Raw genomic sequence first — 70126 nt, 5'->3', positions numbered from 1 at the left:
CTTGCCAGGGGGATTTGTGGGGTGGGGTGAAGGTGGAGGGAAGAGAGATGTCCCAAGACTGTGCTGGCCCTGACCATCTCCCCTTTCGCCCTCTTCTGGTAGCGCTGGGGACCTGCCGTGGGGACGAGTTCCAGTGTGGGGATGGGACTTGTGTCCCTGCAATCAAGCGCTGCAACCAGGAACAGGACTGTCCAGATGGGAGTGATGAAGCTGGCTGCCTGCAGGGTGCGTGTGGTCAGAAGCAAAGGGCGGTGTCCCTGTGCGGAAAGCCCAAGCTCTCCCCTGGAACAGGAGAGAGCAGAGTTGAGAGAGGTCTCCCCTTGGTCCCTATATGTACCTTCTTCCAGAGCATTGCACACCCCTAAACCATCCAGGTCCCCTCCAAAGGGTCCTCATGACATTGGAAACCAGCTTTTTAAGGAATTTGCAAAAGCTCAAAAAGGCCTGGGGGACACGACAGCGCAAGGGGAGTCCAGACCGCACCATCTATCCAGGTCTAAGCCTTCAGACAGCTTCCCCCATACCTCTCAGACTGTACAGAGGCTGAGTCCTGCTTCCCAGACGGGCCCCTAATTCTCAGTCCTTCTGGGTAGCACTCGGCCCCAGCAGGAACAGGGACCCTGAGCTTCTGGTCATTTAGGAAAATTCATGAAGGACTGGTGGTGAGGTGGCTCCCCTCCCCAGGGCTCTGGGCAAAGGTCCCCTTCAGATGGTCAGTCCAGCCTACAGGGCCTCTGTAGACCTGCTGCTTTTCCCTCCCAGGCCTTCAGTACCATCAGATCAGACCCAGACCCCCTCACACTGCCCAGCTTGATGATGCTTGGGCAGCCTAATCATCTCTGGGGGTCCTGTCCTGTGACCAGAATGCCCATCAACCCTGTGTCCAGCTGTCAAACCTAGGTACCCTCCAGAGACCAGTGAGGGCTGGGACTGGAGCTGCCCACCTCCCATGAGCCCCACTCAACCCAGCCTAGCCCAGCCCTCCCTGCCCACGTTCTTAAGGCCCTATGCACTCTCTTGTCCAACCGACAGAGTCAACATGTGAGGGTCCCCGCAGATTTCAGTGTAAGAGTGGCGAGTGCGTGGACAGCGGGAAAGTGTGTGATGCTCAGAGGGACTGCCGGGACTGGTCGGATGAGCCTCTGAAAGAGTGTGGTACAGTACCTGTCCACTCCTGGCTGCTGGACTAAACCCTTCCTGTCATATCCCCGCCTGACACCCACACTACTGAGGCCCTCAGCTGCCCCTTTGTACGCCTCTGCTCTGACCCTCTCTGCACTCACGTGTTGTCCTACAGTCTCGGATGGGGTTCTCTGCCTTTGTGTCTCTCCAAATCTAAGGTCCTTTCCTTTCCATTCCAGATGCTCAAAAATTATAGTTTCTCTCACAAACCCAGCCTCTCCTCATTCCTACCATATTCAGGCCTCTGAGTGAGTGCTTACTCTGGAACTTTCTCTTCCTCAGTTTCTGCCCTGCTGACCTAGCCAGGGCCCTGGCCTCTGAAGCCTTCAAACTCCCTGCAGGAGTCCCTGTGGGGGGAGGTAAAGAACATCAGGCAGGTGGCCAGTGAGGCACAGCCTGAGGCCTAGTGGCTGAGGGCAGGCCTGGTGAGGGTAAGGCAGGCCAGCAGCAGGAGGCGGCATTGTCCTGAGCCCTGAGAAGGTAGGACTTTCTGAGCAATCAGATTTACAGGTCAGATATGAGTAATGAGGGGCGGGAGACAGCTGTCCTGACAACTAGCTCTGTGGGGCCTTCGGGGTGGGCATCCCAGAGAGCATGCTGGGAGCCCAGTATAGGTTCAAGAAGGCTCATTTCTGAAGTCAGAGGTTTGAACAGAGAATTCCTGGGAAATCAGAGCCCAAGCCCCACCTTCCTGGCAGACCCATTTTTCACATGGTAACTCCCTCACAGCCACTCAGAGTCGCTTCATTCTCTGGTGCACCCCAGGGACATATTTCCACCCCTGCTGAATATTTAAAATTGATTTGAAAGAAAGGGTAGCAGAATAAGGCCACTCAGTCTCCACCTGAACCTACAGGAGACAGGCTCTGCCCTTCCCCTCCTTGCCCGTAATAATCTTGCCCAAAGAAGGCCCCAGAATTAGGAGTGATGTAGGAATAGCTGAGCCTAGCCTCTGCCTACCCAGAGCCCCACCCCGCCCCCAGATCGGGATACTAACCTACTAAACGCTCTTCTCTCTTGTCTTTTGCATGACACACCAAAGAGAAGTATGTTGGCATGTGTTTGTGTCTCTGTGCTGGTGACAGACCAGTGTCTGTATTCGTGGCTCCTCCTCTGAGTAAGGCAAGGGCATTGTATCACACATCTCCGTGTGTGTTCCATGTCTGTGTGAGCGTGTCCGGGAAGTCCGTGGCCTATCTGTGCCTCTGCACGTAAGCTGGGTGTGAGCATGCAGGTGTGTGCATGTGCTGGGGTAAGTGACATGGCCCATTCCTCCCGTGCTGGGCCTCAAACGGATGCAACTCAGGCCTCTCTGCACCGCCTGCCCATAACCCCCTGCAGAGTCACCTCCTGGCCAGACAGAACTAGGAAGGCCCGCAGAATCCCCTTCAGCCTCAGGCTCGGTGCTGGCCTTCCAGGACAGTGTTGATAGAGACAGATAGGTGAGGACCGCTACCCATTCTCCCACCCCTACCCACCTCAGCCCTGGAGGACTCTGCCTTCCACTTTCAGAGATGCCTGAGTCACCTGAGCACCCCCTTTTCCCTTTCAGAGCCACCTAACATGTATCCCTCCCTCAAGTGCTCAGTGAAACAGCATGAGTTGCAGTTGCCTACAGAAGGAGAGGGAGGAAGTGAGTGGGTGTGCGAGTGAGGCAGAGTGAGCAGGTGAATGAATGATGGTGCTGAGGGAATGAAGTAGTGTGGGACAGGGCAGAGAGTGCTTCAGGGGACCAATGGTATACGCACACACAACCCGAAGCTATTATATGTGGCTCAGCCCATCCTAAAGGACTGGGGTCTCCAGGGCAGGACTGGCTGAGTCACCCCCAGGCCCCACCAGTCATGGAGTTGCTATGGTTTTGTTCTTTCAGTTCTGTCAACGTCCCAGGGAAAGAGGAGGAGGCCCAGGGGTAAAAGGGAACATTCCCTGAGCATGGCTCCGGTTGGAGGTGGGGCGCCCCCCGCTGTGCATGGCCTGGGGTGGGCTCTGAGGCCAACTGTGTGCATGGCCACACTAAGGCTGGCTTAGCTCAGCTCTGCTTGGCTTGGCTGAAGCGCAGTGCATGAGCCCGGTGGGCAGAGGGGTGGCCTGGCACCTCCCCTTGGCTTGCAGAATTGACCTTCTGTAATTGTAAAGCTGAGAAGATGCTGTGAGAGCTTGGTGAGCCTTGGTCCTGGCCTCCCTGGCCCTCCCTAGGATCCTGCCAGAGGTGGTAAGGCAGTGGAGGACTGGGGAACCAGACAACCTCCAGACATTCCTGCATCCCTTGTAGCAGCTGGTAATCATGGGTCCAGGCCTGTGCTTAAGTGTAGTAGCAGAGATAGGTACTAAGAGGAGAGGCGGTGACGGCTGTTTAGTTCATGGGGGCAGAGGCTTGTCTTAGCCACAGCTCCACAGGAGAAGGCCTGGGAGCCGTAGGTGACCAGACGGTAGGGGCAGCCTCTGCTGTTCAGACTCAGACGCCCGGAGACCAGGTCAGGACCCTGCCTGGAGAAGGATAACTGCACAGAGGAAGGCACCTGAATGGCAGGTGGCCAGAAATCTGCACTTTAAAGAGATTCTGAGGGAGACACTCTATCCTGTCAGCCCCGCCCAGCAAGCTGGGGGCAGAAGCAAAAGCCGAGGGAGGCAGATCCTGTGGGGAAGAGCTTGACTGCAGGCAGTGCGCGGGAGGGAGTGGGCTTCTTGAGCATTTCAGAAGGGATTCTTGGCGGGTCCGAGGGTTGGCCATGTATTCATTCAACTCTGAGGTCATGAGGAAGGAGGAGTTGGAAGAAATGTGTTTGTGAAAGGAAAGACTTTAGGCAACCCGCTGCCTCCAGCCTGGTGATAGACAGAGCCCTGGCCTGGGAGGCAAAGGACCTGAGTTCTGATCCCACTGTCCCTGTCTGTACATCTGGCCTTGAGCAAAGAACTGCCCCTCTCTGAACCTCCCCTTGCCAGTCACCTGGTTTATCAGGCTGAGGTTCAGTGAGGTGCAGGGCATCCTGGCTCTGTGGGAGTCCTGCTTTCCCCAGTCTCCGCTTCCCCCCAGTCTCTGCTTCAGCTCTCGGCCCCACCACTGTCCTGCCCACACCCTGGTCTGGGCTCCTGGACCCTCAGCCCACATCCCTCCCCAGGGCTGAACGAATGCCTGCATAACAACGGTGGCTGCTCCCACATCTGCACGGACCTCAAGATCGGCTTTGAGTGCACATGCCCAGCAGGTTACCGGCTCCTGGACCAGAAGACCTGTGGCGGTAAGACCCTTCCTGGATCCCCCTCCCCAAGCACAGGCAGAGCCTCTGACCCATTCAGACCTCTGTTCCTCCCCACAGACATTGATGAGTGTGAGGACCCAGATGCCTGCAGCCAGATCTGTGTCAACTACAAGGGCTACTTTAAATGCGAGTGCCACCCTGGCTATGAGATGGATACACTAACCAAGAACTGCAAGGCTGTTGGTATGGACACCCCAAAGTGGTGTGCACCAGCTCTGGGGGGTACAGAAAGGGATGTACTCCCATGTGTGAGGAGTGGATGTGCATGGTGCACAGGTGCCTGCATACCAGCGTCGGGCTGTGGGTGCCCTGTACATGAGCACCCACACAGAGCCCAGAGGCTGCACTCACACAACAGTGTGTACATGCCAACAACTGTAACTACACAGAGTGATGCGTGTGGACCTGCACTGCAGTCAGCTCAGCCCTCTGAATTCATTTCATTCACTTCTTTAAAATGAATGCCGAACGCTGTGGGCGCTGGGGACACAGCAGCAGCCAAAACACACACAAACCCGTCTGCCCTACAGGATGGCAGCGTCTAGGTCACTGATGATCTCCCTAAAGATCTAAAAGTGCCTCTGTGGATATGTGGACATGTGTGCTGTCGCCTGTGCACACCTATAGATGGTGTCATACATGACGCAAACTGCACCCTGTTACTGCTGGCTCAGAGTGAAGTGCAAACTGTTCACCTGGTTCATTGGACTCTCGGTGACTGGTCCCTACCAGCCTTTGCAGCTTCTTCTCTTGCCATAGCCCCCCACACACTCTCTATGAACTAAAGACCCAAGGGCCTCCTTGGATCTCCTCCGTGGAGTCCCCCAGCCTGATGTCTGTCCTCCATACTTCTGCCTCAGTCATCTTTCTAAAACTCTCCTGTTCCGTGTGTCACTCCTTGAACACTGCACTAGTGCCTTGCGCAGAGAAGTGACAGCTGCTGCACAGAAATGCACCCAGGTAGAGGCCACCTGAGCAAGGCCCTGGGCAGCAGAGCGCTGTGTACCTGGGAAAGGACAGGTGGTTTGGTGGCTGGAGTCAGGGTGTGTCAGGGGTGAGAGATGAGGCTCGATAGGAAGCCCGGGGTGTTACTGTCGAAGAAGGAAGTGGTGACTCACAAACACCGTGGAGGGAGTTTTTATGTCCTAAAAAGAATATGGTGCTTTGCAGTTTACACTTTTTGAACCCAGTATTTCATCTGTTCCTCTAGCTTTTAAGATAGGAATTGTCACTCCTATTTTACAGGGAAGTGAGGTATCACCCAACAAACCAGTGGCAGGGCCTTGGTCTCCAGATTCCCCACCTCTTGCACTGACCCTTTCCCTCTCAATCTCCCTACATTGCAGCTGGCAGAAGCCCGTCCCTAATCTTCACCAACCGGCACGAGGTGCGGAAGATCGACCTGGTGAAGCGGGACTACTCACGCCTCATCCCCATGCTCAAGAACGTCGTGGCGCTGGATGTCGAAGTTGCCACCAATCGCATTTATTGGTGTGACCTCTCCTATCGCAAGATCTACAGGTGAGCAGGGGCAGGTGTTCTGCAGCCAGACCTAGGTGGGACCAGAGAGCAGAGGAGAGGAGGGGTGGCCTCCACCCCTTCTGCCTCTAAGATTCTCCAGGCTGGAGCTGGGGCCTGGGGGGGAGGCATTACCATAGGAGTTGCCTGGACTTCACTCCCTGGACTGGCCTGAGTAGAGGGCTCTCTTGGGAGAGCAGCATTGAGCTCCATACACCCAAGCTTTGACTGACCTCTAGCGGCCTAGTAGGGCAGTGCAAGCCACAGCAAGTGTTCTGCCGGAGCAGAAAGGAAGAAATCCCTTGCCTTGGTGAAGACTTTCACAGCGGCTCACATATCCTCGTTAGCTCCTAGGGACTTGCAGACCTGATCCTGCCTAGAAAATCCCACTCATAACAGAGTGACATCTCCTGGGATGCTCCTAAAGGAAAAGCATAGAGGAGGTATCTGACACTGTCTAATAGTCAGGAAAGTCTTCCTAAACAACAGTGCCCCAAGTCAGCCCTTCACTGTGTCTGTGACACAAGGTCAGAAGCTTTTGTGCTTGAGACAGTTTCCTCACATGCAAGGAGGTTCTTTCTCAGGCCCTTCTCAGATGCCACAGCCTGCCTTCCTGCATGTCCTGCCCCCACCTCTAGCCACCCCCTTTGATAGGCATGGCTTTTCTTTGTCCTGAGACCCACTCAGTGGGACACCCAGTGACTAGGCACTGGTAGGCACTCAGCTCAGTGACTGCTTAAGGAATGATGGGTTGAGTGGATGGGTGAGTGGGCAAGTGGATGAGTGGAAGCAAATACACTTCACTGACAACTCAGTGCCTATTAGACCCTCTCAAAGCATGGACACACACGTACAGAGAAAGAGAAAGAGCCAGGGGGGCTGTTTGATTTTGGGAGTGTTAGTCTCTGACCTGGGAGGATTTGTGGCTGGTGATGCCTTTTTCCCAGATGGAAGCAGCGCAGGAGGGTGGGGTCAGACTATGGAGGGCAACGGGCACTATGGGACTAGTCACCCGGAGAGGCTGTATGAGAGAGAAAACCTTGGGAAAACAACACTGGGAGATAAGGTCCTGTTGAGAGTGCCCCTGAGTGCGCACTGTGTTTTCAGCCCTTCTCTGCGTCCTCACTGCCACAAACTCTACTTCTCTGACCGGGAAGCTGTAATAGCCTCCTAGCCAGTCTGCCTGCCTTCATCCCCTCCCCTTCCCATCCATCTCCTGTTCCTCACTGGTCATGTCACTCCAACGTGCCTGTCTGACCGTGTCCTCTGACTGTTCAGCTAGTCCCTCCAGGATAAAATCCTAACTTCTTAGCATGGCATGCTGAGTGCACCAGGGATGTGGCCCGCCGGCACTTACTTCCAGTCTTACATCCTACACACATTGGGCTCTATCCACGGAACACTCTCCAGAACACACTCACTTCTAGGCAGTTGCACATACTTTTCCTCAGCTCTGTTCCTTGTGTTCCTGGTGAACTAGTCCTTCAGGACCTACCTACCTACAAAGCCTCCTCCAGCCCTCCAGGATGATGCAGTCACCATTTTCTAGTGTTGTAGCCTAATACTTCCTGTGATCACATTTTTCTGTAATTGTTTAGCTAGAAATTTCTATTCCCCACTAAACCTAGCTTCTCCAGGCTAGGCATTATGGTTGGTTCAAGCCAGTATTCTTACCCAGGGAATGTGTTGAATGGAAAATAGCCAAGTTCCTCTAAAATCAAGAGCTGAGGCTCTGAGGAAAGAGATGGGGGAGGGTCTGTAGGCAGCTCCAGATGGAGCCCATGGCCAGCTCTGGTTGCCCTCAGCGCCTACATGGACAAGGCCAGCGACCCAGCAGAGCAGGAGGTCCTTATTGACGAGCAGCTGCACTCTCCAGAAGGCCTGGCGGTGGACTGGGTCCACAAGCACCTCTACTGGACTGACTCGGGCAACAAGACCATCTCAGTAGCCACGGTTGACGGTGGCCGCCGGTGTACTCTCTTCAGCCATGACCTCAGTGAACCCCGGGCCATCGCTGTCGACCCCCTGCGAGGGTGAGTGCCCTTACCCTGAACTTTCCATTCTCCCGCTGCCGGCACTCAGTCCTCATGTATGTGTCACAAGAGCCACCTTAAGGGCTTTGGAAGGCCCTGGGATCCTGTAGCTCATGAAGGAGAAAATCTGTGTGGGCCCCCTGCCTGTTAAACCTGAGCAAGGGTTCTCTGGGCATTGACTGCCAGCTTCTTCCCAGAGACTGCCGCTCGCGCATCGTATCACAGAGGTCTAGCATCTGAGAGCAGAGCTGGGCTCTCGAGATTGCTAAGGCAGGAAGTCTTTCCTCAGGCTGCTATGTGCTGTGGGCAGGCACTTGCTGGCTGCTCACACACGTCCATAGCCAGGAGCACATTACTTCCCAGAAAGCTTGTTTCATTTGGGAGCAGCTGTGCCTATTAGAAAGTGTTTTGTTTTTTCTCATATCCGCAAGTCTGTCCTCCTTTGACTTCCTCCATTCTGCCTGTGGAATTGCATCAAAAACAGCTCCTCCCTACCAAGACCAGCGTAGGCCAGCCCGCAGTCTGAGGACCAGCATCTTTGGATCTGCTTTGTTCGAGGCTGCCCCTGCCATCACCACCTGTTTCCTGCCTGCTCGCATGCAGATCTGAGGCGGCACCTGCCATCCCCGCTTCCTAAACCATACAGTCAGCCAGCCCATCCCTGGCCCATCCCTGACTGTAGCTCTGTCAGGGTCCCAGCAGGAAACCCACTGCACGCTTAAGTTAACTTGAGGGAATTTAATGAAGGGGTGACCTACAAGGGAGGGGGTAAGCTCTAAAGCACCACCCTGCACTGGTGACAGCAGCATATTATCAACTAGGCCTGGAGACAAGGGTAAGGAAAGTTCAAGGCTGAGTAGGGTAGAGAGCGTCACCTTCAGAGCATAGCCAGCTGAGGCAATCCTGCAGGGGGCCAGGGAACAAATGTCCTGAGCTCAGTGTCTCCGCTTCCCCGCTCCAACATTTTGCTGAACAAATCTGGAAGCCAGGAGGCTTCCAGGCAGCTGTGGATCCCACATGGATCAAACTTTCAGACTACAGAGCAGAATGGAGACAGGTCGAGAGCGAATCCAATGTGGCAAATATCAGGGATCCTGGACAGTCACTCAGCCCACAGCCCAAAGTCAGCCTTGACCTAATAACTGGTAACAGTGAGGCAGGTTTGGGAAGTTTAAGCACATAAGCTTAATGGTTCTGTTTGAATGTGAATCTGAACTGGAGGCCTGGCTCCATTACTTGTTAACAATCTGATGTTAGGGAAGTCAATCCCTCTGAGCTACAATTTACTCATCTATAAAATGGAATTAAAACTATACCTTGTGGAACTGTTACGAGGTAAAATGAAAACATTATTCAACAAATATTAAGTAAGACCTGTTATATGCCACACATGAGTTACCTTCCAGGCATAGCGTGACAAACAGGCAAGGAGCCTGCAGTGGAGCCGATTGCAGGAGGAAACAGACAGCAAGCGAGTGCGCCACTGCACCTGCACACAGAGGCCAGCTAGCTGTGGAAGCAAAGGCCATTTGCTGTAAGAAGAGAGTAACAAGGAAGGGATCAGAGAAAGAGTCTCTACTGGCAAGGTGTTTAAAATGAGAATTAACCAGAGTGGGGGCCAGAGGTTTTGCAAAGACCTGTCGTGAGAAAGGCTTGGTACCCTGGGGAATCAGCGAGAGGCCCTGCGGGGCATATGTGAGGTAGTGAGGGATGTGTGTGGCAGGAGAGACAGCCGAAGAAGTGGGTAGGGGCCTGCCCATGGAGAACTCTGTGTTACGGTAAGAATTTGGGATTTTATTTTATTTACACTGGCAATAGGAGAAGCCAGTGTAAAGTTTAAAAACAGGAGCATGACTTTTCATTTTTAAAACCTCACTTTGCCTGTTCTGAAGGCACTGGGTTAGAGGAGGCAGCAGTTACTACATTTGTAGTACATGAAGGGAAACCACTCAGCCCAGTACTCAATAGAGAGGTGACACCTTGACAGAGGCCCAGCTGTGGGACGGGCTGGTCATTTACCCTGCAGAGTGTTTACACCACAGAGCAGGAGAGTGTGAGAGCTGATAGGGCCTTCCCGCGCTGACATGCTAGGGCTCCACTTGGCGCAGCCAGACACGGAGAGATGGCTCACAGGCTGTGCTCCTGAGCCTGAGTGGGCTCTCAGGGGAGTGAGCAGCCTCTGTAGCTGCTCAGACAAGGTAAGGCTCAAGCACCTACTAATTCAAAGTTTTCATGGATTTCTGAGGTCTTACTGGTCCCCACCAAGCATACCCTTCAACCTTTCAGAGGGCTGATGAGCCCACGTGACCTAGACCACCCCAGTCATCTCCCTTGACAAGAAGCTAGACTGGGTTCTTCTCTTTTATAGGTTCATGTATTGGTCTGACTGGGGGTACCAGGCCAAGATTGAGAAGTCTGGGCTCAACGGCGTAAACCGGCAAACACTGGTGTCAGACAATATTGAATGGCCCAATGGAATCACCCTGGGTGAGCCCTGCCTTCCCCAGATCGGGAGCCTGTTCCAGCACCTGATCTTCACCACTGCCTGGAGCTCCTCTCTTGTTTCTAAAGCCTCCTGTAGAATCCCTGTCTTTGCTGCCTATGATTGTCCCAGGGTGACCTCTGCCTGAGGCCTGGAAATATGGGCAGGGAGGGGGCCCTATGGAGCAGAGATCCAGGTAGCCATCCCAGGCTCATGACCTGGTCCCCCTTCCTTGTTTCCTCCCCAAGATTTGCTGAACCAGCGCCTGTATTGGGTAGACTCCAAGCTGCATCAGCTCTCCAGTATTGACTTTAGTGGACGCAACAGGAAGATGCTGATCTCCTCCCCTGACTTCCTGAGCCATCCTTTTGGGGTTGCTGTGTTTGAGGTGAGCCCCATGGGGGTTATGTATGGCCCCATCAGGAAGCCAAAGCTTCACAAAGGTTTATTCAAGTAGGATGGCTCCCTGAGACTTGTCCAAATAGAGATAAAGAAACAGGCAGTCATCTGACTTGTTTGTATGCAACCTGTGAGCTACTGACATACAGGCTTTGCAGCCCTTTGTCCACCTGGCTCCCTTCCCAAGACTCCTCTCTCAGGACGCTTCCAGGTAAGGTGCTGGAATATGTTTCTTTGGCACCCAGCATACCCACATATACAGAAGGCATATAAAAGGGAGGGGGGGAGGATATAAATTTCTCTATAATCATTTATTGTTGGAAATGGACTGAGAGGCTGTTAAATTTAGTTTAGTTTTTCTGGCCTTTACTGGGGTAATAAAAGTGAATCAGACATCATCCTAGTCCTCAAGAAGCTTCCAGGAATGTGAAGAGTCAGCACCCTCCTGTGTTTTGACTCAACAACCTTTCTTCTCGGAGAAGAAGGAAGGAAGAACGAATCAAGGCCTCATACACTGACCTCTTCCCTCAAACTGATACCAAGGGGAGGGAAAACAGGGGGCAGTGGTCTGTGGTGGGCATTGGCAATATTTGCTTGGCGTGACATCACCCAGATGTACTCTGAGATTGTGGGTAAAACCCCACCTTCAGATCCAGCCCCTGCTTCAAAATACAGGTGTGTTTGGATACATGCACATGTGCTTCTGGATCTGTATGGCATGTATGTGTAAAGTGTAGGTATGTGCCGTGTATTCATAAATGCATATATGTAAAGCGTGCATTCCTGTTGTGCTGGTGCTTGTGACTGTAAATTCCACACCACTGTTTAGACCAGTGCTTAGAGAGAGGGGCATGTGGGCATGTGTCTCGATCTGTGCATGAGGATGCATGGGGGGCCTGGAAGTGTGGGGCTGTCATGTAGGCTTGTGTGGGCCAGCCACAGGTGTACAATGTGGATCCCCAGAGGCTATAGAGGCCCAGGAGGGGACAGTTCTCAGTTGCTCACCCATCTCCTCCAGCCCTGGTCATGGTAATAGCTATAGAGACCCAACCTTGGGTTTCTGCTAGGAGGAAGCATTAATGACAACCTTCAGGCCAAAGCACAGGAACATCAAACAACCCTTTGGGATATAGGGGAAGCAGAGCAGATGCTATAGCACCACTGCTGAATCCTAGTGAATCTATGGACAGGAGAGCTCAGGGAAGGTGGTAGGGAGGGGCTTGTGAAGATGGTAGGGAGAGGCTTGGGGCTGAGCCCGCTGGATGAAGTTATGAGTGTAGGTTCTAGGCCTCGCATCCCCTGTATCTGTACCCACAGGACAAGGTATTCTGGACAGACCTGGAGAACGAGGCCATTTTCAGTGCAAATCGACTCAATGGCCTAGAAATCTCCATCCTAGCTGAGAACCTCAATAATCCACATGACATTGTTATCTTCCATGAGCTGAAGCAACCAAGAGGTGAGCTATTCCTGGTCCCTGATCCCTGCCAACCTCCTCTCCCTCCACTAGTCAGGCTCTGTTCATGTCCATGTCAGGTCTCAGCAGTCCCCGGATGAATAGCAGCAATTCCTTACCTTGGTAGAATGCTTTACTGCCACGCAATGTATCTTATTTTGATATTTTGGTAAAATAAGGCTAGGTGTAAGTAAATATGAGTCCTATTTATGGGTTTTCCTTTCTCAGTGAACACTTGAGGAAACTGTAGCTCAGAGAGGTGAAATAATGTTAGCATGTGGCAGAACTAAGACCTAAACTCAGACCTGTGGTTCCAGAGCCCCTTCTGCCATGAAGAGCACACTGTCTCTCATCCCCATTTGTACCCGCTCTGCAGAGGGATAAACTAATGTCCTCAGAGGCCCTCCGTGAGTCAGCTTATTATCTGGGAATGGAAACCAGCAATCCTCCTGGCTGACCCTCCTCTGTCAGGATGTACTAGTTCTAACTGTAACTGAGGTGTTGGCTGCTGGAAAAGCAAAGGTGTAGGTTGGTGCCTGGCTTCAGATCTAGAAATTTAAGAAATATGTTGTATGGCATGGGGGGAGGGGGCTGGGACCCCAGAATCCAACAGACCTCAATTTAAATTTTGTCTCCAAAATACTAGAGGTGCAGCAGAGCTGTCTTCCCAATCAAATGAAAGGTCAGGTCAAGAACACCAGGGACATTACTGGAAGGTGCCCAGTACGTGGTAGAGAGCTTCTTGAGCAGCTACGTGGGAGGCCTCACTCTCTTGCATGGGGAAGGCCTGGCATGGTCTCACTGTGCTCCAGCTCCGTCTGTCTCTTTCCCTCTCTGCCACTAGCTGCAGATGCCTGTGAGCAGAGCGCCCAGCCCAATGGCGGCTGTGAGTACCTGTGCCTTCCTGCTCCCCAGATCTCCACCCACTCTCCCAAGTACACCTGTGCCTGTCCCGACACAATGTGGCTGGGCCCAGACATGAAGAGGTGCTACCGAGGTAAGCAGACCGACCAGGAGGGGTGGCACCTGGCCACACCAGACCTCATCCTGCTTAGGTCCGCCCTTGGCTTCTGGGACACCAGAAGCTCCTGGTCTTCCTCTGTCTTTTCGGGCTGCTGTTGCCTTTGCTCTCTGCTCTTTCCTTCCTATGAATGCTGGTGCCCCCAGCGTCTTTCCAGTGTTTGCACATTTATATACAAAATTTTAATTCAATTTGAGAGGCTTTTTTGGCACCCCTTAAAGATCTCAAATTAAGAACCCTGATTTTCATGGTTTCAGTTATATGCAGGTGAGCTTATTTCTTACCTAGAACTTAACATATTAGATCGAAGCCCTTTGTGATAAGATTGGGACTAATAATTAAATATAAATGTATATTCATTTCCCAGTCTTAATTAAGACCAAAGCCTTTGTTTCAGTATCTAAACCACTTATGACTCCCAGGTTCAGCTGTCTAAAATAGAATGAGACTTAACCCTGAGAGTGTGACAATATAAAATTCTCCTAAATTTGCACAGTCTCCCCTCCTCCCAGTCTTTTACAGTTATCTTGACCACACCTAATTCAACCACATTGTTTTAATGACTCATCTTATTAAATTAACATGCAGTGTAAACAGAGTGCTTGGGATTCAGCTAAAGAAAAGACTGCAGCCCATTCAGGAGGACTGGGGAAGGTTTCATCAAAGGGGCATTTGAGCTGAGCCATGAGGATACGTTCACATGGATAATTCAGGCAATAATTTAGACATCAGACAAAGAGAATTCTCTGTCCAAGCGAACTACATGGTATTTCCCCTCCAGCACCTCAATCTACCTCAACTACGACGTTAGCCTCTACCAGGACAAGGACAGGAGCCAACACCACAGGAGCCGCTGGGACCACCGTCCGCAGCCCCACCTACCAGAACCACAGCGCGGAGACGCCGGGCCTGGCAGCTGCAGCCCCTAGCGCAGTTAGTGTCCCCAGGGCTCCCGGCATCAACCCATCAACCCCAAGCCCTGCAACCAGCAACCACTCCCAGCACTGTAAGGAAACAAGTTTTGCGTTTTTCATGACATGGAGGGTCTGTGGGGAAGCCAGGATGGGAGGATTCACGGGAATAACAAATTGTAGACATCTAAAACAAATATCAGACATCTAAAAGAAGGAAGTGGAGGGAAGTGAGTCCCAGCCTGCAATTTAGTAGTTTTAGGAGTTCCTAACGTACAGAGGGTCTTGAGGGAAGCTACTTCTTATTTCCTCCCCTGCAGGGTGAAAATAATAATAACCATCCCTACCTACTTCACAAAATTGCATGAGACAGGCAACAGTGTGACTGGCTCCTGCCGACTCTGGGCTTGTCTGTGTATTAGTCGTAACATGTGAGGGGGTGTCCCTCACATTTGGAAACTTCAAAAGCTAGTGTCAACTACCTCTTGGTAGGTCCTCCTTGAGCGGTCACTGTCACTGCCAGAAATGTTCTGTCTCTTAACTAGCAAATACTTACTTTTAACTGCATCACCTGCCAGGAAGGGCTCCTCGAAGACAATAACCTATCTTAAACATCTGCCTGTCTGCACATGGTCCACTAGCTGAGCAGCATGGCAGCACCTCTCTAGTGGGGCTGTCTAGCCAGCCGCTGGATTTTCAGAGTTGAGCGCTTACCCTGAAGTTAGGCAGAGCATATGTGAATTCCAGCTTCTCTCATATGGGCCAGGGCCTCTGGCCAGTCCATATCTGAGTGGCTTCCCTATCCCTATGCTCTAGGCTTTAACACCCAGCGCTTGCTGGGCCCTAGAGTGAGAGGAGAGGTACTTGGGGGGGAGGGGGTTCCCTTAGAGCCACTTGGAGAAACAGGCACACAAAGGATTTGGGCTACTGCCTGAGACAATCATCTCTTGTGGAGCAAAAGTAGACTAAAGCTCCTTTTTATTCCCAGAGGGCTGTCACAAGGATACAGGGGGATGCCTTTTAAACCACAAATACGATACAAGTGTCATAAGGAAGATGGTTGTAAGAGTGAACGAAATGGCACAACATATTTTTTTTAATACAGTACATTTTCTGTGTACTTTTCAGTTCAGAATGTACTTAAGTATACCCTAGTTAGGCCTAGAACATCCCCTACCACACTCCTGCTAGACAGGCTGTGCCAAGCACCGTGCAGTGTGTGAACAGAATGTGTGAGCATTTGACATGGATTGTTGCATTTAGTCTTCACAGTATCCCTGGGAGGTAGGTAATGCACTCATCCTCATTTCAAAGATTAAAAACAAGTGTTATTTATAGCATATAATACTTGCCTAAGGTCACACAAGCTGTGAGCCAGAATTTGATAAGCTTGACCCAGGAGGCTGCGCTCTTAATTTTACTATACTATGCTGCATCTCACTTGACTGCTTACTAAAATGATAAAACAGATGGAAGACAGCCTGCCAAAAACAAGAGACAGAGTAGGTCCTGGCTGAAAAGGGCAGCTGCCCCAGTCAGTCGGCAGCACCAAGCTCTAAGTGCTCCTCTGGCCAGCAGGCCCCATCTTCCCACCACTGCAGTGCGACCGTGGAAAGCAAATGGGACTTGGGTACCAAAAACCCTGAGACTCAATCCCCCAACTGTGAAATGCAGGTAACTCTATCCTGGCTGCCTCACAGGAGCTTTGACAGGATCTAGAGAGATTATGCAGCATTAGCCAGGGTCACTGTTTTAGAATGATGACAAAAAGCAGAAGCGTGGTTTCTAGCTTGAGGCGGACCAGGCCTTGGGCTTCTAGTGTTGGAACACTGCTCTGCAAATGCTTTGTTTTGTAGATGCAAATGACGGCGGTAAGATGGGCTCAGCAGTCACCGCTGCTGTCATTGGGATCGTCGTGCCCATGGGTGAGTGTGGCCCCAGGTTGTAGAAAAAGAAGAGACCCCTGCCCTTCCTTACGTTCAGTCTTAGCCTTTACACTTTTGACTGTATCAAGGGTTCAACCTGGGGAGCGAGTCTTCCCTGAAGGTTCTTCATGACAATCTGCATCATGGCAGCAGTGGGAAAGGACAAGTTTCTCTACTACTTTAAACATAGCTTTCATTTATTTGGACTTTAAACCTTTTTGTAGTTCTGTTTATTTAGAAATAAGTCCACTTCATTCATGCTCTTAAATTATGAGGTGAAGTTGACATTTAATTTTTTTTTCCTACATGCCTGTCTAGTTTTTCCAAAACTATTATTAAGTACCCTAACCTTTTGTCCGAACTTAAATTGTCATATTTATTATAAGTACTTTAAACTATCTGCCTGTAAGTCATTTATTCTCTTCCATCATTTATCTGTCTATTCCTAAATATTAGAAGCACAACTTTGCTTCATTGTCTAGAATAGAGCATTACTCTTCTTGCAACACTTTCTTAGTTATTGGTATTCAGGGTCTTTTCTAGATGAACTTTGGAATCACCTTGTCAGTGCTATAAAAGTTAGGGTGGAATTTAATGTTTTGGATATATAATTGGTAAGGGAGAGTTTCCATTTTTACAATATTGAAACTTCCTATTCAAGACCATGACATCTTAGCCTCCTTTGAAGCTCAGTGACACTTTCTTATGAAGTTGCTTACCCCATTTTTGCCCAGCTTTGTTCAAGAGCTTCCTCCTTTACATGTTAACATACTCATATATTCTAACTCAGAACTGCCATTTCCCTGCTTGGTCCTCCTCTAAAGAGGTTCTTCTGATAAAGCCCCACCTTTGACAAGAAATAGCCCCACTCACCTCTGCCCTCCAATTTGGACAGAGAATGGTTTTCTTGGAGAAACCCAGGGCAGCCTCAGCATTAGGGCAAAGTGAGGTAAAGAAATTCACTCACTCACCTAGCATGTTACTGAGTGCTGACTCAACACTAGGCTTTGGACATAAAGAGAGAAATAAGACACAGTCTCTACCCTCAAAGGGCCTAGTCCAGTTAGGGGTACACATATATAAGTGTGGGTGGGGGGAACACATGAAGGAACAACTGATCCTACCTTGAGAAATTGAGCTGGACCTTTGAACTGGACCTGTGGGGTGGGTGGTCAATGAAGGAAGAGATGGGAGAAAGGCTTCCAAGCAGCAGAAAAGAACACTTAGAACCTGTGGGACAAGGGGCAGAGAAACTGGAGAAGGGCTGCACTGCCTGGAGCCTGCCTGGGGCCAGCAGGACCTGTGTCTTCCTGCAGGGGTGATAGCCTTGCTGTGCATGAGTGGCTACCTGATCTGGAGAAACTGGAAGCGGAAGAACACCAAAAGCATGAATTTTGACAACCCAGTGTACAGGAAAACGACAGAAGAAGAGGATGAAGATGAGCTCCACATAGGGAGGACCGCTCAGATTGGCCACGTCTACCCTGCAGTAAGTATCCCTTGCTGCAAGAGCACCTTCGCTCCTCCCTGCCCCCACCCCTTTCTTCCTTGCCTTCCTTATTTCCCTCCTTCCTGTCTGTCTGTCCTTATTCAAACACTTATCAAAAAGCCTACCATGTGCCAGGCACTACCTAGGCCCTGGGGACAGAGAAGGCTCTGGCCGGTGGATGGGGTAGAAAGATATCAGAGACTACCTTGTAGCTGGACACTCTTCCTGGCAATAAGGAAGTGTCTTTCTCTCTGCTGAGTAAGCTTTGAAGACTTTTGTCCTAGAAGGGTAACTGTGGCCTAGCCATTTAGTTCGTGTTTAACAAACACTGTATGCTGGTCATGTGCTAAGCACCATATTATCCAGCAAGCGTTCAACATTAAGGAAGGCATGTACTTGCCCCTAAGGAGCTAGTGGGGGTTAGACAGTCACATACGCAAGTGTGTGCCAAGTGCCATGGTGGATGCAAAGGTGTGTGCTTTGCTGGGAAGCTTTCTCTGGCTTGCTTTGTTCTCCCACAGCCCTTCTCCATCACAGCACTGTCATACTGTGGTCTACTGTCTTTCTACTTACTGGCCTCCCCACTAGACTGTGAGCTCCTTGAGGGCAGGATTGTCTAATCAGTCTGTTTCCCTGGTGCCTAGCACAACATAGCTCTTAGTACACGCTATGGAAACATCAATAAGAGCTGTTAATTCTGTTTGGGAAATCAGACAGGGAAATGCTCACAGAGGTCACAGATGAACTGTGTCTTTAAGAGTTACTTAATAGCAGTCTTCTGGGTAGGGGGAGAAAATGGCATTCAAGAAAAAAGCATGTATGAAAGCTGAGAGACGCAGCAGGGCATGGCTTGTGGGGGAGCAGGGACTACAACGTGGCTGGATCAGGTGTCCTGGTTATATAGCAGAGTCAGGGGGCTGAGTGTGACCTCATGGGTCATCCAGTCCATCCCCCTGTCAGGCAATCAGCAGCTTTGATCGCCCAGTGTGGGCAGAGCCCTGTCTTGGGGAGACCAGAGAACTGGAAGAGCCAGCCCCTGCCCTCAAGGAGCTTTTTGTCTTGCCGGGGGAACCAAGGTCACAGCTGCACCAACTCCCGAAGAACCCTCTTTCCGAGCTGCCTGTCGTCAAGTGCAAGGTAGGGCAGTGCCACTCTCAGTCTGAGGGGCTGGTGAGTGAGGGTGTGAACCCAGGCAGGCGCAGCCAAGCCTAGGAGGTGTCTTGGTTCTGGAATGTGGCTGCAAATTGTAAGCTGGGTGCTGGGGCAGAGGAAAGATTTGCTAGTTGCAGACTGAGAGACGGCATGCGGAAGAAATGATTGCATATGGGGCAGGGCAGACAAGCTGCTGCTGACACAGACCTTTCATGAAGGGGAGATGCGGGGGACAAAGTTGAACAAGTGAGGAGGGTTAGTGGAGGGCCTGGAGGAGCCTTTACCTCGGCCAATCCAAGCAAACAGTTGCTTAACCAATTTTTAAAGGTCAATGGAAGAAAAGTTGAGCTTGGAGTAAAGAGATGATGACTCCCTGTTTTACTATTCCACAGCCCTGTGATCTTAGTCATTTCTTTCTGCTCACATTTATTTGTAGAATGGGAATAATAACTCTTGTTCTTTCTGCAAACTAAGTTTGTAAAGTTCAAGTGGTATAGCACATGTGAGAGTACTTTGTGATTTATAAAGCACTCTATACATGTTTCCAGAGAAGAACATAGTAACTCAGAAAGAGCTATTCCTGATGAATCTAGGCTCCTGCTAGTCCCAAATAAACAGACGAGGAAAGTGAGGAAATTGACATTTAGTAAGAACACGTCAGGTACTACTTGGTCTTTTACATACATTTTCTTGTTTAGTCTTCACAATAACTGTAAAAAGACTATTATTAGCCTCATTTTTCAGATGAGAAACTGAGACTCAGAAATTAAATCATTGAATAATTTGTCTAGGGTCACAGCCAGGAAGTGGCAGGACTAGGACTCAAATTCTTGTCTATCTGTCCACTACATAAAAGCCCATGCTGGGTCTCTGGGGTAAATAACCTTAAAGTTTTGGAAACAGGTATTCTCAACAACCTGTGCTCTCCTCCCTGCCTTTCTCAGATAGCTCCCCAACTGGTCTTTAGCCTAGATTTCTGTCCTAGAGAGAGTGGGAACCATACTCGAAGAAGGTAGTCTCAAATCTCTGTGCTAACAAAACAGGCCATGCATTCATGCAAAATAACAAATAACCAAAATACAGTAGAGTTACTTTTTATTGTATGCAGAATGTCCAGAGATGGAGAACTTGAGTCTGATTATACTTCATGGTGAGAAGGCTGATCTAGGATTCTCTGGACCCATGTTATTTAGGTACTAGATTAAGCACTCTGAATACATTACTCATCTGATACCCCAACCTTTTAAGGAAAGTATTATTATTATTATTTATTCCTATTTGACATGAGATGAAATCAAGACTCAGAGAGAGTGCTTGGCCCAGATTTCTCATCAGCCCACAGCAGTGAGAAATACATTGAAACACTGGGTTCTGCCCAAAAGAGGGTTCTAGGATATGGAGAGTGAGAAACAAGACTATATCGGGCGCAGGTGGGGAAGGCTGATATGTAGCCTAGAGAAGATAATGCTAAGAAGGAAGGGAAGGGATCTCAAACACTATCCACAAATGACGGGCTGCCCTGTGTAGAACTCTCTGGGTCTTGGAGATAGAATCAGGCACCATCAGAAGATAGACATATTTCATGTCAATATAGGAAAGAATTTAAATCCACAACAGAATAGATTACTGCAGGGGTAAGTGACTTCACCACTTATGGCAGAAGTACTGAATTTAACTGACCTGCACTATCTTACAATTCTCTAAAATCATTTGGGAGGGGCGTATGTGATTAGCATGCTGGAAACAAGTAGCTAATGGCCTGGGATTAAATATTTGCTAAAGCAAACCCCCAAGTCAACTAAACCTAAATTCCTATAAAGGAGGATTAACAAAATTTAGACCTCTGCAGTCCTCCTTTTCCAAGAAGCAGAATAAAATGATGGCAAGAGCTACAGCTCTGTAGTCACACAGATCTGGATTCAAATTATAGTTCACCCATTTGCTTTTGATCCAGGACAAATGCTGTTTAAGCACATTGAATCTCAGTTTTCTCATCTGTAAAATAATACTGCAAGCTATTTCCTGGGGTAGTCTGAAAAATGTGTGAGCTAACCCCTATAAAGACTGTCTGATGCCTTGTGGGTACTTGGTGCACGACTACTGTGGGTCTAATGAAGATTTCTTTGCTCTCTCTCTCCAGCGAGTGGCATTAAGCCTTGAAGATGATGGACTGCCCTGAGGATGGGACTCTCCCTTCGTGCCTCACGGAATATAGTCCCATGCACTACACTCTGGATGGTGTATGCCTGGATGCAAGGGTTTCTGTATATGGGTCTGTGTGAATGTGTGTGTGTGTGTGCGCGATTTTTTTTTTTTTTTAATTTATGTTGCGGAAAGGTAACCACAAAGTTATGATGAACTGCAAACATCCAAAGGATGTGAGAGTTTTTATATGTATAATGTTTTATACACTTTTTAACTGGTTGCACTACCCATGAGGAATCATGGAATGGCTACTGCTGAGTGACTAACACGATGTACATAACCAAATGGGGCCGATGGTACAGTAGCTTACTCATCATTTTAAAACTATATTTACAGAGGGTATTTGGTTTGGGGGGGATTTCTTAGGTTTTGGAGGTTTTTTTGGTAAATAAAATGATTATGCTTTGTGGCTATCCATCAACATAAGTAAAAAAAAAAAAGAAAAAAACACTTCAATTTTCAACTTCCTCCCCATTTAGATTATTTATTAACATATTTTAAAAATAAGATTAGTTCTATAAATAATTTAGAGACATGAGAGTATTTATTTTTGGTATGATTGGCCCACCATGCAGACTCAGTGCATTTAGTTTATGCGTGCGTGGTGTGTGTGTGAGAGAAAATCCTGTAGAGAAAAGGCGCACCTGTGACTTGATCAAATACATAAAATATATTTTAAAACAGTCCAAAAGAGGGTTATCTGTAGTCTCTGAGAAGCCTTTGCAAATGAGGCTCAGAAAACAGATAACCTGGCTTGTGCAAACATGTAGTGGAAGAGGCTGCTCTTTTCCACCTCTGGCGATTCCAAACAATCAGGATAAGCCCTTCCATGCACCATGGCTGCTGTGACTCCCACATGGTGTACTTCTGTGATTAGGGCCTATGCACAGATTTGACAGTGCCAGAAGTTTTCGTGAACTCAGATGAGACTACTGCCTGAACTTCAGCTACACTTTGTTTTAAGGTTTAACTATCTGAATAACTTTTTCAATATCCTTCAGGACACTTGGGTTGAACTCAGTTAAGTTTCCTCTGAGACATGCTGAAGGTCCTTACTTACAGAGAGCTAAGTGGAGTGGTTCTAGAATAGCCCAAGCTTAGTTTAGGGACTGAGATATACAATGGATGAGGATAGGGACAGTGGAATCGGTTTTGTTACATCTCTGTTTCTCTCTTCCTCTTATTCTCTACCATTCCCTTTAGGTGGGGAAAACATTTCAAAGTAATACATAGGCTTGTTACCATCATGTGTTCATGTAGATGAAACTCATTTTTGGTTGAAATCAGAAAAAAATGGCCAAACCTAAAGTCATATTTGATGGGGAAAATGGCATACACAATATTATAGTATATTGACTATATATGTTCACACAGGAATTTGGTTTACTGCTTTGTAAATAAAAGGAAAAACTTTGGGTATATGTACAGGTTTTTTTTCCCCCCCCACTGGGCCTTGGGGAAACAGGAAGTACCCTTTTCTCTTTGTGGGTTCTGCTGCTGGAAACCATTGTAATCCTGCAGTCCCAGAAAGAATTAGTCCCCACTGGCTCTCTGTGAAGGTGTGGTCTTTCCTTAACTCTGCTGTTCTGTCATTTCATTGCCACTGGACAAGCAGGGACAAGGTGTGCCACAGAAGTGTTTTGCTTAAGTAGGAGCAGAAGACACAGCTAACTTTAACCTATCTGGAATTTGACAGATTTATGCAGATTCATCCCCACACTCCCACTCCCTGATGGATGTCTTCCCAGCTTGCTACTCCCTGAGTTTTCAGACAGACATTCTGGTATTCTCTCACCCTGTTCCTAGGGCCTTCCTCTACGTCACTCCTGATCTCTTTACCACAAAGGAAACAACTGTGTTCTGGAGCCTGGGCACTGTGCTCTATATAAATAAGCAATTTCTTCATGGTAAGCATGTGTTGATAGACCTGAAACATTCACTGAGAGGGTAAATGCAACTGACCTAGAATGATCAATACCAAACAGAATTTCAAGAACAGTTGACCAACTCCTATGGAGCTTAATCACTACTATTCTTTCAAGAATGGAAAGTAAAACTATTTTGGCTGAAGAAAAATGATGAATGTGAAAAATGTTGAAACTTACATGAAACAAGCAACTTGTAACCTGTCTCCAAAGAAACAGAATTTTCTGGAGAAATGAAATGATAACCATGACTAATGCAGTTTCTAAACTTATAGTCAGATACTGATCTTAACAGGAAAAAAAAATGAATGGGTCAAGATAATTCAGCTGAGATTTCAAAATGATGATGAAACAACTTTCTCAGTGACATTCATGTTTTCTGAATATACTGCAATTGCAGTTTGAAAGAGGCAGCTTTGGAAGCAATCCACAAAAAGAAAAATTATGGGATATGCTCACGGTGGATGATACCTGAGGGCTCAGACCCATCCTCCCCCTAGTCTAGGAGGCATTTGAGCCTCATGGGGTAGGGAGTTGGTGGGGGGTTGCATTCTGTTGCCTTCCACTCCTGTGTCATCGCACATCCATAACCAGTAATGAATCCAGAGTCACTGGACCGAAAAACTGGAAGGAAATTTAGACAGAGTGCCAGGAGGGCTGAAAGTTTACCACTTTTTTCCTCTACTTAAAAGAAACTGGTCCCAGTCCTTTTCCTCCCAACCATCACCAGCAGACAACTTTGGGCTGCCTGAACATTGTACTAAAACTGCTACCTATTTTTCGGCCTACCTTTCCAGTGGTCTAAGAAGGCACTACAGAAAAGGCCTTTTCAGAAACAGGGAAAATTAAAATTTTATTTATTCTTGATAGCATGATTAATTATAAAGCAGAGTGAAGTAACCTGTAACCTCAGAATGAGATCGGATTTAAACTTATGGCAATAAATCAATCCCTCCAATTCTTCTTGGTGACTGTAATATATTCTTTCAGCAAAACCACTCAGTGGTGCCAACTAAGTGCCAGGCACTATCAATTAAGATTTGTCTGTCCTTATGGAGTATGCAGTAGCAGTAGAGGAAAACAGGTGGATACAAAAAAGAAACAGAATTCTTTCCAAGTACTGTTAGGGTACAAAGAAAAGGAGTAATTTCCACCCAAGGAGATGAGGAATGTGGTCAATAAAGACAACATAGAGGTAATCTTAGACCAAGTCTTAAAAAATAAGTAAGGGTATCCAGGCTGCTTCAGTGACAGGAGACCCTCAGTTATCACACAGAGGCATGAAATAACATGGAGATTCATTATAATAAGCAAAAAGTTTAAGAGGGACTAGCAGGAAATAAGTCTGCATGAAAAGACAGGGTCAGTGTAAGCACCTTATAGATTACTTAATTTCTGGTTCAATTAAGCAATTATTTCTTCTGTATGAGGCACCTAGTGCATCATGAAAAATTCATCAAGATGCGTTGCCAGCACTTTGCAAACACACTGGTCTTCAGCCTTAAGTTTTTCAGGGGTCAAAGGGAAATAGTGACTGCTTTTCATAGATCTGAATCTTATGATTTTTGATCTAATCAATGAAAACTTAAGTACAGCAGGATTTTCAAAGAAGCATTCCATGTTGTCAAGAACCTCTGAGATTTTCTCAACAGTGAGGGAAAAGACTTTAAAGTTTTAAGACATGGAATCTGGAGAAAGAACCCCACGTGCTGTCCAGTCAGGAGATGTTGGGAGTGGAGAGAAAGCACAGGAATGTGGGTCTCCCCACCCTGCTCCCTTACTCCAGCCTTATATTCATCATTTACAAACTATAAATGAATTGGCAGTTAAAATATTTCAGAACAAATCATTCCATTCCTATCAAAGCATGAAGATAGAGTATCAGAGTCTTCTCAAAATGTATTTTTAGGGTACTGGGATTTTCCAGGATAGATAGAATTTAAGTGGTTAAGGAATTACAGCTTCAAATGTTCAGTTAATATAAGAAATCAGAAAGCTCTGTTCTTGCAAGCTATGCACCATGTGCATAGTCTACCATTAAAAACCCTCTGCAGCTGCAAACACTTTGTGCTATAAAAAGTAATTTTTAAAAAGCCACCTGTATATATATATATACATATATATACACACACACACACACATATATATATATTTAAAGACGCAAAGGTTTTGATACTTTTTTACAAAAACCACAAGAGAAAACAAATACCTGTACAAACCATATGTTTTAAAATACCATTTTGTTCTATACAAGCTGTTGTTAACTTGGGGTAAAGTTCTGGTTTGCAAACTCCACCACATTGTACCCAAATGAATTTTCCATTTGTCTCCCCACCCTGCCACACCCCCAAATTACCATATTTTATGTAACAGGTTATGTTGGGTCACACTAACCATTTCTGCTCTTTTTGTTTTCCCATTCTGAGTTCCATTCATTCTGTACTCTGCCCTCTGCAGTCTGGTTTCTTCCAGAAGCAAAGGGATGGAAGGTGGTATGTTGCATCCCATTGCAGGAATAACATCATCTTGGTGAACTGAAAACCAAATGTGAACATTTGTAAAATCAGTGCACTGTTTCTAGAGAAATATTAAATTCACTTTTTTTAAATCTGAAAGTATGTTTTATTGTGATGCTTTCACAAAGGGAGTGGTGAATGATGTTGACTGAGCCCCTAACACGTAGTAGATACTCTGCATAAATTATCTGCCTTCATCTACAATTCTGTGAAACAAATGCCATCAATATTATTCCTATTTTATAGATGAAGAAATAGGTGAAGTAATTGCCCAAAGTCATATAGTAATGTTTAGTGTCCCCAAAGCACCTAGAGCAGATTCGTCCTAGATTTTCCTTCTCTTCCTCTTCATTCTGCTAAGGCCTATTCTTCCTGAATACTCCATTTAGGACTAATCCTCCAGAACGTCTTCTCTCAGACTGGGTTAAACTGTGCTTTCAGAAAAAAATTTTGCCAACTACCACCTGCTCTGCCTCGCACATGCCACTGAGGACCAGTACAAGATCTTATCAATATTTTTAGTTTCTCTTCCTTGACCAGGACACAGTATCTCAAGAGCGTCTACTGATTCAAGTATAATGTATTATAGCCACAGTGATCTTTCTAGTATACAACAGGTCATACCACCAACCTCTGTTTCCCTTTTTTAAAATCCAAGTACCAGCCCTCCCTGGTGGCACAGCGGGTTAAAGCACAGCACTGAGAAGTTTAAGCCACTTCCGCATGAGTTCGATTCCCACCTGCCCCCTGCCCAGGAGGTGACCACATGGCGTGGCAGACCTCTCCTGACCTGTCTGCTGCTCCCCTCAGCAGTGTACTTTGTCGATCTGCCTGTTCTGCTCCCTGTTCTGTCTCTGGTGAATCCTCTCACCCTCCGCATCTCTGGCCTGTACCCCAGCTCTATATGAATAAATAAATAAATCTTTTAAAAAAAATCCAAATACCTTTGAATTTTAGCCCAAACACCTAACTATGGCTTGTGTAAGGTCCTCAATTTTTTTTTTTTTTTTTTTTTTTTACCTTCTGCCCCTTTAACTTCTTTAGTATATTAACAGCCACACAATTTGGGGGCCTGTCTGGAATATTTGCTTCTGGAAGACTCCTCTGACACCTCTAAACTGGATTAGGAGACATCTTGTTTCTAACCTATTCAGTGCCTCCTCTATTTGTAACCTTTGCCCCTACATTAAAAATTGTATGCTGGATGGGGGCCCTTCCTAGTGCAGTGAATTAAATCACAGCACTGGGAAGCTAAGGCCACTTTACTCCTGCCCCAGACGTGATCCATATGGTGCCGCAGACCTCTCCTGGCCCACCCGCTGCTCTCCTCAGCAGTGTACTTGGCCAATCTGCCTGTTCTGCTCCCCACTCTGTTTCTGGTGAATCCTGTTACCACCCCTGCACTTCTGGCCTGTACCCCAGCTCTATATGCATAAGTAAATCTTTTTTAAAATTGTATGCTGGATCAAAAAAGATAAACGCATGCCTTTTGCAGCAACGTGGATAGAGCTGGAAGGGATCATGCTTAGTGAAATAAACAAGAAAGAAAAAAAAATACCCAATGGTTTCACTCATAGCAGGAGCAAAAAGGGAGCTGGGGGAATGATTGCTCACCACTCTATTCCTAGTATATGACATATAGATGCTCAGAAAATTACACTAAACCCAGACACATCCTGATGCACACAAATGCTCTTTCAGCAATGCCCTGTTGTCTCATACCCAAAACCTAAACCACTTCACAGACTGATTAAGTAGGGTGCCCCTTGAAATTTCTCAGTACTTCTGTTATTTGCCACATTTGCAGATGCCCTGACTCACCAGTACAATAAGGTTTTGTAATTTTCAGTCTTGAAAAATAACTTGCTATTTCTTACATTGAATACGTAACATCAATTACTACAAAATTGTTGTGAGGATTTAAGCCTTCACCCACCAATGGGCTCGGCCTCGGAGGCGACATTCATTAGGCACTTAATACCAAAAGGTTCCCTTCCTTTTGTTATAAAATTCCCTTGTTATTGGCCCAGAAGCCTCCGGGTAGCCTTCCACCTCACGCCTAACGAGAAACTGGCGAGCGAAGCTCTGGGGGGAGCCCGTGCCGGGCGGAGAATCCCGCCTCTGGGTGAAAAAGGCGTCGTTTCCGCCGGAAGAAGCCCGGCAGCGTGGTCCCACCGCGGGGTGAGGGAGAAGCCCGTCTGGGCGTCACGTGACGTCACTTCCGCGCGCCGCTCTGGACGTCAGTGTGGGGCGCGTACAACGGTGGTGCGGTTTGATTTTGAAGTAGGGGCTCGGTGATCTGTTGTGGGCCATGGAGAGTGACTTTTATCTGCGTTACTACGTGGGTCACAAAGGCAAGTTTGGGCACGAGTTCCTGGAATTTGAGTTCCGACCCGACGGTAAGATTGGCCTCCAATTCCTCTGATGAGTGAGCTAGGTCTGGGGGCGGGTGAGTAGGGAGGCCGAGGATCCGCAAAGTACAAAAAACAAGGGGAAGAGGAAAGACTTGTGCCAGGCGGATCTGAAAGAAACACTGCAGTGTCAGCCTTACTGCCTTTTTATATCACGTACAGAACGTTTTCATTGAATAAACATTGGTGAAGCCCACGTTGTGCCATGCTGTGTGCCACGATCTGAAATACAAGAGACAAGCTTCTTCTCTCATGCAACTTGTGTTCTAGAGCTAGGAGAGTGGCTATTTTTTAAAAAGTTTCCAGGTAGCAATGAAAAGTCAGAAAATAAAATGAGGTGACCTTTAGCGAGCTCTCTGGAGGGGTATTTGAACAGAGCCACTGAAAAGAAAGAGCCAGCATTATTAAGCGCAGAGGAAAAACACTCTAGACAAAGTAACAAGTGCCAGTGGCCAGGGGACAAGAATGAGGTTTTCAAGTGGCAAGTCTGGGTGAAGAGCAGTGAGCTCTGGAAAAACAAGGGAGTGATTACAGATAAGTAAGTAGGGTAAGGTAGTCAGGCCATGCAGGTCTTTGGGTTTAGTCTAAGTGCAGCAGGAAACAATGAAAATTTTAAGTAGAGATGTGATCTGTTCTTGAAAAAGTATTCTAATTATGGAAAGTAGAAGGAGCAAAAGTAGAAGAAATGGGACTACTTTTTAGGACATGTTGCAGTTGTGAAAACAGAAATGAAGTTGGTTGGCACAAGGATGACAGCTAAAGTGGAAAGGATATAAGGTACTACTGGAGACACAGCCAACAATTTTGCTGACTGGTAGGACTGGAGAAGGGGCATTGTAGTGAATTCAAAAAGATGAATCAAAGATAGCAGAAAACTCTCACTACATGGGGACACAGATGAATCTGACAAGCCCCAATCATGAAATTCAAAAAGACGAACCAAAGATAGCAGAAAGCTCTCACTAAATGGGGACACAGAAATGAGTCTGACAAGCCCCAATCATGAAGGAGATAGGTTTATAAATGACATGACAGCGTATTGAGTGCTGACATAGAAATCGAAGGAATTTATGGAGCAGAAAGAAGTACCTAATCTTGCATAAAATGACTTGGAGAAAGGAGGCCTAAAATGGGTCTTTAGTCATGGTTATGATGCAGATGAGAATCAAGAGGCATCTGGACAGCATCAGCAGCAAAAAAAAAAATGCATTTCAGGCAAAAACCAAGCAGCTTGATCAATGCCAGCCATGTGAGAGGACTATTACAGGACACTGGAAAAGCAGGGAGGGCCTCATCTCAGTATGCAATGTAAAGGAATTTGGATTTTATCAAGAAGGCAGTGGGAAGCTTTTGTCCATATTCAAAGTAATTTAACTATATCTATTACTGCATCATTTTGTCGACTTTATGGAGAATGAATTGAGAATGTGGGGCAAAGATAGTGCAGAAGCTGTAAGAATTGATTGATTTGGCTTTTTCTTTACATATGAGCCTTCTGTTCTACAGGAAGGAAAATCATGTTTCCTTTTATCTTCTCATTACTGCCCATATGCACAAAGGGCCTTGTGTACCAGATGAGGTGAATGATAAAACCACAGGCATAAATCAGAGTTGCAGGGTCATATGATAATATATGTAAGCAGTATTTTATGATTTTGAAATGCTTTCAAGTCATTTGAGCCTTAGGAGAACTTGTGTGTAGGCAAGTTATCCATTACTATTCCTATTTTGGGTGGAGGGCAGATTTATAAAAGAACCTGTTTGTGTTTATCATACCAGAGCTGTCTTTTGCAAGACCTGTGTAATTCAGTGTCAACTGTATTTTGACTATGAGGCTATTCAGTAGCTTAAAGTGAGGAAGCAAAGAACTAGTGTACCACCAGTGTAAACAGTAAATCTGGTAGGAAGTTTGCAGTGAAAGTTAGGATATGTTTTAAGCAACAGCTCAGTCTTGGTAGGCCAATGATGCTTTTTTCATGTTTTTATTGAAATTAGTTTTTTGTCCACAGGGAAATTGAGATATGCCAACAACAGCAATTACAAAAATGACGTCATGATCAGAAAAGAGGTAATGGACCTTCTGAGACCCTTTTGTTTACTACACTTCAGCCATTTGTCCTGTAGTGGTTTTGTTCTGAGAGTAGGATTAAAAGATGGAAGAGTAAGGAGGTGTACACATTTATCTGTAGATAACTTCAAAAGTTTTTCTCACAAGCTTCTTTTTTTTATGTCATTTTATAGTGCTGAGTCCATTACAGTGATCATTTGAAGTGACTGCAGATCTTGGTTTGAACTTATGAGTTTGAGCAGTTTCCCTGGCTGAGCTTGATAAGTTTCTGTTTCTTCATCTGCAAAAAAGGAAAATAACCTCGTCCCCTTTCACCCCCACAATTAGTGCTGCCATAGTGTTAAATACATTTTATTTGTTATATCCCATGGTACATAGCACTTAGTGGAACTGTCCAATTGCATTTGAATGGGAAAAGGTGCATAGAAAAGCAGTTAACATTACTGAATACATGTTAACACTGTGTACTTTACATTCATTATCTAATTTAACATAAAACTGTGTAATGGGTAGTACTATATACCATTTGCAGGCAAAATCAAAGAGACCTGTTCAGAGGTTATCGCTGCTAGTATGAGCTTGAATGGGAATTCAGATTTAATGCCTGCCAAAAATGTACTCCATTTTTGACAGCCACCATTAAGAACTTTAACCATTTTGTCACATTTGAAACTGTCTTGCCATTCAGTGTATTTTTATAGTGTTTTATGTAATTAGCCAATTTATGATTACCACGTCAGCACCCTCATATTTCCTTACATGGACTAGTATGCAAAATATATTTCAACACATTTCTCTGCTTTTCAGAAGTATGTCACATAATTCAGAATAACCAGGTTTACTTACAGATCTTTTGAGTTCAGTGAGAGTTAGGTGTGAATGCAAGAAGATCCATGTGACCAGGATGTGCCAAGAAACAGAAGCAACTAGATGGGGAGCTAGGGTGTAGTCATTGGGTACTCTGGCCTTGCCTTTTCTCCAGCATGCTGATGTCAAGTCTGACTGGCTTCCCACTTACAGAGGTGCCAGAAAGAAGTTTTCAGCTGTCTTTATCTTTCACTGCAAATTGAGTCAGAACACTGCTTAGGGATTCAACTTGAATGCTGTTCATCTTGCTTTCAGGCCTATGTACATAAAAGTGTGATGGAGGAACTGAAGAGAATCATTGATGACAGTGAAATTACAAAAGAGGATGATGCTCTGTGGCCACCTCCTGACAGGGTGGGCCGGCAGGTGAGTGTTTTAGCAATTCTCCGTTAGTACAGAAATCTTAAAATCAGAGGTTTAGTGCTCTGTAAACAGAATCCAGTGTCTATGTGAAAACGAGATGGAGCCCCAGCCAAAGCAGATTACCAGCACCTTGGCCTAGGAAGCATTAACTCCACAGGGAGGAAGAAAGAGAACAAGCTTAGATTTGAATTCTGTCTTGTGACCCACCTCCTAAGAGTATGAGTTACCAGTAAGTTAATTTAACCAGTATTACTTCGTTTCCAGTACTCAACAGAGTTCATTCTTGAGTGAACTGGTCTTGTTCACCATGACAATCTATAGAAGAATTTGTGTGATTGGCAGATGTGGGATCTTTATGGATGATGAAGAATCCTGTTTGGCTTGACTTTGTTCTTTTAAATGTTTCTAGGAGCTTGAAATTGTCATTGGAGATGAACACATCTCTTTCACAACATCAAAAATTGGTTCCCTTATTGATGTCAATCAGTCCAAGTAAGTACATTTTCCTTATGTTCAGATCTGTCTGTTTTGGAGGAGACTGATATGAACCCTTAACTAAATTGGGACCATTATGGAAAAATCTGGTATAAATGCAAAATGATAGGTTTTGGGCCCCTCGTTAGAGAGGGCCTTCTGACTATTTTTGAAGGTTTGCTCCTGTTACTTTTAGTGTTTTAGTCAATCATTGTTAATAAGAGCTTGGTGATACACACACACACAGTAATGCCACAGGAGTAGCCAACATGGGTAGGAATCTGGCCAGAATAGAAAATGTAAAGTATAAAGTACCAAAGTGAGTGGTTAAACTGTAGAGTCAGAACTAACAGTGCTATCTCTTCAAACTGACACATACTAAAGTCTTAAGTAAAATTTGAAATTTAGGATATATATTTAAAAATTCACGCTGTCATTAAGACACATTATAAAGTTGAGTTTATATACTAAAGTTTTTTTTACAATTTGGTGATTTCTAAGGCTCCTATGTTTTGGGGATCATATATGGCTCCATTTAGTACAGACTGGGCATAGTTGTCTTCCTTCAGAAAATCTCCATAGCCAGCTGTGGTATAGTAAGTTTCAGCCTTTGGCCCTGCCTAGTACTATTAACTTTTCCAAATTCTGAAAGTAATACATGCTCATTACAGAAAATACAGATGTAGAAAGTAAAATATCTATAAACTTTTAAGGCAACCATGGTAGTAAGTATTTATCTCTTTTCTTTACATTTTAAAAACATAGACTTTTTAAGCACAAAATATAATTGAGATCAACAAACTGTTATTTTAATCAATTTTTTTCATGGAATGTAAACATTTCACTATTTTAAAAAGCCTTATCACTTTAAATTATCTCATAATGTTTCAATCATTGTATATATAAATAATTTTTTTTTTTTATTCCAGTTTTTCTCAGCCTTTTCAATATTTTTTCCCTCTGTGTTTCAGGGATCCAGAAGGCTTACGAGTATTTTATTATCTTGTCCAGGACCTGAAGTGTTTGGTGTTCAGTCTTATTGGATTACACTTCAAGATTAAGCCAATCTAAACTAAATATTGGTGTGGACACAAGGGGCGGGTGAGAGTAGCTGTTTTTCATTACCATTATCAGGAAATTTTTGTGTATATTGGGGCAATATTTTTTTTATAAAGTATAAATGATTGTCTAATAAATATGTGAAATGCAGTTTTTACTATTTATAAAGACCTGAATTTATGCACTCTTAGAGGACTTTTTAAAAATTTCACATCCTATGTGAAGCATTGCATAAAAAATCTAATCACCTCTGGGTAGAGAATGGAGAAACATGTTAAAAAGTTAAACAGGAGGGCCCTCCCTGGTGGCACAGCGGGTTAAAGCACAGCACTAAGAAGCTAAAGTCACTTCAGCATGAGTTCGATCTCCACCTGTTCCAGAGGTGATCCACATGGTGAGGCAGACCTCTCCTGATCAGCCTGCTGCTCCCCTCAGCAGTGTACTTCAAGAACCTGCCTTTTCTGCTCCCTTCTGTGTCTCTAGTGAGTCTTCTCACCGCCCCTGCACCTCTGTCCTGTACCCTAGTTCAGTATGCACAAATAAATAAATCTTTAAAAAAAAAAGTTCAACAGGAATCTAGTCAACACTATACAGAGGAAACTACATAAAATAAAATGAATGGAGGTGCACCAGTAGATTAAAGGAGATATAAGAGACACATAATTGATAATGTTTGGATCATGACTCAAGTGTGAAATGTGGGTTTTCTTCCTCTCCAGCTTTGTTGACATACATTTGAAATTGGGTTGGTTTTTTAAAATCACCTTTTATAGATAAACTGGAGCTACTTCAGTGGGGAAATACTTTGGTTTAATACCTTTTAAGGAATAAAATGCCAGGTTTTAGGAAAGTTGCCCATTAATCCATTTTAAAATAAGAATACAACAGCCAATAGGAACTGAGACCTAGCTGGTACAGACAGAGTGGAAATGTGTTCAACAGGCTAGATCTGTAGCAACTTTTTGTAACTGCTAAACTTAGGCAAATTGCTGGTTGAACAAATGAGAGCACTGAAAGGAACTGTGCCCTGTAAAGCTCAATTTGAGGCAGGTGAACAGATTAGACAAAACTCACATACCTCAATAGGCCAGCTTGGAACAAGGTTCCAAGTCTTCTGACACACTATGCTGCCTTCTTCAAAGATAAAGGGGGCATCATGTTAGGTGCAGGTATGAGACTCGAGATGGCAGGATTCCTGACTGATGCGCCGTCCGCTACAGAAAGGTACTTGGGAAAATGAAGCAAGTTGGTAAAAAAGACATCGAAAACAATCGAAATTATCAGTAACAGGAAAGAACACCCCCCCCCCAGCCCCACTCCCCCCCCCGCCAAGGCTAAGGGAGCCTCAAGTGGGCTGTTCTTTGTAATACAGCTCCAGTCTCAGATGCGCTCTTGTCAAGACGACTGGTAAAACCAAGTTAGGTAGGTGCGATATAAGGAAAAACCAGGTGGGAGCCCAGGCAAGAGCCGGCTGAAGAGGGGACTGAGTTTAGTCGCGAGGACCCCAAGGACATGTACACGGGCAACCCCCTGGAGGGGGCTGGAAAACGGGTCTCGTGGGGCAAAGCAGCACAATTTGGAGAAGACAAAAGAGAGGGCCCAAGCTCTCCAACTACCTTGCTGGCCCTGGACAAAGGGGCCGGACCCAGTGTAAGAAACCTCGGAAGGCAGGCAGAATTGAGGACGACGAAGAAAGCACTGAGGGGCGCAGGAAGTCCTCGCAGGGGTTTCCGGCAGAGACTGCCTAGATGCTGCAGCCCTCCTCAGTCAGTACCTGGACATACAGACTCCGGGGAGCTGGGTTCCGAGCGCCGGCTAACTGCAGACTCAGGGGCTACCGCCACGGTTTACAATGAAGCGAGGGGTGCGCCGAGGAGGCGGTGGCGCGCGGAGGCCCCGCCCCCCGACGCACGCCCGAGCCGCGCACGCACGTTGCGCAGCGGCGCGCTCGATTACGACGGGCCGGAAAGCAGTGCCGCCACCAGCGCCGGGCCGCTATGGGGGTGAGGCGCGGGCAAGTCGCTGGCGGGGCAGCACGGGGTGGTGGCGGGGGCCCCGGTGATGGGGAGTCAGGCCGGCAGACGCTCGCCTCAGGAGGGAACGAGGGTGTGGGCTCGTGCCGAGCAGCGAGCCGAGCAGAAGCGGACCGGGAGAATCTGCGCCGGGAGGGGCGGGGCCGAGCAAGGGACTACGGCTGCGCAGGCGTGCTTGGTGCAGTCGCTCGGACCCTCCTTTTCCTCAGAAAATCGCGCTGCAGCTCAAAGCCACGCTGGAGAATGTCACCAACCTCCGGCCTGTGGGCGAGGACTTCCGGTGGTACCTGAAGGTGCGGCTGGAGGGCTGAGCCCTCCACGGGAGGAGGGAGGGGCGTCAGAGATGCTTCCAAGTCGGCGATGGCAGGGAGGGGCTGCTGGAGGTTGGCCGGATTAAAGATTTTCGGTTCTCAACGCAGTCTCGAACAGATGCTTTCTGTTAATCAGTTCGAGAAATGTTTAGCCATGAATTTATTTTTCCTGGGTAGGCTTTTTGTAGTTTTTCGCCCCGGTAAACATCTCATGGGTGTGTAAACAGCGAAAGCCTACTTGAAGTGATCTTATGATTATCAAGTATGGAGAATCAGTTCACCTATCTTCGTTGATCAGGTTGTGTCAGCCACTCTAGTGCAAAGGTCTACAGAGATCCTCTGTCACCTAGTAGTTTGAGTCTTTTACTCTCCAATATCTATCCGTTTTCCTCCTAGCCTAAGTCCTGCATCCTTCAGTTCCTGGTATAAGCCCTAGCTCTTTCCTGAGGCCTCTGGCCTCCTTTGTTTCCAAGTAGTTTGAAGTCCAGTGCCAGGGCTTTTTTGAGGAATTGATATTCTGCTTCAAAAAGCACAGAACCTATTGAAGGAGACAAAGAGTAACAAGAGAACGATAAGTCCCTTTACTAGGGACCTTAGGAGACTGTGAGAACAGAGACACCCGTCACCCAGCAGTGGGGGATTGAAGGGGGTGGTTTGAAGCCATGTTTGTACCAGGCTTCAGGAAATTCAAACTGGGTACTTTTTTAGAGGAGGGTGGGTTTGCCACCCCCTTCCACAGACAATCTGGTTTTGTCCTTGGTGGGGCTGCTTCTAAGAATGAAGTGAGATTGCCAAAAGAAAAGCACACTAAGAGCCTGCCCTCCTTACACTGTTATAAACCTTCCTTTAGTATCTGCCTGGCTGAGCCAACTACTTTACTAATATTCTTTTTTTCCCCCTCAAGATGAAGTGTGGCAACTGTGGTGAGATCTCAGAGAAATGGCAATACATTCGACTCATGGTAACTGTTCCCCCCAACCACATACCCACATACATTCCTCAGGACTGGGGTGTGGGGAACTCTCAGCCCTAATCTCTCTGGTCTATGAACCCTGCTGTTTGTGATATAGGTAGGTAGGCACTAATTTGATCCGTGGGGAACAACAGACATCTTTAAGGTGTGAGGCAAAGTTCAAATCAAGGGCAAACCCTTTCCTCAGTCCCAAAAAACCCTCCCCAGGATTCTGTCCTAGCATGCTACTCTCCCTTGCTAGGTCTGGATCTCCAACTGGGCTGTCTCATCAAGACTTTTGTGATACATGACTAGAGGGTCTGTTTATTTTTTGCCAGGACAGTGTGGCACTGAAGGGAGGCCGTGGCAGCGCCTCTATGGTCCAGAAGTGTAAACTGTGTTCAAGGGAGAACTCCATCGGTAGGTGAGGTCACATGCTGGGGTCTGTCAGGTGGGCCCACAGCTTCCTGGTACCAGACCAAAAACAGGCTTGTATTACCTGTGGGTGGACCCAGACCTGAGTCTTCAAGCTTCTACAGCAGATTCTCCCCTTTTCAGTCACATCTGAGCACCTGGATAGGGCCAGAGTTCAGACTCATGTCAACTTTGTCTTCTTTTTTTATGTTTCAGAGATACTGAGCAGCACCATCAAATCATATAATGTAAGTTTCCTGTTTACAGTATCAGGCATGGTGGGATTAAATTTAAGCCGGGAGCTAGGAGACCTATGTTCTAGAGTTATATGTGCATCAGAGTGACCTGCCAAGGGGCAGTCCTTTGTGTACTTGTTCATTCATCCCCTCACTCACTTGGTCCATTCATTCTATCATTATTATTCACCATATACTCAGTGCTTGACAAGAAAATAAACAAACTTGCTATGCCTTCTTCAAAAGTGCTGGTCTTTGAGACCTCAGGGGACCTTCGACCTGATCTAGCCACTCAGTTTCCATCACAGAGAGTACTTGCCTAGCCCGTCTCTAAAGTAACTGGTGAGACAGTTACTTCTCTGAGTAATTGGTGAAGTATATGGTGCATCCCACCCTTGATACTGTAATTAAGTAGTTATACCTTATTTAGTTCTGTAGCAAATTGTTCAAATAGGAGAGAGGGTCTAATTGTTTCAAGGGCAGTTACTTGTGTTCACTTACTCTTTATTTGATATTTTCAAAAAATGTCTGGTTGTGCCAAGTTCCCAGCTTCATCCTGAAGTTAGATAAGTCACATGAGAACTTACCCTCAAGTAAATCATAATCTAGTGGAAGAGACAGACCAGCAAAGAAGCAAACCAGGGCCAACAGAGCCGTGCTTCATCTGTACCAGGCATGTGGTTTTTGTACAGGAAATGACTGAAGTGAGTGACAGAATGAGAATGGTATGTGCATGTCTGGTATTTAGGTTGTCCCCCCGGGGTGAGGTAGGCATGAATTTCCCACTACACAACCACCTCAGAGAGGCCCCCTTGATGTGTAAAACCTATTTCCAAAGCTTTTCCTTCACAGCATGGCAGATGGCTAGCAGAAGTCTGGCTAAGTGTATTAAGATTGCTTGGATGTTCTATTTACGATACTGACCAACCTTGGCTACCATTTATTGAGCATAGTTTCAATAAATGGGCCCGGTACTTTCCACTTAGTTCAGATTTTCACAATAAACCTGGAAATGCCTTCTCCTTGGAAACAACAGTGAGAAAAACCCTAGATTTTTAATTTGAAGGTTTTCTTTTTCCACTATTCAGTGGCTCAGTCGTTTGGGACACATTCAACAAGGAAGCTAATAAAAAACACTAGTTCTTTCTCAGTGAAAAACAGAGTAAGTAAATAAGTATATCTGGATAGTTCAGATCTTCACTATAAATCAGGAGTATTTCCTCAGCTGCATATAACAATCTGAGACACAGAGGGGAAACAAGGCAGAGTTCTGTCAGAGCTCATGTCAGGAAGGCTGTTCTGCAGTACCGATACCAAGAAAGTCTCATGAGGAGCCGCTGCCTAAAACAGGCTTCTTCCACATGGGTGTGGTTGACGGGAGTGGCTTATCTCATCAACAAAATTCCCTTCTAGGCTGAAGACAACGAAAAATTCAAGACAATTGTAGAGTTTGAGTGTCGGGGACTCGAACCAGTTGATTTCCAGCCCCAGGTACGTGTGTTCTAGGAATTTTTATCTTTGGGGAGGGTAGGTTGGAAGTGATAGCAGAACTCTGCTTCCTTCAGGGACCATGGACTACATATTCTCCTTTGTAAGAGTTCTAATAATTCTTTATAAAGCTCCTCTTATCTATAATGCAAATGGACAAAAAATTACAGGAATTTTGCAACTTAGTAAGTAATGGAGCTATAATTTCGAACCCAGGTCTGTCTGACTTCAGAGTCAGTGTTCATCCACTTTGTGTATTTGTTTTCATCTCACAACATACCTGAGGTAGGCAGTATTGTGATCTCATTTTCATATAAGAAAACGAAGGTCTAAGAAGGAAAGTGACATGCCACGGTCATTCAGAAAGTCAGAGATAGTGGAAGGGTTTGTATCAGCTTCCTGCTTTATGGTCCAGGTCTCTAAATTTGAAGGAACCAGTATGGACTGGAGCAGCTGCCAAGCCCTGAAGTTATTACAGAGCAGCTGCCCAATGCACATCTGTGCTCTCATCCCAGGTGTAGAAGAGCTAGTTCCCTGTCCAGGCCCCCCATACCAGCCAGGTACATTCTTAATCCATACTAACTAATGCCTTCCTGTCACCTACAGGCTGGGTTTGCTGCTGAGGGTCTGGAATCAGGTACAGTCTTCAGTGACATTAATCTGCAGGAAAAGGTATGGGACTTGGAGGCCTTGTAGGGCCTCCTGATAATGTAGAGCATCTGATGGGAATTATCCTTTTAGTGAACAAGGCTGACTGTATTTTTGTACTTTGGGTGTTTTCAGTGGTCTGGAGTATGGTACAGAAGTGTCATCTACTTTTCCACATGCAGGAAGGCTGGGCTAGGGCTACAACTTCAACCGTAATGACCAGCAGTATTAATGCTAAAAAAAAAAAAAAAGGCTATGTCTTAAAAACAGTATTAATGGTAAAATAAAACTGTATGTCTTATAACATACACAAAACCAAATGGTGCATTGGTCAGTTAAGAAAATGTGACTAGAGGCTGATAGGAACCTAACTCTGTATTTCCCCTGGTAGCAGTGCTTTAATCCTTGCTAATGCATTGTGTGAAAAACAGGAAATCTCATGTGCTACTGGTCATGCTACTGCCTTGCAGATAGACAACCTTGTGGTCAGTGTCAGGAAAGAACAAAACTTCAGTTTGCATTGCTCCTAATAAAATAGTAATTGGTGTTCACAGGGCTTGTATATGTGCCACCCTGAGGCTAAGTATTTTATATATTTTTACCTTGTTGGAGTCTTTCAACATTATGAAATCTATTATTATACCTTTCTACAGAGGACTGAAGAACTGGGGTTTAGGGAAGTTACACAGTTTATCTATTATTAAACAGCTGAAAGTGCTGGAATTCAAATCTGAGCAGTCTGGCTGTCCAGGGTCATACATGTAGATTTTTTAAATCCCATTTCTTACTCTTCACACTGTCGTAGGCTGCCATGTGAGGCTAACATTGCCATTTTATTTCACAGGACTGGACTGACTATGATGAAAAGACTCAGGAATCTGTGGGAATCTATGAGGTTACCCACCAGTTTGTGAAATGCTGAACCATCTTTCTGCACACCTGTCTCTAGGAACTGAGAAGGGACATGTTCCAAGCAAAAGAGCCCACTGACACTGGCTTCCTCATCCCTTGTCTCTGGGCAGCTAGCCCAGCCCTCACAACCTGCATGCTGGGCTTTGTCACAGCTTCCCAAGCCTCATCAATAAAGCCCATTTGTGCAGCATTGGTGCCTGAAGGCAGTGTCAGCTAGCAGCCACACCCTCAACAAATAAGAACTCGGGTTTGCTTACTGGTGCCCTTCTAAACTATTAAAAGATCTTGGCGCAGCAGGTTAAAAAACAGCACTATGAAGCTAAAGCCACTTCCGCATGAGTTCGATCCCCACCCCAGAGGTGACCCACATGAAGCAGCAGACCTCACCCGCCTGCTGCTCCCCTCAGTCGGCCTATTCTGCTCCCCACTCTGTCTCTGGTGAATCCTCTCATCACCTCTGCACCTCTGGCCTGTACCCCAGTTCTGTATGCATAAATAAATCTTTAAAAAAAAAATCTTATGCTTGATCCAATTTGTAAAATGCAGAGACCAGAGCTTTTAAGGGCATCTAACTTTGGGGAAGCAGATAGTCATCAATCCAGAGATGTCAACCTAAGGTGTCAAGACCAGAGGTATAAAAGGCAGCTGAGCCTGTGGAATGATGCCATGAGCCTGGTAGTCTTGGGCCAAATACTGCACTGACCAGAGCTTGGCTCTCAAATTCAGGCATCTCTCTTGGCTGGTGTCTCCTTATATTCAGGACTAGAAGATGTTAGAGGTCAAGCAGTCTGATTTTGGCATGAATCTGCTACAGAAGTGACTAATGATCGTGAGGATACTGTTCACTATGATCAGCACCCCCTCCCACCAGGGGGGTCAACATGAAAGCTCTCCTTTTTACTAGACCATCCTCTTAGCTCCCTGTTGTACTCCTGGTCCTGGTTTGTTCCCTGTGGTCACATTTCTGTATTCTGCTTCTAGACAGCTCATGGAGCTATGAAGACATCATGGGCCTTGATCCCCAACCAGAGATGGTCAGTGCACAGTAAGGTTGTGAGGGCATACACATGCCTTCACACTGGTAAACCTATTGTTCATAAGGCCTGTTAAAGATTTTACTTCTGTGATGTAAAAGTTCTTTGGAAGTAAAAATATCTTCACTTTCCAATAGTGGTCTACTGGAAAAGGGTCTTCCTAGTACCTGGTTGCAGGACATCAGAAAGGGGAACCTCAGATTTTGAGTAAAGCTGGCATGACAAAGCATGGTGAATTACCCACCTTGTCACCGCTACAGTCTGGAAGCCACATTGTCCCCATGTTCCAGGCCCTTTTCTGTACCTGTCAGAGCACTTCTTTGGCCCTCCCTCAGCCAGCATTGTCTACCAGCCCCTACATGGGTCCAGTCCACTCTCCAGCCTGGAAGGAAATAAGTAGAAACATCAGGCTGGTTAAACAACCTGTCTGGTTTTTAGTTTTTGTATTAGCTAATGTGTGATAAGCTTATAAAAAGAAACACTAAAAGGATCTTAAGGTTTCCTTTATAGTTTAAAATGTTTTCTCATCTATCAGCAGGTAGAAGGATTCAAATAATCATTAACAGATGAAAGGAGAAATAGAGCATGTCAATAGATGGAGAAAAGATATTCATAAAGTTCAGTCCTCATTCAACAAAAATCAAACTATAGAAACTTAACAAATTAGGAGTAGAAAGGAACTATGCTCACCTTACAAAACTATCTACCAAAAATCCCAAACAAATGCTGTTTTTCATAAATGATGAAATGTTTGAGGTAATCCAGTCATGATTGGGGGAGATGAGACACCCTCAATCACTGCTATTCATTATACTGGAGGTCACAACTTGTGTAATAAGAGAAAAAGGTTAAAGAATTGAAAAAGGAAGATTGGACAAATTTGTGGTTTTCCACTTAGAGAATCTAAAAGTGGGCCCTCCCTTTTGGTGCAGTGGGTTAAAGCACAGCACGGCAAGCCAGCTGCAGCCACTTCAGTGTGAGTTCAATACCTGGCCCTGGATGTGATCCACATGGCGTAGCAGACCTCTCCTGTCTCACCCGCTGCTCCCCTCAGCAGTAGACTTTTGTCAGTCTGCCTGTTCTCCTCCCCACTCTGTCTCTGGTGATTCCTCTCACTGCCACTGCACCTCTGGCCTATACCCCAGTTCTGAATGCGTAAATAAATTAAAAAGAAAATCCGGGCCCTCCCTGGTGGCACAGCAGGTTAAAGCACAGCACTAAGAAGCTAAAGCCACTTCAATCTCCGCCTGAATTCAATCCCAGCCCTGGAGGTGATCCACATGGCACAGCACACCTCTCCTGACCTGCCCGCTACTCCCCTCAGCAGTGTCCTTTGTCAGTCAGCCTGTTCTGTTCCCCCTCTGTCTCTGGTAAATCCTCTTACCACCCCAGCACCTCTGGCCTGTACCCCAGTTCTGTATGCATAAATAAATAAATCTTTAAAAAAAAACAAATCCAAAAGCATTAACAGATGCTGAATTTAGGATCAATACATAGAAACCAAATATGTTTCAATAGATAGGCATCATGCAAAATTTAAAGAAAAGGATACCATTTACAATGGTGACAAAACTTACCTCCAAAAATAACTAGAAATTAAAGATATCAAAGAGGTTCATAAGCATAATGGAGAAGAGTAATGCTTTACTGAAAGGTGTTAAATAAATGGAGTCTTGTGCTATTATTGATGGATAGGAATAGCTGACAGATCACTTTCAAACAATTTAGATTATTATTGAAATTTCATTCCTTAGAAAAATGAAGAGAATTTTGAAAGAGGATGTCCCAGAAGAGAGAGACACAGGGAGGATGAAAGTTTCTCACCATTACTTGAGGAGATGGAAGCCAATGAGAGCTTACTTTTACCTGAATAAATGAATTTACTGATTGCACGTTCCTTGTGGGGACTTAGGAATTTAGATTGAAAAACTAAGGAAACATCTCCAAACAAATTTTATTTCTGCTTTAAAAATAAATACGAGAGTTTTCCAATCCTACCTCCTCATCTATTGAAATAAAATTGAAGTCACATAATCTTTAATTGTGATCTATACTCATGAGAAAATCAGATATTTAGCTTTAAAGACATGATTTCAAACCTTACAGCACTGGCTGCTCAGGCCCCTCTTTCTTTAGTTCATTAATCACAGACTAGCACCTACTGGCTAAAATAGTGCACTTCCACATTGATAAAGTAATGGAGGGTTTTCACCCACCTGGAAGCTAAGATTTGATGGATTTGCCTTCTAAGGCATCAAATATGTCTTCTAAGGACTTCTCCACACATTGGAGAAACTCTCGAGCATTGCGGCTTGGGTAGGAGGAGACATTACAGCCTATCCAGTTGTCATGAACAGCATACCCAACACCAAAGCCATCAGGCACCACAGGGGCAAAGCCACCAACGTTCACCGCCGGGCTGCTCAGAGTGCTTGTGGACAGGATATTGTGGTTTATCTGCCCGTATGCAGGGTCCAGGTACAGCTCGGGCAGGGTAGTCCCTCTGGCTGCTGCCAAGTACCGAAGAGCAAACAAGTGTCGGTCAAAGCCCTGGCCTGTCAGAGACAAAATGGAAAACTGCACTTAGAATCTCAGACCTGAAAGGAACCTTAGAAAGACCTCCCATGTATGGTAGGAATCCCCTCACATCATCCTTGACAGAAGAGGGTCTGTCTGTCTGCCTGTTTAACTATCTTGCTAACCCCTAAAGCAGATCACACTGGAAAATTCCCCTTAAAAAAAAAACAATAGCTGTGCTGAGAATGAAAACATGATTTAAAAAAATTTGAAACTGCATCATTTCAAACCAAAGAGTCAAGAGAAGTACAAATAGAGAAGTATTGACTAAAAAGCTAAGTAAAACCCAAACTTCAAGTGTCAAAGACAAAATTGAGTCAAAATGGAAAAGGTATCCAACCGGGATTCTAATCACAGCCCTACAGGTAACTTGCTGTGTGACCCAAAGGGCTCCTATAAAATGGGGGAGAAGACCCAAATGTCTTTGTTATCCCCTTTAATTCCTGTTCTTTGGAGAACATGAAAGAATTAAAATGTATGATCCTCAAGGTCATCTTCAAATCTTGAATTTTACCAAAGTGGCAAAGAATGCTAGTTAGATTGAGGAAGAAATCCTGAGATGGCCTATTAATAGAAAACCAGTACCCTACAACTGAGTTAAAGTACAAAAGCCAATGGACTTAGCAATCTGAAATTGTCAAAAGTTGAATCTGATGACTAATAAGTACTAGAAAGACAATCATCTCACAGCTGAAATGGACTGCATATGATGATGTAGATATATTTCTCCATCTCTGCTTAGGATAGAATATCTTGATCCCTGTTGACTAGTTGGGCTATTCAGACTACTAGGGCAGAAAAACAGAATCATTCTGGGAGTTGTAAGGTGGAATACACGTAATAAGGGATGGAAACCAGATGAGAGATACAATATTGCTAAGATTGACCCCAGTGCTGAGGGTAGTGAGACCCAAGGCAAGTTCTCCACCCCATCTCACCCATTGCTGCTTCTTTGGTCAGAGTGTTGTGGTACTTGGAACACTCGGCCATCAGCTGCTGAAGCTCCCCAGCGCTGTGCTTGGAGGGTGTCCTGACAAAGGCCTCAGAGCACCTCTTTGTGAAGATGGAGGCTGGGCGGATGGTCTCGGTGCGGCCGTGTTTGAATGCTGCAGTGCTGCAAGACTCATAGGTGGCCACTGTCTGCCCATATTGCCGCAAGAAAGCCATCTGGAAGGCCAGCTGGGCCACTGAGTCAGGGCTCAGCTTCTGCTTCTTCAAGAATTCTTTACCTCCTCTCTGAAACTGGATACAGTCAATGGTGAGGGTTTTCATGGTGGCATCAAACTTTTCCTTAGCAGCACGGATGCCAGATTTTAAGGCATCAGTCAGCTTGAAGTTGAGTTTCTGCACAGCAACAGAAGAGTCAGTGCTGGCGGGCTGGCTCTGTGGAGTGATGGCAGGAGTATGAACGCTGTCTTTAAACACTTCATTAAAAAACCTGAGTACTGCAACACCATCACCCCAAGCATGCTCAAAGTGGACAGCGGAAGTGCCATCCTTGGCTATAATGAGGTTAAAGGACTTATCATACCAACGGTTTGTGCCATCACCATGCAGCATGTTGTGGGACAAGTGGACAAGGTCCTTAATGGGGAAGTCATCCAGGCAGAGACAGAACGCAGCAGTGTCTACTTTCCTCAGAGTTTCCTCATTGCCACTACTCAGCAGCTTCTGCCGGAGGTCTGCCCAGACATCCCGGTTCTCACTGGTTAGATATGTCAGTGGAAACTCAGGGGCAGGACTGTTATCTGAGAGAATGTACTTCAGATGAGCCTGGATTTCAGAGGCACTCACAATGTTCCCATCTCTATCCAGAACATCAAAGACATAGAAATTTCCTTTTCTTAGGACCATGAGATGTCTAGCCTTGTCATCAGTTAAGAGTTCATCACGAACAGGTTTAGGTAAACGAGTTGAATTAAAAAGTCGAAAATACTGAGACATATCCAGGGGATAGGCATTGACTAAGTAGGCACCATACCAGGACAGGGAGGAAGGCACAAAGCGTATGAGTCTCTTGAAGGTCTCAGTGTCACTCTTGGCAGGGTTCAAGTGGAACACTTCTGGCTCCAAAAGGCCAGCCCGAAGTGTCTTCAGAAACCGAACAGCAGAAACAGTCATGTTGGTTGCCCGGATAAGCTGATCGTTATACCCAGACTTTGGGTCAGGGTTGAATGCCATAAATGGATTAAAGTTCAGCACAATGGACTCTCGAGCAGTTAAGTACATATCAAACCAGGGGCCTAAAAATTAAAAGGACAATATAAAAAGTAATGCAATCCCTAAAAATAAAATTTGAGAAAAAAAATAAGGCATATGCAGATGGCATCAATCTCTAGAAGTAGGAACTTCCTGATTGTTATTCATGACTTAAACAGGAGACTATAACATGTAGTCTTTCGCATATAGTTTCCATTATCTATAATGTATTTGTGACACCATGATGTATCTGTGAAGATCTTTATTTCTTTTTATCACTAAATAATGTCCCATTATTGAAACGTGGAATGGAACAGTATATGGATATAATAACTTGTTTATCCATTCATCAAATGATGGACACCTGGGTTGTTTGCCCCTTTGAGTTATTATGAATAATGCAGCTATGAGTTCGTAATTCTCTTTGAGATATAACCAGAAGTGGAACTCCTAGGGCATGTGATGAGTCTGTGACCTTTTGGTACCTGTACCATTACCACCTACAGTACATGAGGGTTTTAATTTTTCACATCCCAGCATTATTTGTTGTTATTGTCTATCTGTTTGACTGACGTAATTCTGACAGGTGTATGAATGTGAAATTGATCTACATTTCCCTAATGCTTATCAATTGCTTTTTTTTCCTCATCCTGTTCCCTTTCTTGGCTCTTAAAGGAGTAAAATACAACTCACTTAGTTCATGCTAGAACAGAACACTTCATTCCCACCCATTTCCCTATGTTATCTCATTCATCTCCTCTTAAGATAATACTTACTTGACTATCTCCCTACTGTGGGGAAAAATCTTCACTATCATTCTGTGTCTTGTGTGCATTTGTATACACCGTTTTAGGAAATGCTTGAAAGGCAACTAGAAATAACTATTAGTGATCACTGTGGATCACTAGCCCTCTGTGTTCCTGTGAATATTTTGCTTGCAAAAAATTGCAGAAGCAATGTTTTGTCAAAAAATGTGTCTTCAAGGAAAGTTCCCACCAAAATTAGCAAACCTGGATAAGCTCTACAAGTAAAGACCATCTTCCTTCCACTCACAGTTTGAAGGAAAAAGTTTTTACATGTAAAGGACTGGAAAATGGACACCAATTTACCTATTATTCATTTGCTCATCCATTCATTCCTTGAGAATCATTGTCAGGCCCTAGTTCAGGGTATGTATAGAAGAAAATTGATTCAGAAGAACTCCAGTAACATAGACAAGAAGAATTAACACAAAATTAAAATTAAAACCAAAATGGTAGGGGAAAAAAGGTATGAGGGAGAGGGAAGGAAGATTTGATGAAAGAAGGCATGATTTATGCCTCTGATCCATTTAGTAACTGAACTTAAATTTTTAAGTCATAAGCCAATAGGAGAAAGAGGTTGGGAAGAAAGAAAAGAACAACTGCTGGGAGCTGAAAACACTCAGGCAGCTGGTAGTGACTAAGGCAGAGCCAAGAAAGCCACCCGGAAGCTGCAGTAGAAAGCCCAGAAATATCACGATTTACTCAGCAGAATCCCACAAGCAACCAGTATGTGGCATCTTTGATATCTCTGACTGAAAGACTGTGGAACTAGACTCCTACCCTCACTTACCAGAATCCTCCCCACCCCAGTAGATGTCTTAGGTCCTATTTTCTGGAGAAAGTACATTTGGTGGCTAAGTCACAGTTGGGATCTCAGGTTGTATTTCCTCACTGCACTCCTACACCAGCAACTAGAAAATAACTTTTGGCAGTTAACCAGAAACATCTTGCGTTACTAACTTTAGGGGTACCTCAAGAAAATGGATTTGCCAGACCACATTCCAGTGAAGCCTGTAACAAGCCCCACCCTCACCTAAAGATCTATTTAATATCTCATTCAGCTCTATGACCACAGAGAAGGGTTAGAAGCAGTTGAAGAAGTGAAAGAGGGCAAAACAAGCAGGAAAGAAGTTTGAGTTAGACTATGAGGAAGATGAAAATTTAAAAATAATTCCCAGGTAATTTTTTTTTTTTAAAGATTTATTTATTTATTCACATGGAACAGGGGTACAGGCCAGAGATGTGGAGGGTGGGAGGATTCACCAGAGACAGAGAGGGGAGCAGAACAGGCAGATCAACAAAGTACACTGCTGAGGGGAGCAGCGGGCGGGTCAGGAGAGGTCTGCCTCGCCATGTGGATCTCCTCCTCCAGGGCAAGCGGGGATCGAACTCATGCAGAAGTGGTTTTAGCTTCTTAGTGCTGTGCTTTAACCCGCTGCGCCACCAGGGAGGGCCTCCCAGGTAAATTATTAAACACATAGTTTAATGCTACTACATAGTAACTTCAGAGGAAACAAAAGTTTTAGGTAGGAAAGGAAGAACAATGCCAATGTACTTGCTATATGACTCAGCCAACAACGAATTATATGGTCATAATAACATAAGCACTACACATGAGCTAACCAAAATTATAAGTAACTATACTACAAAAATGAGACAGGAAATACGCACGTGTTCATAGATATGAAGCAGATATAAGAGATTGTTAAATTGTAATCTTCTATAGTGAGCTATCAATAGATAATGCCTAAAACTAAAAAAGTTAAGATGCAGTATATAAGCTTGTAATTTAGAGAATGGGGGTATATACCAAAATGAGAAAGCAGTGATTAAAGGAAAAGTGAAAAATTAGAGGAGGGTCAGCAAGTACCTGTTTTTCTTCCTAATAGGACTTACAGAACCATTTCATTCTTTAAATTATGTACATGGGGCTCTCCCTGGTGGTGCAGCGGGTTAAAGTGCAGTGCTATGAAGCTATCCATAGCCACTGCAGTACGAGTTGACTCCCCAGCCAGAGAAGTGGCCCACAAGGCACAGCAGACCTCTCCTGTCCCGCCCACTACAACCCTCAGCAATGTATTCAATACATCTGCCTGTTGTTTGCCACTCTGTCTCTGGTGAATCTTCTCAGCCCCTGCAACTCTGGCTTGTACCCAGTTTCTGTATGCATAAATACATCTTTAAAAAGTAATGAACTGCTCCCCTCAGCAATGTACTTCCACAATCTGCCTGTTCTGCTCCCCACTCTGTCTCTGGTGAATCCTTTCACTGCCCCTGCATCTCTGGTTTGTATCCCAGTTCTGTATGCACAAATAAATAAATCTTAAAAAAAAAAAAAAAGTAATGAATTATGTGTATGAATAGCCTTAATAAAAATATAAATTTTAAAAAGTGCTGAGGGGACAGAGATGGAAGCAAATAACTCCAGATGGAGAGAGAATAGCTAAAAAGGTTTCACAGAAAAACAACCCATCAGGGTCTTAAAAAGAAAGAGTGGCCATAAAAAATGGTAGTGGGGGCCCTCCCTGGTGGCGCAGAGGGTTAAAGCACAGCACTAAAAAGCTAAAGCCACTTCCGCATGAGTTCGATCCCCGCCTGCCCCGGAGGTGGCCACATGGCGTGGCAGACCTCTCCTGGCCCGCCCGCTGCTCCCTTCACCAGTGTACTTCGTTGATCTGCCTGTTCTGCTCCCCGCTCTGTCTCTAGTGAATCCTCTCACCCTCCGCATCTCTGGCTTGTACCCCGGTTCTGTATAAATTAATAAATAAATCTTTTTAAAAAAATGGTAGTGGGAACAACATGGATAAAAGCACAGAAGAATGAAAGACTAATAGGCTAGAAGAACAACGAGTTCTTCAGTTTTACTGAGTATGAACTGTGTCAGAGTCAGTAGTAAGAGAGGCTGGAGAGGGCAGTTCAGCCAGGACACAGGGCTTAATCCTATAGCTACTATAGGTTCTGTCTTCACCTTATCTACAAAGCTGAGCACAGCTTCTGGTCATCACCTTAGTGGAGGAACTCAGCCTTAATGCTTACTTCAGAAAGAGGATGAGACATTACATCAATGCTGTAGTACGTAGTATGTAGTAATGTATTTCTACATCAGAAATAGTTTTGAGAATAAAACAGGAGAGAAAATGCTGCACTCTCTCTTACAACAGGATCTGAGAAAAATCATCCCACTGCCTGGCCTACCCACCTGAAATGTAGCTTGTCTGTTTATTCTGCTTGTCCTGAGCAACCAGCTGTTCATGTAATTCTTTTCCAATTCCATTTTCAAAACTCTTGCAAAATTGTTCTGTCTTCCTAAAATTAAAAGATAGAATCAAAATACAGCAAGGAATATATCTAAGTTCTTAGATTCATGGCATAAATCTGGAGACTACCATCAGAGGGACTTCTGATCAGAAGAACAATATAAAACAAATCTAGAATATCTTCTTAAAATGATTAATCAGGAAGATCAAACAACATTTCATATAACAATTCATAACTTAGGAGACCGGTTGGCATGGAGAAAAAGACCTTACTTTGGAGATAAATTTGAATTCTAGCTTTGTTTCAAGCTGTATGGATAAATAAGTTATTTAATCTCTCTTGCTTCATTATCATTTCTCTTGTATAAAATAATAATATAACACCTTCCAAGATTAAAAATATTGCAAACGGGGTACTGGAAGTTTTGGTGGAGGGTAAGTGGAATGTGTACATATGTGGAAAAACAAAAATGTAACCCCCCCCAAAAAAATTTTTTTTAATTTGCAAAGCTGAGAATTTAAGCTAGACTGAAACATAACATTTTATCACTGGTAGCTATTAAAGCATTACCATATCAAGAAAAGCTACAAATGATTAATAGGGATGTTTAAAATCAGAAGATTATGAATTGTCTCTGTCTCCATTACCATTTGGCTATCTTTGTGGCTAGTCTAATCAGGAAAGCAGTAATACTAGACAAAGTACCTACTATACCAAGACCTCATTTTAACTAATTAAATCTGCTACAACCCCATTTCCAAGTAAAATCACATACTGTGATGGCAAGACAGCATGAATTGTGGGGGCACAATATCTAGTCCAATACACTTGCTCACCAAGAAAAATTCTGGTATGTCATGTGCTCACCTCAGATGTATTTGTTTTATATTGTTCTCCCTATTGAGAATACATGCTTTCTGCAAATGGCCAGACCAGGTTGCTTCCAGGATACCTTCAAGATACAGTACAAATCTGGCATCACTTGTTGAGTCTAGTTAGAGAGACTCTCATCTTAGGGCTCGATCTTTAGGAGTGAATATCTGTTTCCTGAACTTGCTAGTCCCTCCCTGATAACCCCTGATGCTTGATTTAGCATCACTTGCTAGGGTCCCTCAACCACCCAACCACGTCATTCAAGGTCCTCAGCATGTACCTGAACTGACTGTCATCCAAGAGAGGCTTCTGTGCACTGAGATATCTCCTAATGGTGTCTTCAAGTTTAGGGATAGGCAGCCTGAGGAGAAAGCATATGTGCAAGAGGTTATCATTATTAATAAACTTATTACTGAATAATTAGTTTTCTTCCCAAAAACCAAGAGAAAGTCACTGAAAATAAAAACTGATGGATTTACTAATGTATCAAAGGTAACTCTTACCTCTACTTTTAAGAAAAATATAGTAATTACTTTTTCATTTTCTAGTGTATTTTACAACACAGAATCATATTAAAATGAAGGTCTGTCCAGGAGCCAGGCAAATCTAGGATAGACCACTAAATCATGCCAGGAATGGTAAGAGGAAGAAACAGATCTTCCTATGTGTGTTCTTACTGGTCATTCTCAGCTGGTAAATTCCCAGTGACAGCTATGGTGAGGAAGTTACTGGCTCAGAGTGAAATGAAAACACATGGACAGTACAGTACAGTGGACTTTCTTTATAGTTTTAACAATTTTATTGAGTTATATCCCCTAGTAGCTAAGCTCAGTCATAGTTTGTTATGGTTACCTCTGCCAACTGCCAAAAACTATATATTTAAAATATCTAAATATGTCATTGGGAAAACTGAAAAGTTATCCATAAAACACAGTTTAAAACCTTACTCTAAGATAAACTGTCATTCAGTTTATTTTTCAAGGAATGTTTATCCAGAATATGATATAAAAAAAAACAAATCTGAGGGCCCTCCATGGTGGCACAACAGGTTAAAGCACTATGAAGCTATTGCAGCCACTGAGGCAAGAGTTCAGTCCGCGTCCCAGGAGGTGACCCACATGGCGCAGCAGACCTCTCCTGACTGGCCCACTGCTCCCCTCAGCAGCGTACTTTGTCAATCTACCTGTTCTGCTCCCTACTCTGTCTCTGGTAAATCTTTTCACCACCCCTGCACCTCTGGCCTGTACCTCAGTCTGTATGCAGAAATAAATCTTTTTTTAAAAAAATAAATTTGAATTATAGCTCTATGAGCTAAATACCCACTCATAATACTTTAATACCCCCTTACATTCACAGACTGGCACAGGAAATCCCAAATACTACCTGTTACCTCATAATCACAAAATTACCAACTTACCGTTTCTCAGGACTGTGTTTTGATACAGTGGGGGCAATAATGAAAGTACCTTTTTAAACAAAATCCTAAATAACAAGCAATTGAAGTTTTTAAGAGCCTTTAATTTAAAAGCTTCTGGAGTGTCAACTCTAGCTTGAATTTATTTTATTGGCATAATGCAAGATTTAGTGATGATTTAATTTTGAGTCACTAATACAGCAAATACATTTTCTCAATTTTCTATCTATTAAAGCAGGATAGATTCTGTATAAAAAGCTCTATCATGGATATAAAAGTCACCTGTTTTCTATAAAAAATATTAAAGATAATGAATATGCCAAACTAACCAGATCTCTATTTTTGCATTGGATAAATGCCTCCAGTGTAAATGCCACCACAGTATTTACAGTCCACACCAATGCATTTACCTAATGCCTGGGAGGCAAAACTGCACAATGATGAAGCAAGTAGACAGTTAACCACACAGCTGTGTGACTGTGGGGATACCACCCACCCTTCACCTAATTTTTCTCATCTATAATATTAATATGTACCTCTTAGCATTCTGTGCAGACTGACTGAAGCATTGTATGTCATTAACTGAACTGTGCCTGGCACATAATAATAAAAACCTACTAGACTATTTACTACCCTAAGGAACTAGCTCACATCTCTTTCACAGCACCTAGCATAGCATTTCATCACTTCTATTACTTTGTCTGTCCCCCATCCATCCTCCTGTCTTCCAATAACAGCACCCCTTCCATCTCCAGTCCCCATGGCTCAGGTGGAGTTGACTCTTCCCTAACACCCCAGGGTGGATTTACAGCTTACTGGTTCAACACAGTAAGACCCTATTAAGAACCTGCAAGACTTCATTACAGTATTTTTTTTTAACTGTTAGGAAAGGGGAATCTCTAATACCTGAGGTCACTGAGAGATTAAGGTATAAACTATGCATTATGTGATGGCTGCCACTTTGTCACCATAAGGGAGAGGCTGCTTGAGAACAGTCACAGAAATGAAGGGTTGAGTGATATGGCAAAGAGTCCTGATGACACCATTTGAGTCCCTTAATCCAAACTGGATTTTAAGGTCTGTAAACTCATAAATTCTTCTTTACATAAATTAGTTAACTCCTTATCTTTGGTATCTTTCTCACTTTATCAGCACACTAGTCCTGTGAACTGTGTGTTTCCATTGCTACTTTACAGTAAGCACTGTGGCTCAAATAAGTCAACTGAATTGTCTGCAAGTTACATACTTCAGGTTACAGAGCTTCAGATTTTGGAATCTGAAACAGAGCTCTATCAGACTTCAAAGTCAGGGCTTTCACCAAGTGTCGTGTCAAAATAAGTGTAAAATTAGTGAAAAACACAACATATTTTATCTAGAAACTGAGGAATCTTATCTGACCCCAATTTATAGCTGAGAGAAAGAAGGAAGGAGGAAATCAGTTTAAGGTTGTACACAGTGATGAATGTGATTGTAGCTTCACATTCCTACAGACTTTTGTACTGTGGATGGGGTTAAAGTAAAAGATCTTGAATACTCTCCACTTTCTAATTCTAAACTAGAGGAAATCCTGTGACTTTTAACCTGGGTAGGTACAGGCCTGCCTGAAAATCAAAGGCCATCTGCTGAGAGATCTGGCAAGTGAAGACAGGTTGTGTCAGTCCTCACCTTTCCCCTACATACTGGCTCAGCTCACACCCAGGCTATAAAAGGCTCCAGAGGCATATCCCAGGCTGATTCCGCCACAAAACCCCTTTTTCTTTCTCTTGTCCTTTTTTTCTCTGTCTGCCTAATCTAAACAGAGGGATTGTAGCTAAATAATCTCATTTTAGTTTGTGTTAGATGTTTGTGCACTATTTCATTTCTGATAATTTATTTTCCTAAGAGGTTGGGGGAGGGTGGTAGTGATGATGGTGGGTTAAATGGTTCCCAAATATGGAGAAAAGCAACAACTGAGTAGTTAGGGGTGATGCCTGTCATATTTTCTTTGTTCTATGAAAGAAAATCCCAAACAAGCCTGTGGGGTGAAGAGGCTGGCTTCTAGTTCCTGACCTGGGAGATCCCTGATGGAAATTTGGTGACGAAGTGAGAAGGGTCTTTGAAACAAATTTTGAACTTGGCACTAGGAGCCAATGAGAAGTAAAGACATTAGTTTTTCATTTTTAGAGAATGAAGGAATTTGGGGAAATTTCTAATAATTGAGGAAACCTGGGGGCTCAGATAAAGGTTGGGTATTCAAAGGCTGGTAAAACTGGAGGGTAAAATTTAAAAATTGGAGGAGAGGGCAGAGGAGTGAATTTTATAAAGGCTGTTTTCATAAGGGAAGCAGTTTATGGGTGGAGTGTTTTAGAAGGGTGGGTAGTTTATGGTGAGGAACAACAGATAAAATTTGGTGGCCTCTGAATTTGATGTGTATAAGACAGCTTAGGAGAGCTATCAAGGGGGTGTTTAGAATGCTGTAGGTGGACAAGCTTAAAGGTCAAAATGGGGAGGAGGCTATTTTAGGGGGAGGAACCTGGGGCTAGTGTTGAGGGTTTGGTTGGGGTGAAGTTTCTTGGTGAAGAGGACTTAGATGCTGAAAAGGATATGAAGGTATATTGTGGTGAACAATTGAAGCGTGTATTTGGGGGCCCTTAGGGGATGGTAAAAGTACAGCATACTGCAGTCAGTAATAGAGACTGGGGCTACGGAATGGGGGTAGGGGTGAAGAGTTTTTGTGAAGACGGTGTAGTGTTGGGAGATGCGGAGGGAGGCTATAGTGTTATAGGGAGGCTGACCTATCCACATTCTAAGTAGAATAAGAGGCAGTCAAGAAAGTACTTCAGGGACATTCCAACTGGTGGTGCTGAAGACAGGAAGGCTGGACATTTTTCAGGGAGAAATGTAAGAGACTCTTACAACAAGAGTTCTGTTAGAGTCTGAGGTTTTGAGGTTCCGGTTCTAGATTCTGAAGGTCACAGGATTTCCAGACTGGGAATGCGGAGGCTTTCCGAGTTGGGTTTGGGGGCGGAAGCAGGTGAAGTGTGAACGACTGGAGGGAGGTAGGGATTGATCCTGGGCAGGCAGTGGAGGCAGGGACTGGAGGCCGGGCTCACCTGGGCAGGCTGTCTTGGAAGTGCATCGTGGGCACGATGCTGCGATGCAGGTACTGACCGGGCCCGGAGTCTGCGCTGAGGGATCGACAAAGGACTCCAGGGCCAACAGCAGGAGCCCGAGGCCAGGCACGTATCAGCAGGCGGGCCACCATTCTCCCGGCAGCCTATGGTAGTGGGAACGCGGGGTAAGGGGGAGCTCTACTATAGAAAAACACAGGCAGACCCCCTCAGAGCTCCGGGACGCTGCGTCAGGAACTCGCGTCCAGTTCTGGATCGTCCCGAGAGCTCCTTCCGGCCGGCACCGCCCGCCCACGGAAGGCACCACCCATAGAAGGTTCCGCCCACAGAAGGTTCCGCCCCCAAATTTACCAGCCGCGGTCAGGTCCATCGCACTGCTGCTGTAGCGTGTCCGCAGTCCCTTTGTTGTGCTGGTCATCCTCCCGCAGCCTAGGCAGAGGGGAAACGGAACTCCGAAGCGACTCCCTAATGTTTGGGAACGAGTAAGAAGCTGTAGATTAAGAAAAAGAAAAGCCGAAACAAGCCTTTGTGATCTGGTAAACCTAAATGTGATCCAGGCTCCCTTCCCTGGGAGGCGGTGAGCAAAATTTCTTTTCTTGTCTAAGAAAAAAATGTCATACTTCATCGTACCTCCCAGGATCTAAATATGTAATGAGATACTTGGTACGCACAGTGCCTATCGCTTAATTGGTTTGCAAATAAATGGTGGTGGTTGGTATTCATAATCCGGGATGTTGGTCCAACAGCTCCTTAGACTTCATAGCTGTGCTGTGAGCTCACTGCAGCCGGTATTAAAGAAAACGTGTGCAGAAGCTGGAAATCGCGGCTGCCATCTAGCCACCTCGTCCGTGCAGAGAGTCCCTTCGAGCAAAAGCCCCATCTGCTTAAACATCCTTTCTTAATTTGAACATTTGGCAGACAAAAAGCTTTGTCAAAAGGAAACTGTTCTCTAGTTCCAGGGAGACTTCCAAGCCCAGTGGAGGACATGAAGCTTTTGCCACCACATATCATCTTCAAGATTCCTTCCAACACTGATTCATTCAAATGTCTATGATTTGAACAAGGGTCCCTTATCCATCACGAAAGAACCCCCACCATCCATGGTTGCTCTCAGCTACAGCTGCAGGATTAAATAGGTGCTGCTCCCATCTTGCAAAAGAAAGGCACACATCAGAAAACATCATGTCATGCCAGCTGACTTGAGGTACCACACAGAATTCCATTCTGGGAACACTGCCTTTCCTTAGCTCCAGGTCTCACTCACTCATGGGCTGTGGAGTTGAGGTAGCCAAGTACACTCTGTCCTATTGCTGTGCTAGAAGCTGGAACACACAAAAAGAGCACTAGACTGGGAGTCAGAAGACCTGAGTTTTGGCCTTAGTTCCCTCCTTATGTAGTTAGGTAACCCCCTGGTTGAACTCACAGATCACTAACCAGCTCTGATACTTTTGGTCAGCTCTAACCAATGCTGACAAAAAATCTTTAAGAACTAAACATGAAACTAAAAAATACTGAATATATCTAATCATCCTCCCTTGAGGAGAGGACAAATCCAAATATCAATGCCATTTCCCTGTAATAGGGCCAGAGTAAAATAGCAAACACTTTCTTAAAAGATTGTTCCACTGAATTCAGACACTTTTCAAAGCCATGAAACTTGAAGCAAACATCAGAAGCTGTGTAGACTAAGGGGATCAGAGGACCAGGAAGAAAAGTGGCTCAATTCAAGAAATAGAGGCCCCATCTAATCAAACTTCTAAAAGAGGCACTTAAATCTTCTGGGAGTTATGGTTAATAGGACCAAAACTAACCACATATGCTGGTGCCCAGGGCCTTCTGAATTCTGGCCCCTACCTGCTTTTCTAGTTCCCACCTTGTCAACCGAAGTAACTTACTGTCTTAACACTTAACCACTCGTCATTCCCAAAACTTGTCCTTTTTTTTTTAAGGTGCCCCTACTATCTGAGATATTTTTTTCTATTCATTTCTGCCTAGTAACCTCTGACTTAAACTTCTAATCTCTCAACGAGGTCTTCCTCATGCTCCCTTCTTACAGTGCTTTATGTATTTCTTTGTTTTATGAGAAACATACTATATTATGATTTATTTAGGTATCATTTCATCTCTTACAATCAACTTGTAGGTCCTCCAAGCCAGGGATTGTTTTCACTTGTCTAGCTTATTGTAAGTAGGTGCTTTCCTTCTTTTTCCTTGGTATGGCCCTGGGGCCTGTACAAAGGATGGCCATCACCTAGAAGATCAAAATACCATGTTCTTCTGGTAAGAGTCAAGAAAGTTCCTGTACTTATAGAAGAATCCTGAAGAATAAGTGGTCTATATCGAATGAAGTAATCCCAGAGTTTTCTCTGTTTTGAATTAACTGAAAATGCAGAACAGGTGACCAGTTTAAAGTAATGTTCTTATTCAAAATCAAAGTTCTTACAAATGATAAACTTTAAATGGATAGCAAAAGAGTTTACATTTCAATAAAAGAGATCCAGTTGGTTGAGCATGACTCAAGACAGTAAATATGAACATCCCTCTATTCCAAGAAATGATAGGGACTAGTTACTGAGAGTTGGTGGAGCATCTTAAGTTCTCAGGTTTTAGTTGAGCATCTTAAGTTCTCAGGTTTTGCTGGATCTCAGTTGCACCAAATATGACTTGAAAAAAGCAAACTCACAGGCCAGACTTCACAAAGCACTACCTGATCATACTTGTTATAAGGAATTTCAAACATTTAAAAAGAAATAGAATATGTGAGAAAGTATTTAAACACAAGTAAAGAAACCAAAGTATAAAAAAGGCCCTCTCTGCCCACTGTGTTTTTTAACTTTGTGTGTCAGTGGGGCTGGGCTAAGGGATGATCAGATAACTGGCAAAATGTTATTTCTGTGTGCGTCTGCAAGGATTTCCAGAAGAGATTAGCATTTAAATCAGTAACTGAGTAAAGAAGTCTGTCCTCACCAGGTCAATTGGGCATCATGCAATCTTTTGGGGTCCTAAACAGAACAAAAATATGTCAGAAGGGTAAACTAGCTTCTGTTGGAACTTTCCCCACCCTCAGACACCCACACTTTCAGATTCTCATGTTTGAACCAAAGCCGCCCAACCTGCTTTCCTGGGTTTCTAACTTGTAGACACATTTCAACCTCCATAATCTTGTGAGCCAATCCCTTGTAATAAATCCTTTGCTCTATCATATTGTTTAGGTTTTCTTGTCGGGAGCGCCCTGACCCATTTAAAAAAATGTTTTTAAATTCACTTGTGGGCACACTGAATATTTGACAAAACCAATCAATAAAGAATTCATGGTGTGCATGAGAAAAAAAAAATCTGTTCTTTTAATCTGACATTTGTGTTTTGAAGTATTGTTCAAAACTATGGGGGATGGGGGGGGGGCACTAACAGCCAGCATACTGGCAGCCTACTGCATAAGAAGCCACAGGCAGTGGGTAGTACAATACTGCACACTGTGTGAAGGCTCCCACAGACCAGACTGAGGCATTTAGGACGTGGATCCTGATTATCTCAGCTGAGTCCCCTCTGCGTCCCTGCTTACAAGGATGCCAAGGAGAATAAGCCTGGGAAGGGGCCTGTGTTGGGCGTGAGGAGAAGGTGGAGACTTCACCCAGCAGAGAACATCTTCCTGGGAGGCCCTGGCCCCTCTCTGGACTCTGAGGCAACAGATTCCTGACTTGTGCTGCACTTACAAGTGCATTCATTTCTTCCAAAGTGAGGACGGCTAGACCCCATTCCAGCATCTTCCATTTATCGCCACTTTCAATGGGGCCTTGGTGAGTAGAAAACCATTGTGATTTTCCCTGACCTTGAAAATCCTACTTCTAAAACATCATTCAAGTTGAAGTTAAGCACACAAGGTGTCCCCATGGGCTGGCTTGCCGCTGTGGTAGAGGGACCTGTGTGTTGTCTCAGCACCTCATTTGTGAAGCTGAGAAGGGTCAAGGCATCACCTCATGACTGCTCAGAATTAATGCCTTGGACCTTAGGGCAGGTTGACATCAGGTTGAAAGACTTGCTGAACTGTGACTCAGACCTTTGCCATAAAACATGAAGCCTCAAGTGCTTTGGTTCCTACACACACACCACTGAGACACAGGCAGAAATGTCTTCAGCCTTCTTTCTCCACTGCCCCTTTCACTGATGCTTTTCAGTTGCCATGGCTCACCAGCTTCTACTGCAACCTCACCCAGACATCTCAGGTTTCCATGGTCTAGAAGCACAGGAGGGGCTGCAGAATGCGTCTGTTGTCTGAAAGATGTACTTCAGAATTACTTAGGTTTCTAAGGCTTCACAACAGTCCTGCATTATATAAAACAGACTATAAGAACATCCCTTCCTCAGCACAAAGGCATATAGAGTCCTCTCATATGTATACAGTTTGTCTGTCTGGCTTGTATGACTGATAAAAAGCAAAAACTTCCATGACTCATCCTTAGGGTAGGCTCTAAACATGGAGGCAGTGAGAGATGCCAGAACTCAGTGGTCCATTGAAGACTTAAAGACTTAAAGACTTCAGAGGTGGTCACAGAGGGATAGGAATATACAAACTGAGGTTGCAGACAACCACATGTAAAAAGGCTTCAGGAAGAGAAAGACTGGAATGATTGAGCTTATAGCCCTTGTGAGCTGGCTGTTATATTCAGCTCTGGGACCCCAAAGGGATGATTTTACAGAAGTTCCTCACAAGAACAAGCTCTTTCGTGTTAACTAGAAATTCAAGCTTAATGGACCACCAGTGGAAAGTTGAGAAAGAATTTTGATTTGACTCCAGTTGTATTTGAATCTATTTAACATTTTTTTTGAATAAGCAAGAGTATTTTTTTTAGTATCCAGGCATGTAGCTTAATGTCCCCAGATAGAATGCAATGAGTGAACATTTGTTGCATGAATGGAAAAGTCGTGACATTTTGTTATGTGCTTTCCATATAATGGGATTCTTGCACTTTTACTTTTCTTACAACAGATCATCTGATTTTTATTGTGTGTTTTTACCTCCTAAGGTGAACATCACCAGATGTGGTCAATAAAACTTAAAACTGGTTCTAAATGAGTTAAAATATAAAGTTGAAGGGAAGTGGACAGTGGTTGTATTGGGGAAATAAAGAGAAACAGCTTCAACTGCAGTGTAAAACATAATCATTTTAGAGCAATAGTGCATAAACATATTGACTGGGGTACAAAGTTAAACAAAAGAGATTGCTTGGGCCCTCCCTGGTGGCGCAGTGGGTTCAAGCGCAGCACTGCAAGCTGGCCGCAGCCACCTCAGTGGAGTTCGATCCCTGCCCAGAGCTGACCCACATGGCGTGGCAGACCTCTCCTGCCCCACCTGCTGCTCCCCTCAGCAGTGTACTTCGTCAATTAGCCTGTTCTGCTCCCATCTCTATCTCTGAAGAATCCTCTCACCACCCCTGTGCCTCTGGCCTGTACCCCAGTTCTGTATCAATAAATAGATCTTTTTCTTTTTAATGAGGTTGCTCTGAGATGGAAAAATACACAAAAAGATGTAAAAATAAATTTTAAAAAATGAGGTTGTTTACCCCTATCGTGGACAACTTAGTTCCCTAACGTCTCTGCATTGACCCCACTGGCCTGGACTCAGCTCCAGCCCTGAACTACCCTGCTTTTCACCCACCCCAGCTAGATATGAGCTCACCTCAGCCTCTGCCTCTGCTGCTCTCGCTCCTCCTGGAACTCTGCTTCCTGCCAGAATCAGAAACGCTTTCCTCCTCATTTTCTTCCCACCTTTTACTCACCTTCTTACTGTGGCCTTCCCTGGGCACCTTATCTAAAACTGCAACCCCATCCACCTCACTATCCTTCTTGCTTTACTTTTTTCTATAACTCTTACCACCACTGATGATATTTGTGTTGGTTACCCATCTCTCTCGGTCGAATGTAAGCTTCCTGCAGGCAGCTGTCTTTTTTTCGCAGCCTAATGTATCTTTAACACTTAGAACAGTGCTTTCACAGAAGAGGCCTGCAGCAAATATTTGTGGAATGAATGGGTGAGACATTTCTGCAACAGGCGGCTGGCCAGTTCTGGGCTTTTCTTTCTCCTGGCCCCATATCCATAATGTGAGTTCTTAACAGACCTACGCTTCAGACCTACGCTTCAGACCTATGCTTCAGACCTACGCTACCCTGCAAGAGAAGTTCAGGGGCTCCTCTCCATGCCAGTGGCCCTTCTTCAGCTGCCCTGACCCTCTGCTCCCACCCCATCTCTATGTCCACTCCCCTGTCAGGGTGTCAGTCCACTCACACCCAGCCTTTCACCCACCTCTCGTGTCCTTCTGAGATTCTGGTATTAAACCTTCTATTCTCTGGTCCTAGACCACCTCCTTCTCTTATCTCTGCTGTTCACTCCAATGGGTTCCTTTGGAAAACTCCCTCAAAAATCCAGCTCACCTGCCCCATTCTCTGGGGGTCCTCCTCCCCAGGCCCTTCTTCCTTGGGGTCCTGCGCCACCAAGACTGCACCCCAACCACAGCACTGACCACATGGCACAGAATAATCACATTTGGGTAACAGAGTGGCCCAAATTTAAATTTGGGAATTTGAAATGATGTGATAGGAGATGCTAATGAAGTCTGGTTTCACACAGACATCTTTAAAATAAGACACCACTCCTGGATTTTAAAAAAAAAAAAGACAAAATTTCAGACTGGCTGTCCAAGGAAATTATGAAGGGTGTTTACATTCTTGCCACACCGTGGCACCACTTTAGCTGGCATAAGAAATCCCTACCAGGTCCTGTGAGTGTTGTCTGAACCAGGCTCTGGTTTACACACACCAGAGTTTCTTCAGCTACTTGTAGTGGCTGTTACTCAGTTTTTCTGTTTTAAGATGTCTCTTCAAGATTCTATCATAATGTCATTCAAACACTGCATCTGTAATAGTGCTTCAGAGAGTGTCGCAAAGCACTAAAGAAAATCAATTACAATGGAAGGGAGGTTAGAAGCGATTAAAAACCGATTTAAAAAGCGATTAAAATCATCTCCACTGTCCATTAGCAGAGAGCACACTGTAGAATATTATAGATAATACTGAGAATCTAGAAAGCAAATGTATGCTACAGATGTTTTCCTTAGGGAGTCTGAGCCAGCCCCAGGGTCCCCCTGCTCCCCTCCACCAAATTTCAGAGAGCTGGATCCCATGGGAGAACCCCCAGCCTCCCAAAAGAGCCATTCTCATCTTTGGGAAGATGAGAATATTTTAGGGATGAGTAAAAGGATGATAAACGTTAGAAGGAGATTATAGGACCCTTCTCTTTGGAGTGGGATTAGGGTGATAAGGTTGGGGGTGGTTGCTAAATTGACATCTGGGGTGGGCGTTCCTTCTGATTGGGAGATTCTGACCTAGGGCCACTGAAGTAGGTTGGCAGGCCCAGCAAAGTGAGAATAAGAGGATGGCTCCTTGCAGATTCATCTCTGCCAGGGTTCAGAAACTGCTTCCCTCTTCCCATGGACCTTCTGTTCTGAAAGGTTTTAGATTCATTGTAAAAACGATCTATTAATTCACTTCTCCATGAACACACACGCACCCACAAGGATGGGCATACAGAAAAGAGAGAGTCTAGGCAGAGTCACTGGGGTGAAAGGAGGGTGAGAGATATCAGCCCCCAGTGGCCTAGGGTTCAGTTTGCCTAATGTTCTGGAAAGGCTTGGCTACTCAGACACTCATCCTTAGTTCAGCCTATAATTTGTTGTGTGACCTTGGGCAAATCAATTCCTCTTTCACCCTCAATTTGGAAAGAGAAGGGGCCTGACAGCTTGATTGCTGTGATTAAAGATAAGAGTTCCCGCCTGCCACTGCAGCCCCCTCTATACTCAGGTGCCTGGAGACACCCCATCTTTGTCTCTCCCCTAGCTCAAAGCAGATACTTGGCACATTACATAGTCAATGAGTGAATGACAAAAAGAGATGCTGTTTCTGGAGCAACCACCTAGTGCCAAGCAGCAAACCAGCGTCCTGCATGAGTGTCATGTATAATCCTGGCGACACCTCACAGTGCGGACTTATGTATTTCAACTTGTGATGTGGGAAATGGAGCTGATCATAGCTCATGGCTAGTAGCGCTGATCGCCATTGACTTCTACAGTACTTTTCCTGGTTTTGTTTTTCCATCTCTCATTGCTAGTCTTCCTCTTCTCTCACATAGGTATCCACCCCAGTGCCTTTGTCCTAGGTGTGTAAGCATATGTCTCTCTTTGTGAAATGTACTCTTCTGTTTTCTTATTTATGTCCATGGCATTGTGAGTCCCACACTCAGCTTCTTATGTCTTCACACAGTACTTCGAAGGCTTATCCATGTTGCTCTAATTGCACCTCATCTGTTGTTTCTGTCTACTCTCCACATATCCTGCCTGAATTCACCACGATTGATGATTCCATTCCTCAGGTGGTGAAAATCTCAGTACCTCTACTGTCTGCTACCATAGACCCCACCACAATGACTATCCTCCTATATGTCCCCTATAAACCTGTCAGGAACTTCTCTGGGGTAGAATTCAAGAACGAGATTGCTGAGCCTGAGGGCATCTGCAAAGTAGAGATTATAGGACCAATTGTAGAGCTGCCAAGACAATGCTTAGATAACAAAAACAAATGGCGGGGGAGCCTCTAAGATTCAGCTCCAGAATTTCTGTTTCTGGATCCTGGGCGAGACCCATGTGAATAACTATTTTTGGTCCAATCAGGTCAACAAGTAGTTTCCCTGCTGTGGGGATCTCACATGACAATAATGAACTCAGATAAGCCAACTGAGTGGTCTAGACATCTTGGCATTTGCTCTTACAAGACACTCAGCATGCTGGGTACACCGCCCGGAGACTGCAGGGGAAGGAACTCTTGCTTCTTTGAATTACTAACAATCTGTTGCATGTTACAGCCAAAAGCAACTAAAGCATATTCCACACGTATGGTTTTTCTCCTAACAACCCTGGGAGGTAAGTACAATCATCATTTCCACTTTACACTGAAGGAAACTGAAGTTCAGTGTCATATAACTGGAAAGTGAGAGGGATAAGAAGTAAACTCAGGCATCTGAGTCCAAGTCGAACATAATTTCCACCACCCAGAGCTGGTAGCCTTGGAAAATAGGCCTGCCCCCCACGGCCAGGCATTTGCATGAGATCATAAAAGCTCAGAATTTGAGCCAATTGTTTGCAAATTCTGTCTGCAGATGTTTGGCACGCAGCAAGGCCAGCTCCAGTCAGGAGAGACCCCACTTGGCATACAGAGGGGAGAGGGACAGAACACCATAGGGCCCTTCTCTCATGGGTCATCCCAGAGCTGCAGAGTTCCATACTGGGTTGGTTGGTGGCAGTAAGGGGTGTGACCTGTACCAGTAAAGGGACAATTAGGCCCTCCTCTCCTGACCCTCTCCCCAGACAGTGAGAAACAGATGCCCTCTTTTTCTAAAGCCTTCCCTCTAGTTTATTTTATTCCATTCCATTTGGCACGCAAAGACCTACATTTTGAAAAATGTAGTTCTACTCAACAAACATTTACTATCTTCACTATGCCAGGCATGTGCCCAGCCCTGGGATGTTAAATGATTAAGATCATGAGCCATGGGATGCTGAGTGAGGTACTTAACCCTTTTGGTAAGGCAATAATGCTCACTGCCTAGGATGGCCACAGAAGGGGCCTGGAGAGAAAGAAGCGGCAGCTGTACTAGACTCTGCTGAGTAGAGCTGATCTTTAGCTGGGCAGGGAAGAGGCACAAAACAGCAAACAGAAGCACATGGGTGAAATGATGACGATGCCCCCCGATCGGTGAAACCCCTTCACCACTTGCTTCTTTCCTCCCTCTGTAGCATGCCTAGACCTCTCTCAGGGCACAACCAACCCATGGCTGCACTTGCCTATTTCCAAACCCATCTTTTCCCTACACTCTGAACCCCTGAGGCCTGTGGAACCTCTGACCCCTTCAAAGGTCAGCCCTTAGCACAGGGTTTTACACGTGATCGGACCTCGCTAGTAATCTGTTAGATAAGTGAAAACCAGAGGCATGAAAGAACATGGGGATTCCAAGTAGTGGCCAGGAGCTGCACAGTTGGCACAGTAAGCCAATGTTGGGGGTCACAAGCAGATGTTAGGGATCACAGGGACTAAAACTGGGAGTTAGCAATGGTTAGGCTGTCAAGAGTCCTGTGTGATGGATGGGCTGGAAATTGCTCTGGTGCCTCAAACCAGGGTGATAGTTAGTAGAAAGAGACAGGAAATCGAGGAAATGGAAAGGATCAGTCACTTGATGGTTTGGTGTGGTTGGAGGGGCTTTGTGGAAGAAGTCAGAGATAGCACCAGGGGCCATCCTGACTGGCACCCCATTCTGGGATAATTTCTAGGCCTGCCAAGAGTTGACAAGTAGTTGTCCAAATAGGACTGCAGACATCAGGTCTACTCTAGTTGATGGTTCCCAATTTTACTTCCTGCTATGGAACTAGTATTAGTCAAGATTCTCCAAAGATACAGAGCCAACAGGAGGATGTGTATGTGTTTCCTCTGGTAGCGTCATTATCATGTTGATGGAAGAAATAAATTCTGGCTAGCATTGAAGCATGCAGTGTTATACAAGGGCCTGCTTTTTAATACATTATTTTGCTTAACATCACCGTTTTTAAGAACCTATTGGAATTAAATGAGAACTGACTGTGTGTGTGTGACAGAGAGAGGGAGAGAAATTTTAAGGAACTAGCTCATGCTAGTAAGGAGGTGCAATTCCAAAATCTACAGGGAAGGCCAGCCGGCTGGACACCCAGGGAAGAGTTGCAGTTCAAGTCCAAAAAGCCATCTATCAACAATTTCCTTCTTGTTCAGAGTAGTTCTACTCAGGCCCTTAACTGAGTGGATGAAGTCCACTTGCAATCATCTTTACTCAAAATCCATTTTAAATAGTAATCTCATCCCAAAACATCTACATTTTGGGATCTATGGGTACTATGGTCCAACAAGTGATTTATTAAATTAGCATTTATGCACTCTAAGAATTCTGCCAATTTCCCGACAAGTCCATCTGTGACAGGTGTTGCTCACTCTCTCTCTCATTTCCACATGAGACTCTGGAAGAGTTCTATATTCTCTTCTTATTTGCACCAAATTGAATAGTTTGGTATCAATACAAAAAAGAAATACAGGCCCTCCCTGGTGGCACAGCGGGTTAAAGCCCAGCACTGAGAATCTAAAGCTGCTTCCACATGAGTTCGATTCCCGCCTGCCCCGGAGGTGACCACATGGCATGGCAGACCTCTCCTGACCCGCCCACTGCTCCCCTCAGCAGTGTACTTCGTCGATCTGCCTGTTCTGCTCCCCACTCTGTCTCTGGTGAAGCCTGTCGCCGCCCCTGAGCTTCTGGCCTGTACCCCAGTTCTGTATGCACAAATAAATCTTTAAAAAAAAAAAAAAAAGAAATACAGAGGAAATATACTCAAATACCCTAAGGAAATTTTCAAGGGACTCCCCCCGCTCCAGCTCATGTCGCCCCACTCCCATATAACCATAGAGACCATGCAACTTCATCTATTATTCTCCTCTCAACCCAATGGCCAGGACATCTCTATGAGGAAGCAATTTCTTTTGTCCTCTAAGTTCACTGATCTTTCTTCTGCCTGCTCAGATCTGCCTTTGAATCCCTCTAGTGAATTTTTCATTTCATTTATTGTACTTTTCGGCTCCAGCATTTCTCTTTTATTTCTCTTTTAGGTTTTCTCTTTATTGTTACTTTCATTTTGTTCATAATCACTTTGACTTTCTCCACATCTTCCTTTAGTTCAACATTTCCCCCTAGGTGGGTGCAGTTACAGCCAGTACCAACCAACTTCTGCCCATTTTGTGTGTCACCCAAAACTTTCCATGAAAAATCTATGAAATTATAACATATGCTCTGCATCTTTAAGAAGCAATTCTGGGGCCCTCCCTGGTGGTGCAGTGGGTTAAAGTGCAGCACTATGAAGACAGCCACAGCCACTGCAGCTCCAGTTCAATCCCTGCCCAGGGAGGTGACCCACATGGCGGCAGACCTTTCCTGTCTCACCCGCTGCTCCCCTCAGCAATGTGTTTCAGTCTGTCTGTTCTGCTCCCCATTCTGTCTCTGGTGAATCCTATCAGTGCCCTGCACCTCTGGCCTGTACCCCAATTCTGTATGCATAAATAAATAAATCTTTTTTAAAAAAATAAAAGCAAAGGGCATTTTGCGGGGGTGGAGTGGGGAGTGGAATCAAAATCTGGGGGTAAGGGTGGGGAGGGAAGTGCATGGGGTTATAGTGATGGCACACGGGTGACTTGGTGATGGGAAACCCGCAGGGATTAAAATTGAGATGGAAAAAAAAATGTACAAAATGATGTAAAAATAAACTGTTATAAAATTTAAAAAAAAAAAAAATAGAAGCAAGGGCCTTCCCTGGTGGCGCAGCAGGTTAAAGCACAACACTAAGAAGCTTAAGCCCGTTCTGCATGAATTGGATTTACACCTGCCCCAGAGGGGATCCACATGGCGTGGCGGACCTCTCCTGACCCGCCCACTGCTCCCCTCAGCAGTGTACTCTGTCGATCTGCCTGTTCTGCTCCCCACTCTGTCTCTGGTGAAGCCTCTCACCCTCCGCATCTCTGGCCTGTACTCCAGTTCTATATGAATAAATAAATAAATCTTTTTAAAAAATTAAAGAAAACATCAAAGAATTAAAAAAAAAAAGCAATTCTGTTCATTGAGGATCACCTTTGACGGCATTTGACTCTATGAATTAACCACAAATTTCAGAAAACTCCATTTCCCTAAAAATTCAGAATAAACAAGCCCTCACTGGAACCTCTCTGAAAGTAATTCTTCAGGAATTACTGCCCTGCACTCACTTTGGAGTTTCAGCAACACACTTCTCCTAGAGGGTCATTCATTCGCTTGACAATAGTTTATTTAGCACCTGCTATGTGCCAAGCCTCATATTAGTTGTAGTGGTTCTACTTCATAGGCAATAGTCATAACCAAGGGGTAAAAGCCTACAACTCAACTGAATAGAATGGAGAGACTGCACTGTGGAAATAAAGACAACCCAAAAGAGAACAAACATTAGCTATTGATTCAGAGTTTGCTATGGCCAGCGAGTCAGCCACTATCACTTGCATTTGGCAAAAGCTCAAAGGCAGCCAAAGCAGGAGGAAAGTTGAGGCAGTGATGATGGGCAGACACCAGACATTTAGTAAGTCTGTGATTCTATTATTGAGGCTGGGAGACAAGTATCAGACCTCAAGATTTCTCTCATAGCTCATCCTCAATTCCCTTCTATTCATCCCTAAACAAATGTCTGTTATTGTGTTAAAGTTGTCTTCTGTTCTCTTCACTAGTTCTTCCCTTAACACCCATCACTTGTTCTGTTGTTTCAGTTTGGCCTTTCCCCCCAATTTTCTGAATTCTCTTCAATGAATTTTAATAGGTTGAATGGTGCCCTCTGGAAAAAGATAGATCATATCCTCATGCCTAGATTCTATAAATGTGCTCTTATTTGGTAAAGTGTATTTGCTGATGTAATTAAGGATTTTGAGATGAAGAGATCGTGTTTGATTATCCCAAAGGTCCTTAAAACCACATTGACAAGTGTCCTTAGGAGAGTGAGTCAGAGGGAAACCACACAGACACAGAGGCCACGCAAGGTCACAGGCAAAGACCAGAGGGATGTGGCCACAAAGCTCGCCATGCCAACGATGACTGGCAGCCAGAGGATCACACAGGACTGGAATCTCCCCTGAGCCTTCAGAGGAGTGTGGTGCTGCTGACACCTTGATTTAGGACTTCTGGCCTCCAGAACTGTGAGAAAATGCATTTCCATTGCCGCAAGTTTTATGGTAATTTATTACAGCAGTCACAGAAAAAAAGTGTAGTGGCCTATAGAAAGAAATTATTTTTGCTCAGGAAAAATAATTGTGTGATTTTGAATACTATGTTTAACACTATAAAGCTACCCCAAAACTACCAAAGGGAACAAAATAATACCCATAATCCTTGCTAGGTGGATTGATTATTTCTATTTCTTCATATTCTCTTCCATTTGCTGCTTTACTGAGTATTGTCAAACTTGTATTTGCAATTCTCCATTTTCATTTGACTTTAGAATGGAGATGCTGTCCCATGGGGCTCCATTGTCTTCACCTATATTCATGGTGGTATGTCCTAGAGTAGAACTAAAGCATCAATTAATCATCCTCTATTGTTGGTTCACTAGGCTTTTTACAAACTTTTGTTATAATTTTGCAGTGAAAAATAATAGCTATAATGACTACCATTTCTGGTATGCACATGGGCCCCCTAGTCGGGACTTCGCCTTCTATTTTATGGAGGCCTCTCAATCCACAGTTCTTGGATACAAAGAAGAGTTTGTTTGAGGAGGAGATAGGTACTACAGATGAAGAAAACGGGGCTGAGCAGTAACCTGTCAGTAACCCACGCTCCTACTCAGACTGGGCACTGGGCAGGCATGACACTGCCCAAAGGACCTCATCACCTGTGTGATAGGGGCTGCATAGAGGGTGCTTTGGGGGCTGTGGAGGGAGCAGAGAATGAGCTGCACACACAGGCTGGTAGGACAGGAAAGGCTTCCTGAAGGGGCTAAGACTGATGAACAGGGAGAGTCAAGGTAATATATGGACGACAGGATCGAAGAAGTGTAACACAGCAATGAGATTAGTGAGAGGAATATATTTAACTTTTTAAGAGTCTTGATTGGATCTTTAAACCGTGTGGACTCTTGTTCCCTAGCTGCCGCTGGGAGGTTGCTGTTCTTTCCTGTATTCCCCAGAAGCCTTGACAAAGGAAATGGTTGTAGAAGTTAGTTTGATCAAATACTTTAAACGTCAGTATCCCTGCTGGATCCCAGTGAGCCTGTCTAGCAACCTGGGGATATTTTAGCAGGAAATCCTTCCAATTTATACTTTGTCTTGTTATCAAATTTTTCCAAATTCCAGTCCAATCTGTCTCATGGACCCATTTTCAGAGTCAAAAACATAAACTCGGGGCCCTCCCTGGTGGTGCAGTGGGTTAAAGCACAGCACTAAGAAGCTAAAGCCACTTCAGCATGAGCTTGATCCCCAGCCCCAGAGGTGAACTACATGGCTGGCAGACCTCTCCTGACCC

At 44.9% G+C, this 70126-nt stretch overlaps 4 protein-coding genes across 4 annotated transcripts in view; 3 read left to right on the top strand and 1 right to left on the bottom strand.

The window, feature by feature from the left end:
• Positions 1 to 21476, top strand: part of LRP8 (low density lipoprotein receptor-related protein 8, apolipoprotein e receptor) — a 70760-nt gene extending 49284 nt beyond the window's left edge. The window contains exons 7-21 of the mRNA XM_012722122.1: positions 103 to 225; positions 1033 to 1155; positions 4305 to 4424; positions 4503 to 4628; positions 5792 to 5966; positions 7769 to 7996; positions 10365 to 10483; positions 10727 to 10866; positions 12195 to 12336; positions 13178 to 13330; positions 14136 to 14360; positions 16122 to 16190; positions 17507 to 17679; positions 18640 to 18816; positions 20972 to 21476. Coding sequence (XP_012577576.1) covers positions 103 to 225; positions 1033 to 1155; positions 4305 to 4424; positions 4503 to 4628; positions 5792 to 5966; positions 7769 to 7996; positions 10365 to 10483; positions 10727 to 10866; positions 12195 to 12336; positions 13178 to 13330; positions 14136 to 14360; positions 16122 to 16190; positions 17507 to 17679; positions 18640 to 18816; positions 20972 to 21010 — 2132 coding nt within the window. The 3' untranslated portion in view covers positions 21011 to 21476. The remainder of the gene's footprint in view (positions 1 to 102; positions 226 to 1032; positions 1156 to 4304; positions 4425 to 4502; positions 4629 to 5791; positions 5967 to 7768; positions 7997 to 10364; positions 10484 to 10726; positions 10867 to 12194; positions 12337 to 13177; positions 13331 to 14135; positions 14361 to 16121; positions 16191 to 17506; positions 17680 to 18639; positions 18817 to 20971) is intronic.
• Positions 21477 to 27712: 6236 nt separating this feature from the next.
• Positions 27713 to 33053, top strand: MAGOH (mago-nashi homolog, proliferation-associated (Drosophila)). Its single transcript, XM_004679025.2, has 5 exons — positions 27713 to 27876; positions 29898 to 29956; positions 31079 to 31189; positions 31596 to 31678; positions 32632 to 33053. The coding sequence occupies exons 1-5, from the start codon at positions 27789 to 27791 to the stop codon at positions 32729 to 32731; spliced, it is 441 nt and encodes a 146-aa protein (XP_004679082.1). The 5' UTR covers positions 27713 to 27788; the 3' UTR covers positions 32732 to 33053.
• A 1606-nt stretch (positions 33054 to 34659) lies between these two features.
• LOC101632567 (chromosome unknown open reading frame, human C1orf123) lies at positions 34660 to 40074 on the top strand. Its single transcript, XM_012722774.1, has 8 exons — positions 34660 to 34722; positions 34962 to 35045; positions 35968 to 36024; positions 36354 to 36435; positions 36646 to 36677; positions 38079 to 38156; positions 38760 to 38825; positions 39646 to 40074. Exons 1-8 carry the CDS (start codon positions 34717 to 34719, stop codon positions 39721 to 39723), a joined length of 483 nt encoding a protein of 160 aa, XP_012578228.1. The 5' UTR covers positions 34660 to 34716; the 3' UTR covers positions 39724 to 40074.
• A 2209-nt stretch (positions 40075 to 42283) lies between these two features.
• On the bottom strand, positions 42284 to 55229 carry CPT2 (carnitine palmitoyltransferase 2). The gene is made up of 5 exons (XM_004679023.2): positions 54964 to 55229; positions 50738 to 50818; positions 49526 to 49632; positions 44263 to 45567; positions 42284 to 43302 (listed from the first exon to the last, which is right to left on the bottom strand). Exons 1-5 carry the CDS (start codon positions 55113 to 55115, stop codon positions 42971 to 42973), a joined length of 1977 nt encoding a protein of 658 aa, XP_004679080.1. The 5' UTR covers positions 55116 to 55229; the 3' UTR covers positions 42284 to 42970.
• Between the last annotated feature and the right edge of the window lie 14897 nt (positions 55230 to 70126).

This window comes from Condylura cristata, unplaced genomic scaffold (genome assembly GCF_000260355.1).
Source record: "Condylura cristata isolate star-nosed mole 26May11 unplaced genomic scaffold, ConCri1.0 scaffold00008, whole genome shotgun sequence".
NCBI classification, from domain to species: domain Eukaryota; kingdom Metazoa; phylum Chordata; class Mammalia; order Eulipotyphla; family Talpidae; genus Condylura; species Condylura cristata.
The sequence above is the reverse complement of the archived record's forward strand: the minus strand, read 5'-3'. Positions and strand labels throughout refer to the sequence as shown.

Coding starts and splice junctions, on each gene's coding strand:
- MAGOH (XM_004679025.2), top strand. CDS start 27,789: ATGGAGAGTGACTTTTATCTGCGTTACTACGTGGGTCACAAAGGCAAG. Junction 27,877..29,897: donor ATTTGAGTTCCGACCCGACG/GTAAGATTGGCC, acceptor TTTTGTCCACAG/GGAAATTGAGATATGCCAAC. Junction 31,679..32,631: donor ATTGATGTCAATCAGTCCAA/GTAAGTACATTT, acceptor TCTGTGTTTCAG/GGATCCAGAAGGCTTACGAG.
- LOC101632567 (XM_012722774.1), top strand. Junction 36,436..36,645: donor TTCAAGGGAGAACTCCATCG/GTAGGTGAGGTC, acceptor TTTATGTTTCAG/AGATACTGAGCAGCACCATC. Junction 38,826..39,645: donor ACATTAATCTGCAGGAAAAG/GTATGGGACTTG, acceptor TTTATTTCACAG/GACTGGACTGACTATGATGA.
- CPT2 (XM_004679023.2), bottom strand. CDS start 55,115: ATGGTGGCCCGCCTGCTGATACGTGCCTGGCCTCGGGCTCCTGCTGTT. Junction 50,819..54,963: donor TTCCAAGACAGCCTGCCCAG/GTGAGCCCGGCC, acceptor CTTTCTCCTCAG/GCTGCCTATCCCTAAACTTG. Junction 43,303..44,262: donor GACCAAAGAAGCAGCAATGG/GTGAGATGGGGT, acceptor TGTCTCTGACAG/GCCAGGGCTTTGACCGACAC.